Genomic DNA, 59,546 nt, shown 5'->3' with positions numbered 1-59,546 from the left:
CCCTAACGAACAGAGTTGGGTGACCTCCAGTGCCATTTCCCTTGAAACTCCGGCCTCTCCCTCATATAATTCAGCCCACAAGCAGCTTCTGACACACAAACAAAGTGACCTAACCTTTTCATTCTGGGAGAACAAGCTACGCGGTCATTCACAACAAACCACTTGACATTTTAAAGCCATTCACAAAATACTTCTCAGACTAGCATAGTTGTCCACAGACTGTTATCACTTGAGAAGGCAGTTCACACAGCTGCTTTGCATGCAGACCTACAGAGACCCCACACGTGGAAAACTAGCCTGCAAAAGCTAGGCAGAAGCTATCCTCATCCCACTCCTCTAATCAGCTACGGGGCAGATGCCATGATTAGTTCTTTTAATGCGGACTTCTCCCGTTTCTGCCAGATCCTGCGGAACAGTATGCCATAGGCTACAAAAGCAAAGAGGCTGAGATTCTCACCCCGGGGGAACAGAATGGCCTCGCTCACAGGGTGTTGGGCGAGCATCCCTCTCATGGCTGTTGCCCAGTGTCACGGGTCTGTTTTTACTCCTCCCCATCCCTTTGTGGCCTGAATTGGTTGGTCTGTGCTGCCAAGTCCCTAGGGTGACCCCAGGAATCCTGTCCTCAACAGCCCTGCCCAGCTCTTGTAAACTCAAGACCGTGGGGTGAAATCGTCTCTAATTTGATCTTCCTCTTGATCTTGGTGCTGCCTTCAACATCTCCCAACAGTATTTATATTTTCTATTGAGTCTTGTCTCCTTGTGATGTGCTCAAATTGCAATACTCCCAAGTTGAGTCATGTTTGCATTCACAATGGGTTGAGACTTGATTTGCACACATCCATTTGTTTTTCTGGTGGTCTTAGGTATCCATAAAGCTCTCCTCTGATTCCACCTTTCAAATGGACCTTTTTTCCCCTTGCCTCCTTTCTTCATTGCCCGACTTTTACATCTATACAGTTGTAGGGAATACCATATTATAGATTATCTTTGCCCCTTGTGACAAACCCTTGCACTCAATTATCTTTTCTAGTTCCTTCACTGATGCCTTACAGAGTCCCAGTTGTCTTCTGATTTCCTGGCCACAGTCTCCATTTGATTTGATGATTGAACTGAAATACACAAAATCTTTTAACAATTTCAGTGTCTCCAGTGACAACATGAAATTCTTCCGTGATTCAACTACAGTCCTGCTTCTCTCCTTTCTCCTTTCACCTTTGTCAGTTGTTTCTAATCACTGCTGGTTTTGCCAGTAACATGGTGTCATCTGTATCACTGACATTGCTGATATTTCATCCACCAGTTCTCACTCTTGCCTTCATTTAATTTCAACCCATCTCTCCATATGATATGTTCTGCATATAGATTGAACAGATAGAGAAATAAAATGCACCTTTGTCTGAAACCTTTGCTTATGGGGAACCATTCTGTGTCTCCAGATTCTGTCCTAACCTTAGCCTCTTGTCCAAAGTAAAGATTATCCATGAGGACAATCGATGGTTGAGACAGACCCATTTCTTTCACCACAAGAGGCTTTACTCTTACTAATAAAACAAATAAGAAAATTGACTTCCTTTTGATTTTACTTTAACAACTTAGGCAGCAGGCACAGAAACAATGAAAACTGCAGTATGCCCACTCTTTGGTCTGTTACTCTTACTAAGCATCTGAACACATTGGTATTAGGCTTTTCATTTGTATTCTTGAACATTTACTCCATAATTACATGCAAGACAAGGAGATCCCAGAACGTAGTAATTTTCAGAAGATCGTACTTGGGGCGCTTTCTTGTCTAAGTTTGACCTAAGGCAGGTGTCTCTTCAAGAATGCCTGCAGGAATTCTTGTGATGGGGAAAGTGTCACCGTAGCATGCTGGTATAATTTGCACTCAGGGCATAATTTGGTTATACAGTGTGTGCTCTCTGTGTACACTAAAATAATAAAAACATTTGGGATCCTTAGCCTGTCCTCCCGCTACCAATGGACCTGGCCTGCCTGTTAGTCATGGGTTGTATTGTGTACCATTGAAGCTGTGTTACCAACCAAGTACACAGCTCAAAATCTATGGGACAGGGCCGGGACAAAGATTACTGTCAACAGGTGCACTTTTTCTCCAGCCAATATACTCCCCCCCCTGCAACCACCACCGTCCAAGCTAAGTAAGCTACACATCCTTATCCCCACATTTGCCACAGACTCAGATATGGCCAACATTTGCAATAATAACATTTTTAAAAAACTGGAGTTTATGGGCCGGGAGCCAGTCCTTCAGAAACAGTTTGGCAGGTGCTGTTTGGGGCATCAGATTATGTGAGGGTTTAAAAAAAATAAATATTAAAAAGTAGATTGAGAATAAATTCAAAGTTTTGCACAATAAAGAAATACATTACAAACCCCCCTTTCAGAGAGAGAGAGAGAGAGAAATTGGCTTTGATTAGGCATCCAGCATGTCCTGTCTGTGGCTTTGTGGGATCTTCTAGAGGCTGTAGATTCCCCAGTCTTCCTGAAGATTGGCTGGGATCCTTCCAAACAATAAAGAGAGCACTAATGGGAATTAATATGTTTTTAAGACACAGGGAAGCTGCTGCCATGGGGCTTTGCTGCTTTTGCCTCAGCATCTCTGTTTAGTTGCCAACTCTTCGCATTCAGCTTTTTGGGATGTTAGCTCAAAGTCAGAGAAAGAGTGGGTTGTTTTGGGACTGCTCTGTTTTTGTTCTGTGGAATTTTGGGCTCATGGACACTTTTAAAAACCAAATATGAAGGCAAGAACAGGCGGCCTCTTTATAGACCACCAAAAAAGTCATCATACAATCTGTGAGCTTTCGTGGATGAGACACCACTTCATCAGGCTTGTACCAGTGTGAAGAACTGAAAGTCCAAAAAGTTCTTGGCAGGATGGATTTTGCTAGGCACATCTTGTGACTCTCTTCTCTCTGCTCCCCCACTTTGGAGGCAGCTCAAGTCCAGTTTGAGCCTGGCTCTTAAGCCATGGCACCTTTGGCTGTTTTCAAGCATCTCCCCCCCCCCTCCCAACAAATATGTGCTGTTCTTTCTCCTCACTTTGACCTTGAGTTTGTACACAAAGTTAGCAAATGCACTCTTGCAACTATTCCTCTCAGGTTGGCTGTCCCTGGAAAGCTCAAACCCCTGGGAAGGAAAAAGGGCAAAGGTGGGGCTATTTTCAATTTCAAAGCTTCCCGAGGTCAATAAATCTCAAAGGGCAGGCCTCAGTAACACACCTCTAGTCCAGCCCATTCAACTTTGGCTGAGCGTAACAGTAGCATTTTGAATGACATGGTGGAAAAAGAGCCCCTACTGCGTTCTGTGAGGTTTTCAAAACAGAAAAATGTGATGAAACTAAAACTATTTCAGTCACACTTTGGGATGTCTATTTCCTTTGTCCCAGGCAAGGCAGGTAAAAGGCCGGAACACAGAAGGTGAGACAGAACAAAACCGCAAGGAGAGACATGCTGAAGCCTCATCTGTGCCGTCTTGGGCGCATGTCAATAGTATTGTATGACACTTGAAGAACCATGCTCTCCTGCTCTCTCTTCTCTAGCTCAGGTGCACAATTTGCCTTCTGCAAAGCCTGATGTCTTGACATTCTGCCCCGTTAAGTTTGCACTCCCAGGTGAGAGGAAACTCAAACAGGAGGTTTATTGACTCTTCGGTGAGCGGGGTTGGATAGATCACACTCACAGGCTTTGCAGGCCTGGTGCTCACATTTGGCATCATAAACCTCCAGAACAGCTGCTTGGAAACCACCTAATTTCCTGATCCTGTTTACAAGGGTAGCTTTGCTTCTACCTGGATTGATCATTAATCTAAATACACAGATGTGCAAAGTCAAACCAAGGTCCCATGGCAATGTCTCCATCTCTGTTTTCTGAAGTCAGTTTTGTAGCCTGGTTTTCTCCAACATACAGTAGGTCCCTCCATACTTTTAGTCCATAACTTCCACTATTGGCCAATGGCCAGGGATGGATAGGGGCTTTTGCCCAAAACATCTGGAAGAACCCAGCCTTGGGAAAGGTTGTCACAGAGGCTGTTGGTGCAAGATGGCATGAGAGGAGCTCACTAAACAAAACTGTAGTGTAGTAGTCTCAAAAAGTTAGTCTGACTCTCAGCTTCTGGTATTGATGGTGTTGTGTCTTAATCTTGCACCATCTCCAATCCTTTATCTGCTCACCTGAGGTATGAGCTACTGAACTCCATGAGGTTTCCCTTCTGAAATACATGCATATTATTATATTGAGCAGTAAGGAGTATTTGCAGGAAAACAGCAGAATACAAGTGCAATGTCAGTATAATAAGCAGTTTTAACATTTTATCTGTTCATTTTTTTAAAGTTATAATGTTTGTTTTAGCTTTTAATGTTTCTTTTACTTTTAGTCCCTTGGGTTTTTTTTTAAAGAGAATGCTGACTTATAAATGTTTTAAATAAATAAATAAATATAATAAGCATGTTTTAGATCATTCCTAAAGATTGTAGAGACTGTTCACATGCAACAGTGCGAGTTTATTCTAATATATCGGGCAAAAGGACATCCAAATTGTCAAAAGCCCATCGTTTCAAACCAAATGTTTGTCAACACTTCATGCTAGCCTACCAGATTCTCTGCTGACACAAAGTTTTAAGTTTTTTTTTAAAATTAAACTAAAATCCTCAGGAATGCTACATTCTTATGGTAGCCTGGAAGCAAGTCTGCCTGTCGTCTGACAGGTGTGAAGAAGGATCACCACCACAGAAGCAGATCGTATCCAGACAAACCAGACTTCAAAATCCCTGAGGAACCTTTCCTTAGGGATCTGAAGGCAACTAACTAGAATAACCTTAATACGTACATGTTTCTCATAGGCCGTTCACAGTACTGTAGAGAGAAAAAATGCTGAAGAGTCTGACTTTAAAAAAAAAAGAGGTGTGGAAAGGAAACTATGCAATTGTAGCATAGCGTGAGGAATTTTGGAGTGGGGAGGGTGATGTACTGGGGAAACTCTTCCCTCTGTCTCACTAGTTGTGCATTTCCAGCTATGGTGGTGCCACTTCATATTTTGATGGCTAATCCGGTCCTTCTTCTCTTCTGAGGCAGATCTGAGCTTACAAAGCAGAGGGAGAGATCCCTCAGGACACAGCAGTGCTGAATAAACGTCTGCCTGCAAGGCCGCCTTCTCCTCATGAGGCACATTTTAGCAGAAACCTCCTAATGAAATTGCTTTCTTTCTTTCTGCAGGGACTTCTGTTGTTTTCTATGGGAAACACACCTGAGGAGCCTGTGATGGAGGGAGGACAATTTCAGGAGAAAAGCATTAGGTCATAAAAGGGTTCAGCACCCCTCCTTCTCACATCTTCATTTAAAATAACTCCCTCTCAAAATTGCTTGTTTTCCCTTAATGCACAGGTGGGGGGGGATCTTTCATAATCCAGATGTTTTGAACAGTCAGCAAGAGCTGTGGGAATTTAAGTACAAAACATTTGGTGGGGAAGGGATTCCTGATTCCTACCCCATCTGTTGAGGTTTTGTTATAGGCATTCATGTGGAATGTGTCCACGCCCCCCCCCTTTTCTTTTTTGCTTTATGAGAAGCAGGCAGGTAGGCATGTATTGTGTGCACATCTTGTGTGTATATAAGGACGTCTGTATTCAACTAGATCACTCTGGATGTCTGCAGATTTCTAGTGGGGATTTTTTTGGGGGGGGGACTACAACTCTCAGAATTCCCTGAGCAGCATGTCTGCCTCGGCAATTCCGGGAATTGAAGTCCCAACACCAACACCCCCACAAATCTCCAGACATCTGAAGCAGCAGAGTCAAGCGAGACTGCAGCTGCAGAAGATTGGTCATGCTGGACAAGCGGTCTTTTTTTAAAAAAATTAGGAAATCTTGGGTATCTCCAGAAGAAACGATGACACCCCAGGAATCTGCTGTTTCTCATTTTAATGACATCCATGAACAGGAGCAGTTAGTCCTGAGAGACATTCAGTGCTTCTTAGAGATCAATGACATGCCTGGCTAGAGGTACTTGGTCTCAGTGGCTTCAGTCTCCAAAGCTTTAGGGTGACAGCAGGACTGCGGTATCCACCAGGGATCAACTCTAAGCCTCTCCCCACCCCCACCCGGCGAATACTGAAAAACACAGAAGTATCAAATGCTAAACATAGAATAGTCTCTGGCTCCCTCTAGTAGCCAGTCCTAGTAAATACACCTTGGAAATACATGTAAATAGATATTTCTGGGGTTTCATAATTTATATTTTCAGCCGGTGGATACAGACAGGGGGATCCTACAGTATTTGCATCCACCTCCTTAGTGTTTTGGGGATCATCTGATTCAGTGTACAGCAGCATTCTCTGCAAGTGAGATCAGACACCAAAATGGGATGTAAAAGGGCCACAGATGCTTCTTTACCCTCACTTTATTTTTATTTGTATTTATATTTTATTTTTATTTATTTATACCCCACCTATCTGGTCATTGCGACCACTCCAGGCGGCTTCCAAACAAATAAAATAACATATACGTAAATATACCAAGATAGAGAAAAAAATTATAAATCAATAAACAGATTCTTCAAGATTGAAAAAATAACATAAGATAAGTGAAGAAGAAAAAATTAAGTGTTTACTGGAGGGAAGGCCTGCTTAAACATCCAAGTTTTTAGTTGGGTTTTAAAAATACCCAGCGGCGGGGCCGCATGAATCTCTGGAGGGAGGTTGTTCCATTTTCTTCCCTTTTCACTTCCCTTTTCTTTCTCAGAAGCCCCTTTGGCTTCCTACTGCAACAAGTTAGCCACTGGTAATCGTGCGGTTAAAAAATACTGTAAATAAATAAATAAATAAGTTGAACCTATGACAAAATGTCGCAGGGGCAAGGAGCGCTCCTGTTTGGGATGCTCCAGTGCACCAGTTCCTTTCAATTGACTGCTAATAAGCTAGGTGATTGTCAGTACCTTTTATTATATATTAAAAAAAAATACATTCACATTTTGGGTGAGGGGTGGGAGAGGTGAAGAGGTGGGAGGTAACTGGCAACCCATCAGCAGCATCAGTACACAAAATCCACAGGTCCTCTGCAATTGATTTTCTAGTGATTTTACTCCCACCCCCACCGGCAGAATACAGGGTTCATTCCTTCATGTGTGTGTGTGTGTGTGTGTTTTCTGCAGCAGAAATGTGCTGCTAGAGCCGTGAGCCATGAGTTCTCTGCAATATCCATCTTTCTCCTGGCAACGCAGCCTGTGTGCGTAATACTTCAAGCGTGAGATCCTTCCATAACGAATGAGAAGGAAGGGCAGGTCCTTCCTGACGAATAATAATAGCAATGATGATCATTTGAAAAGGATGGGATTTCCTTCTGGAGCTTCCTCTGCGACCGTCCGTTGATGAAGAAAGCCAGACTGGCAGCCGCGGTGAGGATGTGGCATTCTTTGAAGGTGGGAAGTTCATCAGGAAAAAGGGGAGGGGAGCTCACGGCATCCAGATCCAGAAGCCAAACCGCTCTGTATCATCCGGGCAGGGGGAGGGGGGTGAGATGGAGGAATCTTTGGTGTTGTTGCAAAGATGCCATCTCTTCTCCTCCTGGAAGTTGCCAGCCATGGGTGCAGTGCCAGAGGTGGACATAGAGCAGTCAGCAAACCTCCCAAGGGGCTCCCTGGGAGCAAGCAAAGACCCCCAGCTGGTGCCTAAACAGGGGTCGACCTTGACCTCAAAGGCCAAGCAAGTGGCACACATTTGGTCATGCCCCCCCCGACAGTCATTTCACACGCCCTAGCAATCGGTGTGGCAGTCTGAGTCGGAAGCGATGGCGGGAGGGCGGGCGCGAGGTTGGTGCTTGCAGTGAAACATGTGGGACACATGGAAGGCCTGGAAACAGAGAGAAAGGTGTGAATGCTGGCCAGGTCGCCTCCGCCCATCTACCCTTGTTCCCCCACCTGCCCAGATTTTAAGAGTCACTGCAGCTGTGATAGAAACACCCAAGTCTTTCAGTGTTGGCTCTCACCAAAGTGACGGCTTGTGGATTCACAGGGGTGGGTGAGATACTCATACTGCTGACAGCAACTGAGATACGAGGCACTGTAGCAGCCAAGACTGTGTGTGAGGCACAAGTCAGACAGTTTTCACTCCAAAGATCACCTTGGCCACGGATGAGCAGAAGGTGGCCCAAAGAAACCTATTCTCCTTCTTTCTCTCAGCTCGCGCTATTTGATACGAGGAGGGTTCACCACACCCTACTTGGTTAGACTGCTGCATTTGGGCCCCGAGAGGTCCCCTGGTCCTCTCCAACCCTTTTACAAGGGAGACAGGGAACTTCCAGAATTGGGGATCTGGCTTCACTTCTCCCTGGCCTCTCTCTCTCTCTCTCTCTATCTCTCTCTCTCTCTCTCACACACACACACACACACACACACACACACACACATCCAAAATAAAAAGGATGGAGAAGAGGGAAAGCTGTTCCTCCTGAGCTGAAGGAGCTGGCCATGTCAGGGTGTACAGCTTTTATCTCAAGGGTGGGCAGCCTGAGACTCTCCAAATGTAGATGAATTGAAATTTCCATCAGTCCTCTCACCACTGGCTATACTGGCAAGGGCTGATGGGAGCTGTAATCCAGCAACATCTGAAGTTGACCCTCTCTGCTTTACATAATCTGGGCTGATCCCTCCCCCTCCACCAAAACAGTTCCCCATCTCTTCTCTAAATATGTGTTCAGATGCATTTGGATTTCCATCCTTGAAATGCAGTGTCGGAGGAGACCTTTACAGGTACAGTACCATGGACTTCCAGAAAGGCAAATCAATGGGCTCTAGAACAAATCAAGACTGAACTCTGTCTTGCTCAAAGCTAAAATGGCGAAAACTGAGGCTGTTATACTTCATATGCACCACGAGTAGACAAGATGCCTTAGGAAAGACCAAGTGGTGGGCAAAGGGGAGAGTGGAACATGAGATGGGCCAACTCTACAAAGGAAGCCACAAGACCTAAGCAGGGCTGCTAATGACAGGCCATTGGCTCATATGGTCACCATAGGTTGGGAGCAACTTGATGGCTCCTATCAACAAGCAAGGACACTCCTGCTGGAGAACTATCCTGGTGCCTTCTGCCCTAGCAGTTGGGACCCATTCAGAAGAGCCCTGCTGGGTCAGATCAAAGTCCTATTTGGTTTCTACCATGGTTACAAGATGCCTCGCGGAAGTCCATCAACAGGACCAATAGACCAATGAGCCTATCCAAAACACACTCTGCAACCCAAGGGCCTTTCTCCATCTGCTATGGCAAATTAACCCCTACTCCCTCTCACCTAGGACCTTACTGCTTCTTCAGAGAAGAACACATGAACTCATACCCCCAAAGGTCCTTCACGCCCAGGGCGCTTCTCCCCTGCAACTGAGCAATGGCCCTCCCTTTCACAGCATTGCTTGGAAAGCGACCTTTGAGGGACTACAGCCTGTAATACGGTGTGGGATTCTGACAGCTGTTGCAACCACCCAATCCCTAAAAGTAACTGTGCCGAGGTCTGTTTCTTTCTAACTTTTCAAATGGTGCTTCCAAATTCTGCTCCTTTCTTTTTATTTTTTTTAAAATATATATACGTATATTCTTTAAATTCTATTTAAATAATAGAATTACTTTATCTTTTAATTCTATTTAAAGAAACCAAACACTGCTCCCCACTGCCATGGCTAGCATTTTATGAAACATGGTCTAATTTTTTTTAAAAAAGAAAGATATTTTAAACATGCTTTATGGCAGCATTCCCACAACAATACAGAACTGAGCGCATGCACAACGTAACTCTTTATAGCCCACTCCCGTTCAGAACCTGCTCCTCCATCACAGTGGCAGATAAGGCCACCCACAGCTTGGATTCCTAGACTCTATTCCCGGCTTCAGGTTGTCCGAACAGAGGGCAGCCGCACGAAATCTCTTGGTCCTGCCCCACTGGGTTCTACACACACCCTGGGCCGTGTGGGTGGGGCTGGAATCCCACGGCCAGGGTAGGAAACTGAACGATTTCCTCCGAGCTGCCAGTACACAATGCAGGCAAGGGTGTGTGCTTCCTCAGTTATTTCCTGGCGGCTTGCACCAAACCCCACTTTTGTTGCTCACCTCTGCAAGAGCGTAACTTTCTCGGTCATCTATTAACTCAACCCTCCCTGCTCAACCCACATCATGATGGCCAAGGCCTTCGTATTGCTCTACGCCACAGAAAAGTAGGCAAAGACAGCCAAGATGAGTCAATGTGTTGAATACCTTCTGCTGAGGCATTTTAATGGAGCAGTGGGGAGAGGAGAGGACAACAAAAAAAGGGGAGAATGTGAAAGAAGTTTACAGAATTACGAATGGCAGCAATCAGAGGCTGTCGGTGTTGTTGTTTGCCTTCCTCTCTTGCAACAGAACAGACCTCACACAGAGTTTAGTCAAAGAAACACCACTGGTTGAAGATTTATGACTTACAGAAAGAGAAAAAGGTTAGCTTGTTCCCCCCCCTCCCCGCCCCCTTGGGAATGACTTCCAGAAACTCAGAGCTAATATGGTTATGGGACACACTTCCGGGGGGGGTGTGTGTAAGGATTCTGAGACCTGCAGTCCACAAACTTAACTTCACTGAGTTCTGTTTGAGACATAACAAACTTAGACGGTTCATGGCCACAGGAGGTGATGACAATCAGTGACTCAGACCAGGGGATGTGACAGATCTGTGATGGGCAGGTCTCCCAGTGTCTTACCCTGGGCTCTGTTGGCTAGAACTGATGAGCACTGAAGTCTAGGACATTACATGTTCCTAAACCCTGGTGAAATCACTGCACCTGGAAAAAGTTACTATTTGGGATGTGCCTCCATGTATGAGCATGGAAGAGTGACACAAATGGGACTAGTAGCGGAATTAACGCAGATCTTCCATGAATCCCAGCTTGATTCTTTGAAGCAGCTTTCAAGTCCTCCCTGTATGCCTGGAAATATGCAGGTAAGAGCCTGCCAAAATCTTGGGCAAGAGGTCCTGGGAAAGGGGGCAAGAAAGGCTTCAGCATCTTATCCCTCCTTATCACTAGATCAGTGGTTCCCAACCTTGGGTAACCCAAAGTCTTCTTGGACTGCAGCTCTCAGAAGCCTTCACCACTAGCTGTGCTGGCCTGAATTTCTGAGAGCTGCAGTCCAAGAACGCCTGGGTTAACCAAGGTTAGGGACCACTGCTCTAGAGGAATAAAATGTGCAAAAATAAAGGGAAATGATGGAAATGTACTTAGCGTGCACAATTTATGCAGGGTTTAGGATCCAACTTTTCTTGTCATAGAAGAGGGGTCACTTGGGCACTGAATTTTAATTTTGTGCATCTATCTCCAAGACAAAAATTCCACAGAAAGATATTACCCACCTTCTTTTGCAACAACAAAAAAAGTTAGAATATGTATAGCCAACAGTCCAGTCCCCTAACTAAAGGGCAAAGAAAATGTTTTGCTTGGCTTCCAGAACTGGGATTAAAAGCATGAAGCAGTCCAGTAAGAAACTGTGTAGATCTCTCTCTCTCTCTCTCATATATGCTGACACAGACCAAAAAGTTACTGAGCTCCCACCAAGTGACAGAGGATTGGGGACAGTATGTCAAGCTGGAGAATGGGGTGGTGGAGATTGTAACTTACCACCCAGTAGGCCACCAGCGCCCCTTGCAGCAGCCCCACGATCACATCAGACGGATGGTGCCGATAGTCTGAGATGCGGGTGAGCCCCGTGTACATGGCCACCATCAACAGGACAAACTGGACCAGTGGGCGCAGTAGGCGAGCACCCTTCCAAGTGAACCTCGCCTGCAGGTAAAACTGGAAGGGGGGGAAAAGGGCAAAGACATGGGTAAGTGAACAGGAGCTCTGCAGGGATCTGAGCCTCCCAAACCCAAATCTTGGCCAAACAGGACCCAGAGAGGTCACAGAGAGGAGCAACCAGCAGTTCCCTACAGTTCCTAATGCAATTCTGTGGATTCCTGTTTAGTAAGGTACACTGGGGTTTGGAAAGAGGTTTCTCTTTGTTTGTTTGTTTGTTTGTTTGTTTGTGTGGGGGAGACTGCACTTCCCAGAATTCTCCAACCAATATTGGTGGCTGGAAAATTCTGGGAACACTGGTTGCAGTTTTGATACTTAGCCGCCACCACTGCCTAGAAGCTTCGCTTGTTACGTGCTGACCCAGTGGCTTCCAACTTGTGATGACCCTAATAGGCTTTTCAAAGGATGTGAAACGTTCAAGGAGTGGCTTACCATTTGCCGCCTTGCTCTCAGGGAATCAAAGCTGGGGTTTGAACTCATGGCTCTGAAGTCTCCAGCGCTCCATCCTTTGCACCGCACCAGCTGTCGGTGCGGCAGCTTAAAGACTAAGGATTTTATAGAAGTGTAAACTCCAAAGGAAAGAAGAATGAGAGCCAAAATGGCAGTAAAATGTGGGGCCAGATTTAGAAGAGGGAGGTCTAGGTTCAAATCTGCACTCCCCCCCCCAAAAAAAACCCACTAGGTGATCTTGGGGCCAGTCAGCAGCAGTCAGTCAAACCCAACCTTACAGTGCTGGGCTTGGAATAAAATGGGGATAGCTCCCATATACACTGTCCTGAGTCCGGAGGGCAGGATGTAAATGTGATAATAAATAATTGCCTGCCTCGCTTAAATGCATAGCGGATTTGGCTTGTTGATGCACTCCTTTTAATCCAGCGACAGGCCACCTGCGGTGCTCCCGGTACGAGCACTGAACTACAACCCCTTTCACCCTGAACCAGCATTGACCACAGCAAGGAATGACAGGAGTCTCGCTCCAGGGACAACATCTGGGGGGGGGGGACCCTGTTTGGCTACTCCTGTTATTCCCCGCCAGACTTGCATGTGCATATTTATTTCCTAGATGTGTGTGTCAAGGTCTTGAGGGCTCGCATATCATACACACGAAGAGGTGACGTGAGCTGTGAACCAGGAAATCTTCACTTCAGATCTTGCCTTTTGCAATGAACTCCCTGGTCAAGCCATGCTTAACCCTTGGCACGCTCGCCCCAAGGCTGTGCTACCTTTTTTTGAGTCGTTATTTCATAAAAGCAGACGGGGTGGAGCTCCTTTACAGACCCCCAAGGGCTTTAGGGAAACTGACCCACCAGAATGGATCTGAATCTCTCTCCTGCTCCCCCTTTTTCTCCTCTTAACTGCAGTTTGGCACCAGACCTTCTGGGGCGGGGGGGGACACACATATGGGGGAAGAAGCGCTGTTAGGACGCCAAACTAAGCCCTCTGCTAAATATACAACAGTAAATTCAGCAGGGTGTATCAGATTCTTGGATACACAGATCCTGCCTAGGGAATTCTGGGAATTGGAAACAACAACAAAAAAAGTGCCTTTTCCAAGCTGAGGAAGAGACACCCAACTCTCCAAGTGAATGCAGAGTCTTCGTTGTTATTGTGGTCTTGCGCTGGTGTCACCCAAAGCACATTCCCAGAAGCCACTGAGACTGTACTGTGACTGCCCTTGTCAAGCTCATGGAGTCAGAGGCTCCACAGCCATAAAGCAATGATTAAGCCCTGCCCAAACCCTTGGGAGAGAGATAAGAATCAGCACCTTCCATACTGCATAACAGGAAAGAGTAGTAAGAGGAGGTACCAAGGAATGTCTGCAGACTGCGGGCTGGAAATGCACCTGGAGCCAAAACACTTGGATTCCTCTTCATATCAGTTTAACCCAGTCCCATTCCATTTCCCCGCCCCCCAAAGCATTAAGGAAGAAAAACACACGCACGCACCCACACCACAAATATCTTCTAAGATTTCACAGGTGAAATTGGGATGACAGCTTCGTATTTCAGCCAAAGCACCTTGGGAATCACAGCCTGGTGAGGGTACCATGTTCTGTGTTGGAGATCCACAACTTAAAATGTGTTGGATGATTTTTTTTTTCATCAAGCACACCTAACAGAGCCAGTGAAATGAGGATAATGGAAGCGATCATATCTATCTGGGAAAGGCTGGTCTAGAAGCATAACTGAAATGCAAAACTTAACGTTCTGTTGTAGGAGAGCTTTATGGATATCATGGAATGCCAGGGAAGCCCAATCGGTGGGTTCTATGTCAAATCACCTGCGAAACTCTTTAGAAGCAGACGTGATTTCATTGAGACTATCACACTTTGGGGAACATTGTGAGAAGACAGCACTCAGTGGAAAAGACCATAGTGCTGGGGAAAGAGGAATAGGAGATACAGTGGTGCCTCGCTTAACGAGCGCACCGTATAACGACGAATTCGCATAGCGATCCGTTTTTTGGGATCGCTAATGCGAAGGCATACCAATGGTTCCAATGGGCAAAAATCGCTTAGCGACGATTGGTAAGCGTTTCGCTTACCGATCTTTACACTGCGTTTTTTAAAATCAGCTGATCGGCGGTTCCAAAATGGCCGCCGGAAGACCCAAAATGGCCACGCGCAGCGTTTTCGCGCCCTGCCCTCGCTTACCGAGGGCGTGAAAATGGCTGCCGCTATGGGGAAACATCGCAGAACGGTGAGTTTTGGGCCCATTTGGGCCAATGGGCTTTTCCGTTCCATATAGCGATGTTTCCCCATAGCGAAGGTTAATCTGGAACGGATTAACCTCGCTATGCGGGGCACCACTGTAGATAGTTTCAATAAAGGAAGGCACACATTTCAGTCTGCTAGACCTGAACTGGATGGGTAAGGACAGGATCCTTCAGAGGCCCTTGATTCATAGGGTCACCTTAAGTCAGGAGCAACTTGATGGCACACCACCCTAACACAAAAATTTAACTAAGGAGAAGGTTGTTTGTTTGTTTTTAAGGCACTGCTGACTTTCCACAGAGTTGCTCCTACAGCTTGGCAGGATTTTTTCTTAAAATTTGCTTCCAGATCACGCTTTCTACTCATGTCCATGCTGCTAGGTAAGGCACTTGGGCCTCTTTCATACATTCCAGTGGACAAAACGAAGCTCAGCTGTATGGAATCTACTCCACATCATCATCCCCTTTGCAGAGCCAGCGACATGGCACCACAGGCTCTTGTCATTTGCATGGGGACGACCACTGCCAATGGCAAGCGGTGCGGCGGCGGGTAGTTCATGCTCGTGACATGTGCCTGCCTCCCTGGAGTGGACTGCCTGTCAAGGACCATTCCTTACAGCTGTTTACATGGCTTACAAAATGGCCAGATACATGAGGGGAAACCTTGCCGATCTTTCTTTTGTAAACTTGAACCCAAGAGACTTACCACCAGGTACATCATGGTATACATGGCAAAGGAGGCATGGCCGGAGTAAAAAGACTTCCTAGAAGAGAAAAGGATGTGTTTGGTATGAACTGAGCATGGCAAACGGAAGGCTATTGTCTCAGAAGAAGTTGCTCACACAGTCCTTGCAGCCTACGCTGGTTTCCCTTAGATACTCCTTGCTCCACTGTGGCAGAACAATGTGTGGCCCAGAGAGAGTGGAAGTCCCATTAAAGTATTGCTGGAATTATGGAAAATATTTCCTTAAATTCCTGATATTCATTTCACGAAGGCTAGGTGCCTTCAACTTTCACTAGGGATAAGACTCCAGGGAGAAGATTCAGTCTGCCTAGAACATACTGGTGGTGCCTTTCCAGGCATACTGGATTTGTAAGTCCAGCAGACTTGGAGGACACCAAGGTTGACAAAGAATGGGCTCAGATGTGGGATCTAGATGCTAGGATTCCTGATAGGCATGCCTTGGTGTAGCTGTGTGGAGAAAAGGGCTGAGTAGGACGGAAGTCAGATCAAGGGGGACTAGTGGCAAAATCCCACAAACATAAGAGGAACACTGTTCTCTAATGAAGGCTGAGTTTTGATCTTTCTTATCCATACACCCAGTCTGTCTTTCCTTCCTTTCCTCCTTCTGTCTGCTAGTCAGGAGTAAGAACCTCACCTAGCTGACAGCCCACCTGCAGAAATCTCTGTCGCATGTCTCAACGGGGAGAAAATATTCTGGCCAGGAATGGTCAGGATTAAGGGCATTACAGAGGGTGCCAAGTTGGGGGAAAGGCTAGGTGACAGAATATAATGACCAAGCCTTCCTGGTCACGATCCAGAACAGAAGTGGAGAAACTCTGGCACTCCAGATGCTTCCGGACTGCAACTCCCATCAACCTTGGATGAGGAATGACGAAGAGTTGTAAGCCAACACCTGAAGTGCCACATTTTCTCCTAACTCAGCTTTAGATAGAAGGAATGAAAGAAGAAATGAAAACCATAAATTTCAGCTGAATCTTAGGTGAAACATCGTAACTGCTACAATAGTAACTCAAGCCAAGACGTTTTGGCTGGCACGGGTCCTGCTTTCCATCTTGTTGGCAAGAAATGTGGGACTGACAGCAGCTGAACGGTGTCATGGCAGATTCTTCCCCTGTGAGATTCATGCCCTTATTGCACAGTGGGCAGCTGTTCTCTGTTGCTCTCCTCCCACAAATTTCTACTCAATAGGGCCGCTTAGCTAAGCTTGCGCTGGCCCTGCAATAGCATCTCGGGACCATAAGGTCACTTTCTTCTCTAAGCAGCTCACCGCTGACCAGCCTCTTCCAGCGTGGCTGGCTAGTGTGCTGCAGACACAGGGTGACTCCTTCTGAGGTGGGGAGAAATCGCTTTCCTGGGACGATGTCCTCCCAGGTGTCCTCCAAGCCAGCACTGACCCTTTCCCAAACCTAGGGACGATGGCTTCTGTCTGAAACAACCCACCTTCGCTATTTTTCATGCATTAAATTTCTCCCTCCTCTCAGTCCAGCAAAGGGCATTGGGTATGAAAATCTCTGCGCTTCTCCAAGGGTGGGGGTTCACCAGTACACACCTGGCTTCTTTCACCTCCGAGGCAACCCCAGTGCAGACGTAGTCCTCCACATAACCGGCAGAGCAGTTGATGCGAGCGGGGTCCGGCCGACAGGCGGCCAGGAAGTGAGGCCGGAGGCGACCCACCGCAAGCTTGGCCATGTTGGTGAGGGACTGGCCCACAATGCAGCCAAAGAGGAAAGTGCCGATCTCCTTGTAGAGAGCAGCCACGTACGGGTTGGAGACGATGGAGCGGGAAGGGTAGGAAAGGTTGTACACTCGGAAGCTTTCACCTAGGATGATCTGCACAGGGAGAGAGGACAGAGAAGGTGGCCTCAAGTGACCCCAACCCTGCAGGGGGAGAAGAGGCTTGCTGCTTCATGGAGGGCGGTGGCTTTCCAATTTGAGTCTGGACAAGTTATTTTGGGGGACTACAACTCCCAGAACTTCCCAGCCTCACAACCCACAAACCAGGGAGTTGTTCCTTCATGAGCAAATGGAAAGGGGGCGGGGGAAAGATTCACCTTAAGGAGTCAGGGGCCATGGCTGCCCTTTGACTGAAAATCGTTTACAGACTAACCAGGACAAAATGTTTCAGGGTGGAAGGAAAAAGGGAGACCCCGAGTCAGGCTTAGCTCCTTAGAAAGGAAGTCTTACAAGGAATAAGCGCAGAGGCAGAGACTCAGTGAAGTGTATGGATTTCACATAAGAACCCAACAGATGGCACTGAGACATAGATGGCATTATGATGGACAGCTGAGCTGAAAAAGTTCCTTTTGGGGATCAAAACCTCCCCAAATCCCTCCTCTGGCTAGGGGGACTTAAAAAGTGAACAGTTGGGGTTGGATTAGGCTGCTCGGCGTGGGATTTTTCCCCTCTAGGTTTGACTCTCTTGAGCTCTAGGTAGCTTTGCAGGCCAATGGGGAGAATGGGTGCACTATCCCAAAGGGGCAAAACCACCCTCTTCCCCCTATAAAACTCACCACGACAGAAGCGATCAGGATTCCCACTGAAATGAGCACCGGATCAGAAATGGTCTCAGAGCGCTGTACTGGGTAGCTGATGCTGCTGTCGTTGCAGAAGAAGCCGCGGCGCACCGGGGAAACGAGGCGAAGCTCAGAGATGAAGAATGGGATCGAGGCTGCAAGAGGAAGATGGAGCAAAACAAGGTTAAGGGCTCGGCTATACTGGTCATTTAGGTAGAGGATGGTGCGGACTAAACAGGGTCACTTGGGGTCAGACAGAAGTGGAATATGCCATTTGATACAATCCTCACATTTAAATGGCATATGAGAGCTCAAGCAGCCCTCTTTGGTCTGGCTCCTTCCGTTTCCTATATCGTGAAGTAGCTTAATAAATGAGCCACATCAGGATATCGGCAAATTAAACACTTCCTCTGCTCCTCAACGGAGGGGCAGGGGAAGTGAATTTATTTTCCAGACTCTGGTAGGCCATCGCTGATGAGCTGTATCACTTACGTGACAGAAATCCTTTGCTTTCTCATAAAGGACAGGTTGAGGAAACTGCCCACAGCCAAATCCATGTATTCGGTCGCTGGCAGTTTCTTGATTAACCTTTAGACAAGGCAAAGGAAAATGTATTGTTTAGATTTTTATATTACATCATTGATGGATGGTCTACCAGAATCTTGCTTTCCCCCCCCCCATTTCCCCATCCCAACACCAAGAATCAGAAGAAGCATTCAGTTTGCTAATATCCCGTGCAAAATGTGACAGCCAGTGTAGAATAGAGGACAGAACGTTCTACCATGATTCAGAAGACATGGGTTCAAGCTGTTGCTTTCACAAGCTTTTAAGGATAAATTTTGGGCATCTCTGGCAGGAGTTACATGTTTGCAAATAACCCACAGTGAGCTTCTTACTGAGGGTTATCTACAAACTGGAGTAGAACCGCATGAAACACACTTCTGCTTTAATGAGTGTGTTCCATGTGGGTGGATGGCGGCAGCAATGGCCAAGCAGCATGTTAGCACCAATAGTGGTGGTGGTGGTGGTGGTGGGGTGTGTGTGTGTGTGTGTGTGTGTGTGTGTGTGTGTGTGTGTGTGTGTGTGTGTGTGTGTGTGTGTGTGTGTGTGTGTGTGTGTGTCCAGACACCTGTACTGCCACCACTGTGCTCCCAGCCACCACCAAACAGCCACCGGCCAGACAAACTCTGGCTGATTACACAGGAAGCCTTACTGAGATTTGAAAAGGTACACATTGTGTGCCATTTTAAACTGCAATAAGGCTTGCGTCACATGAAGCACCAAAAGGCATTTCACATCCCAGTTTTTTCCAAGCGCATACTTGCAGTGACAGTCTTCTGGAATTCAGAGAAATATCTCCCTCATAAGCCAGCCACCTCTTTAGTTAGTATGTTCTCTTCATCCATAGTGCTAACTAAGTAGGAGTAATATTGTTGGTGCAGCAGGTCTGTATCTTTCCCTTCCACGTGTGAAAGGAGAAAAATGCTCCTGTAAGTTTCATTAAAGATCAATGATACACAGGAGTAACTGGCTAGCACCCATGATATCATGTCCTCCCTGCAAAATGGGAAAAAGTAAAAGACTGAAGACCGAAATACTATTTGATTTGTAGATTTTCTTTTTCTTCTAGGCATTGCAAAGCTGCAGGAAAGCTGTGCTCATGCTGCAACTGAAGGACCTTCTTTAAGCTCCTCTTTTTATTCTGTATCTTTTTTTAGTCCAGCAGTTTTTTCCTCTTTGCTGTTTTAGGCTCACAACTTCAGGTCACATATAAGCTATTCGGTACATCCCTGACTACTGGCCATATTGCGTTGGGAGGACCAGAAGCCGAACTCCACAACATCTGGAGTTCCCCACAGATTTCCCCCTTGCTGCTTTGAGTATGACCCACAGCTGGCTGAAGCCACTATACCAGCACAGGCCTCCCCTAGCACATCTGGGTCAGGACTGGGTGAGAGCAGGGGATGGTGGAGTTTGCATTAGGATGGCTTCTGGGAGCCAACAATGTGAAGATGATGTGGGCCTTTTAACCTAAGCCGAAAAGTGCCAAAAGGCTGCACCTCTGCTCTGGAACTGAAGAAATGGCTGCAGGTAGCTAACCACTATCCCATCCCATAAAAGTCTTCCTTCCATTTTCTTCAGATAGGCATGAGATATCCGCTTGCCACATAATGAGGAGTGGAATACGAAACCTGGCACAAAAACCCTGGGGTGTGGAGCAAGGTGTTTCAGGCGAGGTTGTTTCTGCACACGCTATTTGGGACACTCAGGCTGTCATTTGACCTAACATTGGGGCCTTGGTGCGTGCATGCGCGCACCTGCACGCGCGCACACACATATGTATCTCCCCCTTCTTCTCCTCCTCCTCCTCACCCTAAGGGATCTACCAGTTACCACACCCAGGGCTGGTCTCCTTGCAACACTGAGGAATCTGGGAGAAAACTTCGGAAAACAATCTTAATCCACCCATGAATGCATGTGGGAAAAGCGCTATCAAAACTCATTAGCTCTGTAACTTTTTCCACGTCAACAAAACACATTAGGCAGCATCTGTGTGCTGTCTCTTATAGCTGGCAGAGCAAAGCTTGGACTACTATTTCCAGATCCTCATAGGCAGCCCAGTGAACTTGCAAGGCTGTGGGATTCTGTTCCAAAAAGGAGCTCTTCTCTCTGTAGAATAACTAAGCTAAATTTTCCCAGGTCTCCTGTATCCTAGCAGAATGTTTTATTGACAACACCATGCTGGTTGCCACCTACTGCAGGGCCTTGGGAAACAACAGAGTCACATTGCCCGCAGGTTTCCAATTTGTTCCCACAGCTGATCACTGTGGACAGACCACTTTCCCTCCATGATCTCATTTAGTGTAATGTGTGGTTTTCACAGAACAACCTTTGCAAGTGATCCTGCGAACCACAGTGTGAGTCACAGGGGCAGATTCTGTATACACTGGAACACCGGAGAAAACACAATCTAATGCTAAAAGATGGAATATTGTTGGTTTTTTAAAGAAAAAAATGCTGTAAAGCCCAAACATTTTGGTTTGAAATCCTTTCGTCCCCCAAGACATTTCAGTTCATCTGTTTCTGTCACTAAGTAATGCTATTTTCATGTGTGAGCCTTGGAGTGTCTGCTTTTGATGCCACCAGGCAAGGGCATGAGAAGGAAAGCTGTATACTAGGCATGCTGACTTAGGGGGAAAATCCTGGGCTGCGCCCCCCCCCCAAAAGCAGCTGCTCCCAATTCTGCATTAGAATTCATGTGCAACAGAATCAATGGCTTCCAACCTACAATGCATCACCAACTGTTTTCTCAGCTGATGCACTACTGATGCTTCAGTAGGAGGACCCCCATATCCACTGAGGGTTTGTTCCAAGGCCCTATAGGTACTGAGAACCATGGATAATAATGAACACTATATATGGGGGGAGGGGTAAAAGGAAAAAAACCCAGAAAAATTATTTTCACATGCATTAAAAGAACTGGCCACTAGACAGTGCCAGAGACCATGCTATGTATTCTTCACTAACAAGTATACATAGGACCATCTCTGGCTCCCTCTAGTGGCCAGTTCTGGTAATCCGGGTGAAAATTATTTTTTCTGGCCTTTTTTCTTTTAATATTTTCAGGCTGTGGAGTCCTACTGAACAACATGGGAGAACAACATGGAACAGCGGCAAAGCAAAGATGTGGATTCAAACCTGGGTGGTGTGTGGCTATGATGCTTAGAGGAGTGTCTCTGGGCATATCCATCTGCCTGCCACCTGCCTGCCTAACCCTGCTTCACATCTTCTGGGAAACAAGTGAATGAACGGATAAATAAGTAAGGGTGCCCCCAAAGGACTGTGGATGCCTTCTGTAGCCATGCAAGAGGCACCTTCACTGGGTCAAGTTACGTGGACAGCTGAAGCAGAGGAGCCACCAAGGCGGAGAATGCCATGCTGGGGCAAGACAATCAGGGCATCTCTGTCAACCCTTTAAGCCTGGTGGGGAACAGCTGAGCTTGGCATATAGCACATTCATGCACCTTATACGAGTAACTCATCCTTCCTCCCTCTCTGCAAGCTACCTTTGAGAAAGCTCCAGTTTTCCACTGGAATCTGCTGGAAACCAGCCACATGGCCTTGCTTAGGGAGAGTACGAAGTGCTGTACATGTGGAGTTGGGAGGAACAGACAGGAATAAGGCTATATATACAGTGCATAAAGCAAGCAACGCTGGACCTTGGCCACTTTGAGGAGTTAGTTCCTCCATTGACAGAGCACACATTCCTTCACAGGCAACTAGAAAGTTTCTGCAGCGAGTCAACTTGGGCTTATACACAGGATTGAAGGACCTGAGAGAAGCGTGCATTTGTTTATCTGTGTCCAGCTGTGCGGTTTGTGGGCAGCCTTACAAGGTCCACAAATCCTTTGGAACAGGGGTCCCCCATCTTTGTCACCCCGCAGACCGGCTGGGGAAGGCAGGGCACTCCCTACGCTCATGCGCATGCGGGCACTCGTGCACATGCGCAAATGGTGGCGTGGTGTTTGCACGGGCACGCTGGAGTGCACGTGCATGCGCAAATCAGCTCTGCGGGGGTGAGTGCATCTGGGGTGTGTGTTGGGGACCTCTGCTTTAGAAAACACACAGATGGAGTGTGGAGGAATGGTACCTCACTCAACTGTGCAGGCAAGATAACCTCTCAATGCTATTCTCATCTTTCTTGTATTTATGATGACTATTTCTGAGATGCATCAGACTGCTAGGCATTATAGAAGAGTTTGTGTGTGAGAGAGGGGGGGGGGGAGAGAGAGAGAGAGAGTCAGTCTTACTTTCCAGTTCCTCACAAACTTTCCAAGTTCCCACAATAGCCCCCGGGGGGGGGGGAGCAGCTACCACCACCCGGCTCACCTTATTTGGTGCCCCAGCCCTCCCATGCATGCGGATATTCCCCAGAGGTTCAAGAGGGCTATTACTATAAACAGCTCCTGGCGGCTTCGAGGCATTCCTGCTGCCTTCCTTGGCCAGCTGCCCAGAGCCAAAAGCTCAGGTGTGGCAATCCGGATCAGCAGTGGGGCTGGCAGAGGGACACGCCAGGATCCAGGCTCCACACACACACACACACACACGGTGAGCCAGTGCCAGGGCTTCCAGGATACCCGGCAACAATGCTATCCACACACACTTTTCTTGCCACCATTGCAGGAGGATATTGGCAGCAAATCCTGACTTGACTTGAACTGACCTGCAAGCTCTCATGCCAGGCCTGCCTAGTTTCATCCCTCCTGTTGCACCTGCACTGTTCAAGCACCCACACGAAGCTGTTTTTGAAGGGGGGGGTAACCCTATAAGCCTGTTGCAGCACAAGCACAAAGAATTATGCAGCGCCTTTAAGAGAAGCAGATTTACTGCAGCATGAGCAAAAGCTCAACAGCGATCCATCTTGCCAGTCCTGCAGGAGCGGCTCAGCTCTTGCTCTTTTGCTAAATGACTTTGGGGCAAAAGGGGCCGGGAGTGACTCTCCCCTGGGCTGGCCCCGCTCTGCAGGGCGTTGCTTCTGGTCCACGGAAACAGGCCAAGGCCTGCCCAGGCCCCCTCCCACAGCAACGCCCAGAGGAGCAAGACTCAGCCTGCAGTGCCGTCTCCCTGGTGGAAGGAACGGCGGGTGCCTCCGAGAGCAGAGGAACATGGGAGGGGATCCGAGGAGGCAGTGACTAAAAACAACGAATTTCTACAATGGGTGCTGTTGCTTCTTGACATGAGCCACGAGGGAAAAGGGGAGGCTTTGCCTTTCCATTCCCCGGGTCCTCATTCCAGCTCCAGAAAGGTCCTCTCCATTGGATCTTTCTGACCTAGGCTTCTCTAGCTATAAATCTTTCTGCGTGAAGCCTGGGCCATCACTTGAGGAACAACCAGAATCTGGCCTCAAGTCTTTTCCTGCCTGTGAATCAGCCTTCTTATCACCTGGCCACTCTTAACTCCCAATTGCCTGCCCAGCCGCTGCCTTCTAGACACCCATCAATCAGATTCTGCATCTCGAAACACTGGCCCACAGCGGCTTTTGCCTTTGGGTGGCTCCCTCTGCTCCCCAGCTTCTTCTGCACAGGCTTCCTGCCTCTGCATTCTGCCAACCCTTGGCGGAGTTCTGCAAGGATTACGAGGAGTTGCCAACGCAACGTTGACACAGACCAGGAGGGAAAAGACTCTTAATTCTCTAAGCACCTTTGAAGCAGGACACCAAGAATTGTATGTCTCACACCCCTAAGTGTAATGGACTGCAAGTGAGTGGCAACCCTTTCATTCATTCATTCATTCATTCATTCATTCATTCATTCATTCATTCATTCATACCCTGCTTTTCTCCTCAAAAGAACACAACATGCCCTTTCACGTTGACCAGCAGTAATGTACACCACATCATCACCTTAGGTTGATATTACTTTAAAAGTCCATTGCTCCATCCTAAGGAATCCCGAGATCTGTAGCCTGTGGAGGGAGTTAGCCTTTTCCCCTAGACTGAGCTTTAGGTTGCTCCCCTGAACTACAGCCAAGAATCCTATGTCTCTCCTTCCCAAATAAAAAACCCTGGGGATTCTGCGGGACAGAGCCACAGTTATTAAAGCAGTATCAAATTGTTGTAACTCTATAGGATAAACACATTATTTATTCTCCGGCTGACGTTGCCACCCGGAACATCTGCTCTGGATTTGTTATTACCTGGAAGTACACCCCACCAACCCCCCAATGGTGCTTACTTCAGATTAAACATGTACATGTGAGTTTACTAGTTATTGTGCACTTAGTATTTTATGGATACTGGAACAGCTAAAGTCTTTGGGGTTGTTTAGTCCCCCTCCCCCCCAAAAATGATAAAGGGAATATGACAGAGATTTCTAAAATGGTGGATGTGGTGGTGTATAGAATTTATACATTGAAGTAATGTGCAAGTCCAAAGGAGAGTCATGAGAGCTCCAACAATCTAGTTCTGAAATCCAGTCAGCGAAGGACACCTCTGTGAAAGAGCGGCTGCCTCCTTGAGTTATTTATACAGTACAGTGGTGCCTCGCTTAGCGATGTTAATTGGTTCCAAAAAAACATCGCTATGGGAAAACATCGCTAAGCGAAACACCATTTCCCATAGGATTGCATTGAAAACCAAATAATCCGTTCCAATGGGAACAGATTACCGTCCTTAAGCGAAAATTGCCATAAAAAACATCGCTAAGCGAAATGCGGTTCCCCCATTGGAATGCATTGAATAGGTTTCAATGCATTTCAATGGTTTTGACAGGTCCGTTTTCGCTATTTTTAAAGTGTCTTAAAATGTTCAAAAACTGTTTAAAATGCTTGGAATCGTTAGTGCACCCTGTAAAACCTTTGCAAACTTAATTTGGCTTTGTTCTGAGTCTTCGTTAATTTTTGGTTAATTTCCCCCCCCCCCATTGGAATGCATTGAACTGTAGGTTTGACTCAGAACAAAGCCAAATTAAGTTTGCAAAGGTTTTACAGGGTGCACTAACGATTCCAAGCATTTAAAACAGTTTTTGAACATTTTAAGACACACTTAAAATAGCGAAAACGGACATCGCTAAGCGAAACAGGGGACCTAAACTGTCATTGCTAAGCGAAGCAAGGTCCCGAACATCGCTATGCGAAATTTCCCCACAGGAAACATCGCTAAACGGAGCACAAGATCGCTCCAAAAACCTCATCGCTAAGCGAATACATTGTTAAACGAGGCAATTGCTAAGCGAGGCACCACTGTATATGTTTCCCAGCAGCATGTGAATGGCCATTATTGGCTGCTAGAGTAATATCCCAGACTTTTAAGGGGCTGCCCATGGTAACATAGTTTTTTGACCGTGGGTCTATTTCCTTATGAAACATAAAACCAATGTCCCTGTATTCATCTGATGCATGTTGGAACACCAAGTACACTATCTTTTTCTATCTTTGTAATGTTTATGAAGGATCTATTCCAGATTCCAAGCTGGCACACAAGAGAATCCCATGCAGGGCATAATTTTAGAACAAATATGGTCCTGGTTTTATATTGAGCCTGGAGACAGGGACCTTCAGGGAAAGACACTGTTCCTGTAGCCCTCTGCCTCCGGGAAGAGGTCAGACATTTTGGGGCCTGAAGGGGAAAAATACAAACACCCTTCCAAACACAGATTAAGATAGGGTGCAATCTACCAGGAGGTTCTCCTCTCTACATCCCAGCACAATGAACAGGGGGGCTCCGCTGAGAAGATAAATAACACACATTATAATCCAGGAGCCCCATTGGTCTCCTAGAGTCGGCTGGGCTGCCTTGCTGCCTGGTAGAGACAACCCAATGGTACTACAATAAAAGCTGCCCGGCCATCTAGGCTCCTTAGGCTGAAGGCGCTTGGTTGCCTAGAAAGCTGCTGCCGGTTAAGAGGCTAAACCTTGTACCTCTCCAGCTGAATGCATCCATTTTCTGTTTACAGCAATAGCAGAAAGGTAGATATTATCTCTAGGAGACAATAAAATGGGATGGTTTCTATTTTGTTCCTTCTAAATCTGTTTATCGTAATGCTTTTACTGAAATTATATTTTGAATAGAATATTATTAATTCTTTGTTAATATTTGAATGATTTGCCATTTTTGGCTTTTAAATTTATGTTTTTAATTATGTAACCTGCCTTGGCTCCTTTTTTTAGAAGAAAGGTGGGACAAAAATATTTTAAATAAATAAATAAATACCAATACTCTGGGCCTATATACTGCGGGTCTACCCAGGTGCAGAAGAAGAAAAATGAAAAATACTATAATGGGTCAACGTTCAGCTTATGAGAGTCTGGAAGAAGAAGAAAACAACACGATCTAGGTGGCATAAACTTTTGTGGCCCACCTTCCAAAAAAGTGCAAAAAGGGTCTTTGTGAATTTGGCTACAACAGCCTAAGACCGCTACCCATCTGGCATCTGTTTAAAAGAGAGCAGATTTCTAGTCCTCATAGCCAGAGGTCCTGGTAGTCAGGAAGGCAGCCTGCACAAGACTTCCAGCTAGCCAGAGATACCTGCATTATCTATTTAATTCCTATGATTGGCTGGATAGCTTTGTGATTTAGGCTCTGGCTGCAGAGACAGAGGCTGGGGGGTTTGCTTCCTCACTATGCCTTTTGGGAGAAGAGCCAGCCTGGGTGGCCTTGGGCCACTGGCCACAGTCCCAGCTAAGTCACTTCTGTGTATTGTCTACCAAAAAAAAATCTTGGAAAGGATTGTCATAAGTCAGAATCAACTCTCTCTCTCTCTCCCCCCTCCTATCACTGCTCCTGCTTGCGCTACAGTCCACCTTCTGTCCACTGAGCTCTAGGCAGATGATGTGGCCCACTCCCCCCCCCCCCACTATTCTACTTATAATAACCCTGTGAAATAGCTCCAGTCAAGAGAGACAGAGAGACACAGAGAGAGCGCGATTGATCCATGGTCATGTAGAGATGTAAACCTAACTCTCCTCAATAGACCAGCCAATGACACATTGCAGAACGCATTCCAATTAGCAGGAAAAAAACCCATCAAAGAATGCTCCAACAAGAACAACAACAAAACAGTGTGCAGAAACTCATTCTAAAACCAGACAATCATTTGTATGCCCGTGCTGCATCATTTATGCTGGTAACAGGATTATTGTTTTAGCTGCTCCCAGTAGAGCTAGCTTTCTCCGAGCCTTCTCCTCCTCCATTTCCACCCACTTCTCTCCAGTCCAAGCCCGACAGTTGCAGGCAGACGCTGGTCATCCCGCTACAGCTTCACTAGCAGTCCTTCTTTTAAAAAGCCTATTTCGTTTCATGCTAAGCATGGAAGAGAAGACAGCCATCTTACACTTTCTGCTGGAAAAATAGCCTTTTGTTTCCTTGTTCTCCCTCCCTCCTGCCCTCTGTCCCAACTTTCTCTCTTGTGGAAGTTCTAGTTCTTGCTAAATATGCCAGCAGGCACACTGTAACTTCCTGGAATCAACCAGCATCTACCCCTGCTTTTACTAACGTTGTGGGGTAGGGAATCAGACAATGTGTTGTATGACTAGAGTGTTGGACTGAGACTTGCAAGATCTGGGTCCTAATCCTGACTGAACCATGAAAATCACAGGGGTGACCCTGGGGATGGCATTCTGTCTCTCAGTCTGTCCTTATCTCAATGGGTCATTCTCACAGGCAACCGGTGAGCCTTGAGCTTCCTGGAGAAAAGGAAGGATCTACATGTAACCAGTAAGTAAAACAAGCAAACAGTAGAAGCTGCTTTATACTGAACCAGAAAGCTGTTAACTACCAGCACCTCTCCCCACCAGGTTTCCTTCCCAATTCTGCTATCCAAATCTTTTTAAGTGAAAGATGGCCAGGATTTGAACCAGGGACCTGTTGCTACCAATGCATTTATGCCACCCCTAAGCTATGCCATCAAGATTTGAATCAGAAGCCCAGGAGCTGGGCAGCAGCTCCAAAAGCCAGCACAGAAGAAGATGGTCACACCAGAGAACTCACAAGTCCAAAACTCTATCTGGGCCTATGCACCTCCCAAGGAGGACAATCATATCCCAGGAAGTCTAGAAACAGATTAGCATACATTTCCTTCTTTCACTCACCTAAACGACATCTGACACAGATGTGTTGGCTGACTGACTGCTTCCCCACCAACTGACCATTTATGTTTAGATAAACGCACACTCGACCAAAACCTCAGTTTTAAAAAAAATGTTTTCAAGAGAGTGGGACAAAACTTAGACAAAAACTTGCAATTTCATTAATTAAAACTTTCCCAAAGATGCTGAGACCGCTTCACAGATTGCTACCTTGTCGTGGCAAAGGGGATTGAGTAATTCAGAAAAGCTATGGGCTATACCATGCAGGAACACCCAAGATGGACAGGTTATAGTGCAGAGTTCTGACTAAACACGATCCACCTGGAACAAAGATACTGGCAAGCCACTCCAGTATCTTTGCGAAGAAAACCCATGAACAGAAACAATAGGCTAAAAGATATGACACTGGAAGATGAGCCCCTCAGGTCAGAAGGTGTCCAACATGCTACTGAGGAAGAGCGGAGGACAAGTAGCTCCAGAGCTAATGAAGTGGTTGGGCCAAAGCCGAAAGGACACTCAGCTGCGGATGCACCTGGAAATGAAAGGAAAGTCCGATGCTGCAAAGAAAAGTACTGCATAGGAACCTGGAATGTAAGATCTATGAACCTTGTTAAGCTGGATGTGGTCAAACAGGAGATGGCAAGAATAAACATTGACATCCTGCGCATCAGTGAACTAAAATGGATGGGAATGGGCGAATTCAATTCAGACCCTGATGTTGGGAAAGAGTGAAGGCAAGAGGAGAAAGGGACGACAGAGGATGAGATGGTTGGACAGTGTCACCGAAGCTACCAACATGAATTTGACCCAACTCCGGGAGGCAGTGGAAGACAGAAGGGCCTGGCGTGCTCTGGTCCATGGGGTCACGAAGAGTCAGACACGACTTAACGATTAAACAACAAAAAAGATGCTTAGAACAAAGTGGAGCAATATGAAGCATTTTTAACTCTTTAACTCCAAAATAAACCAATACCCCCTGGAGCCTCAAGTGGCCTGACTAATCAAGCAAAGCATGAACTCTACTTGCAGCCCCTCTAGAAACCATTCCTGAGATATTCCTCCTTTTATGGCAAGACCTCATATACTGCTAAAATGCATTGAGAAGAAGCTGTTTCCAGGAACAGCATACAGCCATCAGCGAGAAGGGGCTCCTAAGGACCCACATTTCTTACTACAGCACAGTTCTGCCTTGCAGACTTCATTGCCCGGCTCTTGAGTCTCTCATTCCAGCCTTTTGGGAGCCAACAAAGCATGTCTTAAACCCTACTTGAAAATTCTACCAGCCATCCTAGGAGGACAAGCTTAGATGCTGAACAAGGAATTCAGGTTCTAAAGAATCTCTCTCCTTTCATACTCTCCTGCCTTCCAGATCCTGAGATTAGGAAGAAAGCTTTAAAAATTCATGGGTAATCCTAGAAAAATGTTGGTAACAGAGGATTACTCAACACCATTTTGAGGGATCCTAGGTTAACACCCAAGCCTTTTAAAAAATCTGCTATATTTGCCTAAGCTCTCCATTTTGCAGAATCTTGTTTCCTTGGTGTAGTTTGTGCCTTTTGAGAAGGGGGGGGGTTTGGACTCGATGATCTCTAGTAGGGTCCACTTCTAGCTCTGCAGTTCTAAGATGACAATCATCACAGGTAATAGCAAAAGAAGGAAACATTAGTGTCCCCCTGGAAAACAGAGCACAGAGGATTGGCTTCATTTCAAAAGCAGTGGGGCCACATTTCCGATATTAGCCACCAAGGTTGTAGATCGCAAGGCCGTGGCTTTGGGCTGAACGGAGTGCTCAGACTTTCAAGGTCTTTATTAACTGATTATGTGACATCGATTCCAACGTACCTACTGTTGCCAGGGCTTCCTAGATATGAAATACCCAAAAGTGGTTTGCTGGGGAGCCTTGGGGACTGTGCGGTTTACCCAGGGATGCACAGGCTGGCTCTTCTCCCAGTGGACACAGTAAGGCATTCAACTCCCAGCTTCTGGCTCTGCAGCCAAGTGCCCAACTTACTGAGCTATTCAGCCAGACTCAAAATCCACACATAGCTGTTATGAATCTCGCCTCTGCCATGAAGAGCTCATTAGGCAATCTGAAATGACCCGATCTTGATCTCTCAGCCTCCCATTCAGGGAAATATGGGGACAATAAAACTAACCTGCCTTACAACACTGTGTCAAGAGTTACGTACAAATAATAGATACAAAGCTCTTTGAAAGTCACTATATAACAGTTACCTAATTATCAAAATGCTAACCAGCATGACTGGAAACAGATTGCCTTTAACAGATGGAGGCCCCCTGAGAGGCAGCCTTTTTTGAACTTGGTGCAAATTGATATCAACCCAGTGGCGAGGATGGCCTAAAAACAATTCCTTTCTTTTCTTCCATTTCCCCACCTCTCTTTCTCTCCCCTCCCCCCCCCCTTGGCTTTCTTTGTCTCTTTTGAATTTTGGTGTGATTTTACATCAAAGCAAACACTTTAAAACAAACAATAGTTTCTCTGCAGGCGTATGGGTAACTTCCTGTAACTTTTTGAGGGTAACTTTGAGCCTGAACTTCACACATGGGCAATCTAAGGTCACAAAAGAAGGAAAAGGGGGGGAGCTGCTCCCAGGACCACTGCAGTTCTCGCCTTTCAGGATACAAAAACCCACAAGCCTCCACCCCCCACCCCCACCCCCCTGATGTGCAGAACAGAGCCTGGAAATAAAGAGGCTGCTTGGTCTGAAGAGTGAAATGGATGGCTTCCACTTAGAGCTTGGGGAGAAGTTATTATTATTTTTTCTGAGAATGACAACCCTCCGAGAAACACCCAGCTGTCCTGGCCACCACTTGGAGGATTTTATGAATGGGTGTCTTGCAGGACTGCCTTCCCGAAGCAGCAGTGGCCACAGAAGGTGGGTCAGCACCCCACCTAGTGCATGCTTCCTCCTTATTTCCCAAGGCAACTGTTTCCAATCTTAGCTGCCTTAGCTTTCCATCTGTCCCCAATATTCCACCACTTCCCTTCCCGCCTCTGCGCCCCGCCTGCCCTTCTCTTCACCTCCCTTCCAAGCTGTTTCCTGCTGGAATCCTGATAGCGGATGGTTTAAAGAGACAGAACTGACGTTTGCTGCCTCCTGGGCTTAATTTGAACCCGGGGTTTCCTTGTTAACCATCTCCAGCACCCTTGCCTTCTAATTCCCTCACGGAATATGTATATCCTAAATCTGTCACCAGGGTACAAAGGGGCAGGCCCCCAATGCAAAGAGGGCTAGAGCTCACCCTGACGTAGAGCAGGGAGGCACCCTCCCCATTCAGACCATGAAACAGAGGTATGGAATTGAACTACACCACCACCACCCCCGCTAGACATACTTCTTTAATTTGAAAACAACTACTACAAATAGCAAATACAGTAGGTGGGTTTCTAGTCCTTCTGGCAAAAATGTGCGAGGGTTGGCAAAGTGTGGTCCCCCCTGATGTTGCTGAACTACGACACCCATCAGTCATAACCAGTACAGCCAATGGTGAGGAATGCTGGGACCTGAAGTCCAAGGACATCGGGAGGGCCACATTTTGTCAGTCCTTGCCTATGTGTTGGTTGGGGCAACACACAGACGGGGCCTTGGGATGGTTAGAAGGCAGTTGCTGAATTCACTTCCCAGGAGCTTGGGCTTGAATGTCAACGCTCCAACCTTGTCCCTCCCCTGTAACCAAAAGGTGAGGTTTGCTCCTGAGCAGAAGCAAAGAAACATTGGGGGGGGGGGGAAGAGAGGTGGGCTTTTAATGCCCTCAGGGACAAGCCCACCATGTTTCATTCATGCCATTTCCTCCTTGCGTGGATTTCCCTGGGACTCACATAATGCAGAAAGGGGGCCCTTCTCTGGATTGTGCCTCAGTGATAAGATCTGTCCATCTCTCGGTCAGCCTGCTTTTTTAAGATGATTACTATCCACTGCCTGAGAACACAACTAGATAACTTTCTAGTCATGCAGTGTGTTTTATTTCTTATTAAGTTGCATTGCTTTAAATTAATTACACTGCTTTGAAATTATTTTTTTTGGCTGGCCCACTAACTGTATTCTCATCTTGAGGCCTCTGGATATGAGGGAGAAGAGAAACCGCAGTAACCATTCAACATCACAGGGTGCTGAAACCCTTAATTCCTGACTAACAGCAAGGGAGGTTCAGGGCTGGGGGCAGCAGCAGCAAAGGACTGACCAGAGGGAGGGGGGTATAGTATTTAACCCTCCCTCATTCCCTCTGGCAACTTCTTCTAAACTTCAAGATAAGGAAACATGCCCAATGAGGGATGCCAACAAGAAGATGGAGGAGAAGCTGTGAGGGTTCCCTCCCGCCAACCCTTCCATAAAGATGTCCCGAGACTAGGCATGGCCATGATAGGGGCATAATTTGCGATTTCAGCCTCTTCACCTGCCCTCAAGACAAGATCACCTCTGCTCAAGAACCATGAGAAAAACCTGAGTTCCTTTGAAGTCTTTTTTTAAAAATGCATTCCTTAACCACCTGAGTTAAAGGTTCTATCATAAAGGTGGGCAGCTGGCAGCCCTCCCCATGTTTTGGGTCTGTTACTCCCATTCCCCACCCCCGGTAGCACAACCAATTTAGAAAGGATATGGGAGCTGAAGTACGAAACACAAGAAGAATGGCAAGATTGATACCATCCTTTCTCAGTCACTGTACCCCCTTCCTGGGATGTTTATGCAGGGTCACCTGGAACGGAAGGGTCCCAGCCAGCCAAGCGCCTTCTGTCATACTCTCACCTGAGCTACCCAGGGATCCAGAAGGAAGTGGGACACTAATGGAGACTTTGGCTACTTTAGGCAGAGAAAAGCAGCAAACAAGGCAAAATGCTAGAAACGAACTCTCTCCAGCTAAGAGTTCATGTACTGTTCTACCAGACAACACACGTTTAACCACTGCATAGTTGCAGGTTTTAACAATTGCATACCTGCAGCTGAGCTGAATCCAGAAGAATTAGAGAAGAGCCATGATTCTGCCCAGAACTTAGATCTTGCTTAATCAAGCCACAGACAGACACATTTCAAGACTAATTACCAAGGAGAAGGATTAGTTGCTCATGCTTTTCCTGCATTGGTTTGCAGAGTCAGTTCCCGCTTCCCACTGATGTAGAGCAGGGGGATTTTTTTGGGGGGGGGGGGGGAAGGGGCATACTTTAAGTCTTAGAAGATGAAGTCCAGAAAAGTAACTTTCCCCATCTCTGATCTAAAGGAATATAATCAGGAGGTGAACAGAGACCGTTCCATTTACCTACTAGCAAATTACCACACTGTGATACATCACACCTCCGTACAGGGAGCAGCATTTTAGGATGCATTCGGGGCTTCACATTTCCAACAGCCACAAATACAAGGGAGGGGTTCCCCAACTTCCAGAGCCATACCTGCTGGTTTCACACAGAGGCCATTTATGATCAAGGCAGAGGTGTCCCCCCCCCCCCGTCTCCACACAGGCCCGCAGGCGTCACCCACAACAACGGTGGCCTGCCAGTAGTACTGAGAAATGCCTCCACCCCTCTGCCCCACTCACCGACAAGGAGGCACAGGATATCCAAGGCCACCAAACCCTTTCTCAAGAGAACCCTCGGTGGGGCAAAGGTGTCAGGCTGGGATCTCTGGCTCCGGACAGTCACTCGGACCGTGGACCACCCCAAAGGCCCTGGGTGGCGCTGCTGCTGCTGCTGCTGCTGCTCCTGGGGCAGAACCTGGAGGAGTTCAGACTGTTCTTTTGGCATGATCTTTTCAGACCAGCTTGTTTGCCCCTGCAGGATCAGGATGGATCCAGTTTCTCAGCCTCTGCGATAAAAACAGAAATCCGGAGCCTTGGTCTTCAGGCGGAGAAGAGGTCAATGGCGCCTCAGCCACCAGTTCCTGGCGGGCGGGCGGGCGGGCGGGGGGGGGGGGAAACAACCCCTGACTTCTAGTCCCTGGTGTAGGCAGCAGGATGGAGGGAAATCCGAATCTGGAGCACCGGGGTGTGGCCGGGGATTGACGCTGTCTCCAGTTCAGCAGATCCCAAGAGGAGCAGCAGCCTTGGTCCTTCCTTTTTTTCCAGACTTCTGGACGGGCGCGGGGGGGGGGGGAGGCGGGCGGCCTGAACAAGGAGGGAGAAAGAAACAAGCACAAAACCCAAGTGAACTTTCCTCACCCACGCTTCGGGAGCCAGGGTGTCGTGGGGCCGGGGGGGGGGAGGCGGGTTGGGGGGGGAGAGACGACAGACGAGGAGCAGCTTCGACGACTCAGGGTAGGGCTGCCCGCGGCGCTGGAGCCTGCAGGGGACCCCCCCCCCCGGAGACTCCGACCCCCTTCCGAGAGGCGTGGCGAGGACGAGGGCAAAGTACGACCAGGAAGGGGCAGAAGCGCGTCCCGGCTGCCGAGAGAACCAGCAACCCGCGGAACCCCCCCCCCCCGCCGCCGCCGCCGCCGCCCGCGCTCAGCCCTGAGGCGTGTGCGTTGGTTGGGCGCCTCTTCGGGAAGCGTCCCGCTCTCGCTCACCCCCCGACGGACGACGAGAGGCGCTGAGGGGGGAAGGGGGGCGGGGCGGTGGCAAGCGGTCCCCTCGGGGCAGAGCCCCTCTCGCCTGCCCTTGCCCCGCTTCAGGCCACGTGCGGAGCTTTTCTCTCTCACAGCCGGCCGGCCTGCCTGCCTCCCCTCGGCTCCGGTGGGCTCCGCTGGCAGGGCTGCCTTTCTCGCTCCGCTCGCCTCTCAGCTCCTGGGAAGAGCAGGAGCGGAAAGAAGGAAGTGAAGGCAGGAGAGAGTCGGCGGCGCTCCCAAGTCGCAGCCACTTGTTTAAGTCCGCCTGGGGCACCGCGCGCCGAACTTACTTCGGAGTAAAGGCGGCGGCGGCTCCGGCGACTGGCGCAGGAGTAGGACGGGGGAAGCCTCCGGGATGCCCATCTCTTCGCCGTTTCCCCTGCCCCCCCTCACCGCCGGTGCCCCGGGGGACCACGAAGGAAGCCTGCAAACCCGCGCAGAAAGGAGCAGGGCCAGGCGGCACTTGAAGGCGGGAAGGGGCATCTGGCCGGAGTTCTCCCTCCCGGGCAGGAAAAATAAAAACCAGCTGCAGTGCCGGCCAGGCCGGGCCAGGTGGCAGATTTTTGGGTGCCGCCAGCAGGAAATGAGCCATGCACGGGACACAATCCCCGTTAGGCCGTTCTCCTTCGGAAGGCGAATGGAGCGAAAGTCTCAAAACCGTGAATTTGCCCATTGGAATGCAGGGCAGATAAAGTGACCCGATCCTGCCGGTGTCCTTTATTATGATATTTCCGCTTCATCCACTGAATCAGGCTGTACACATTTTGTTTACATCTCTCATATAAATCTTGCATGAGAGGTTTATCTGAATATGTAGTTGTAAGCGTCAACTGCTGTCCTTCCTTTCCCTCTCTCCCGATCAAGATAACCCCATCTCTGCTCTTCCCCTGTTATTTGTCCCCCTTCAGAGTTTGGAAGAGCTGGTTTGGAGCAGACGGTTAAAGGCCAGATGCTCCCAACCAGCAAAATTATATCTTGGTTCCTTTAGTACCTTACCCTCTTTCTTCAGCGAGCTCAATCAAGGTGACGCGCTTGTTTGATCTCCCCACTTACCCTCACAAGGATCCTGTGGGCAGTCTCAGGTGGAGAGCGAGTTGCCTTTCTTTGTTCCAGGAGGAGGAAAAGCTAGGTCTCCAGAATCGCCGTCCATCTCCTTCATCGCGGTACCGTCCTGGTTTCCTGGTGAACTGAACATCCAAGTAGGCAGAAACAGGATTGCGCTATAAATCGTCCCTTTCTCTTTACTGGGACTCATTCCCAGATAACTGGGACCGAGACTGGCGCTTTCAATCACTAAGAAGTGAGCTTGAGCTTAAGTCAATTTTACTTTTTTTCTCCCAGAGGCATTTCCTAAACAGAATACTAGCCAGTTGGTATCACTATTAAGACATATTAACGTCTCAGATTTCTAGTGTGAGCTCTCCTCTTGCTTGGACAACTGGCTACTCCTTCTGCTGGAAAGGTGGTTCAAGACTATTGTATTTCATTAGAGATAGCAATGGGTGGGAGATAGATAGAGGAGTTGTGAAATAAATGGATTTCTGCCTGCAGTCTGAACCCCGATCTGGATCATTTACAGTACGTGAAGATTAAGTGTCCTAAATTCTTCAGAAAGAGGGACTGGTGGTTACTCAGCAGATGAGTGGGGGTTTTTTTGGTTTGTTTGTTTTTTTGTTTTTTTGTTTGAAACAAAAAAGACAGAGCCTTGTCACTTGAATTGTAAAAGTATTCTAACTTGAGAACTGATTTTGGGTAGTTTGTGTTTATCAAATAGTGTCAGTAAGAGAGAGAGAGAGAGCACCTGGCTGCAGAGCCAGGCATTGGCAGTTTGGTTCCCCGGTGTTCCTTGTTTGAGAAGAGCCAGCCTGTGTAGCCTTGGGCAAACCTACTCAGTTCCCACCCTGACCACCAAAAAGAAAAAAGAGAGAGAAAAGGTAAACCACATTTGAGTACTATATACCCAAGAAATCCTGGAAAGAAGGGTCACCAAAAGGCAGAATTGACTTGACAGCACATAATGTTTTATTAGAAAAGCAGAGCAGAGATGGGGGAAAAAATGGGGGGGGGGACGCTGGGGATGGGACTATAATTCCCCAAACACCATAGTAACCATGGTCAGGCTGGCTGTGTCTTTCCAGGAAATGTACTGTAATTGAAATAAGAAATTCTCCCTTCAGAACAAGAGGTGAGCTCGGAAGGCTCGCCCACAACATTTTCAACATAGAACTAAGATATCTAGATATTCTCCTTATCTTGCTGGCATTCAAAATCTGCTGCCTGAGCTTTACTTTCCCTATTGATGGAGCTGAATATAGGCTTAAGGGACAACCAGAGGTGTTCAGATGTATTTTGGATTGGATGTCCTGGTCTCTTTTAATTCTTGTTCAAAGCAAGATGGAGGGAATCAGGCGGCTCCCACCAGTCTGTGCTCTCGGGTGAAAATCCTGCAAGTTAATGAAAGGACTGCCCTCATGGGCATCCTGTCCTTACAGGCTTCAACTAGGAAAGAGAGGCTGGATCAGGCCCAGGATAGAAAATGGGGTCAACATGTGGACAAAGAGAAAAATGATGCCCATTATAGAAAGTTTAGTATTCTGTTTTGGCATATCTATACTGAGCATTCCAAACCACCTCCCTTTGTAAATTCTCTCTGAAATATAGCATTGTACCCTGACAGTTTTGCACTGTTCGTCTGCATTATACATTTACTGCCGGCTGCCTAATCCTACTGCTTCGGAATACCAAAACCAGGCGTTGTAGACAAGTGTTTGTGGGCAGCCCTTAAATAGGAGTCTGCTGTGTAGGGATGGTATTTCTTTGCAAGCCAGCCAAGTTCAGCTGGAACTTTCAAACCGCACGTCTAGCATTATACGGGAGCAGAAACAGCTGAAAATAAACACACCGCGGAGTGCCATGAAGGAAAGAAGTTAGACCAGTGCTGCGGAAGGAGGAAAGCTACCCCAGCTTCGACTGGCCATTGCCCCAGACTGCAGAGCTGAAGGGCTGCACACTCTTTGGTCCCTGCTATTGGGCAAGGGGTCCAAGGCCACGCCAAGAAGGACATTGTGACACAGAGGAGACCCTTGCCCCATCCATTGACTGGCACAGGAGCGGCCGTGGTGAGCTTGCTGTTCCATTGCCCTCCAGAAACCTTGCGGCTAACCTGGACCTTATCTGCTGGCAAGAAAAGGAGCTGATGCCTCAATGTTTCCCTCCAGAGCCCAGATGAATGTCGGATTCATCTGGGCTCTGGAGTCTCAGTTCAGTGTGCCTTAGCCTAACCCCTCTTACAGCAGTTTCATGTTCATACTGAACAGCCTGGAGGATGAACCAGAAACCCCTGTGGATGCCCAAGACATAAAAGTTAAGGGGCAGAGCAATAATACACTATGAATCTGCCCCAAGACGTTTTCATGTCTGAGGCAAAAGACAACAGGACACCCCTCCATTAGAGAAGCCAACCAGATAGGCCATTGGATCTCATTTCATTGTTTTCTGCCTCTACTTCACTTGGAGGTGGAAGACTACTATTGGGGGGGGCACACCAGATAGGTTGCGTGGGCCACACACAACGTTCTGTCACTTCCTGTACCTCAGGGCTTCCTGCCGAAGGCAGATACCTTACTCTGTGTAACAGTAGGGCTACACTTGATCCCTAGGGCCAATACTACCATCTCTTGGATCCACCTATCAAAGAAGCAGCAGAACCACTGTCATCGACATATTTAGAAATAATTCCAGTCCTCAGACCAGGTAGTTTGGCCAGAAGAGGCACCATGTTTATGCTCAAAGGCAGAAGCTCCTGAGGCGATTCAAGAGGAACAATAAAGTTACAGTTGTGTTCAAAATTATTCAACCCCCAATGCTGTAAAGGGGTTTAGGGACTATAGTGTACATTTGGAATTGTATTCAGAATGAAATCCTACAAGGACGTTTTAAAGAACCAAATGCAACTAAAATAACATCAATTGTTTATGTAATACAGTAGTAAATGTTTCTTTTGTGGTTTCTTCATTGCCACAATTATTCAACCCCTTAAAGACTACCACTCTGAAGAAGAGAGGTTCATTCAGGTGTTTTTGATCAGGTATTGAAAACACCTGTGGATGTCACCGAGCACCAATCAAGCATAATAAGCACCAATTAGGCAGCTTTAAAATGACTGTGATACTCAGCTCCTTCTAGACATTTACTGGTGTGGTTACAAACATGGTGAAATCAAGAGAATGGTCCAGGAAGACAAGAGAAGAGGTGATTTGTCTTCACAGGAAGGGCAATGGCTATAAGAAGATTGCAAAGAAGTTAAACATACCAAGAGACACCATAGGAAGCATCATTCGCAAATTCAAGGCAAAGGGCACTGTTGAAATGCTACCTGGTCGTGGAAGAAAGAAGATGCTGACTTCGACTGCTGTGCGCTACCTAAAGCGTAGAGTGGTGAAAAGTCCCCGTGTGACTGCTGAGGAACTGAAAAAAGATTTGTCAGATGTGGGTATAGAAGTTTCAGCTCAGACAATAAGGCACACACTGCGTAATGAAGGTCTCCATGCCAGAACCCCCAGGCGCAACCCCTTGCTGTCTCCCAAGAATAAGAAGAGTCGACTGCAGTATGCCAAAAGTCATGTGGGCAAACCACAAAAGTTGTGGGATAGTGTTCTGTGGACTGATGAAACAAAATTAGAACTGTTTGGGCCCATGGATCAACGCTATGTTTGGAGGAGGAAGAACAAGGCATATGACGAAAAGAACACCTTGCCTACTGTGAAGCATGGCGGAGGGTCAATAATGCTTTGGGGCTGTTTTGCTTCTGCAGGTACAGGGAAGCTTCAGCGTGTACAAGGTACCATGAATTCTCTTCAGTACCAGGAGATATTGGATGAAAATGTGATGCAGTCCGTCACACACCTGAGGCTTGGGAGACGTTGGACCTTTCAACAGGACAATGATCCCAAGGATACCTCCAAGTCCACTAGAGCATGGTTGCAGAGGAAAGGCTGGAACATTTTGGAGTGGCCATCGCAGTCACCAGACTTAAATCCGATTGAGAACCTCTGGTGGGACTTAAAGAAAGCAGTTGCAGTGCGCAAGCCTAAGAATTTGACTGAACTGGAGGCTTTTGCCCATGAAGAATGGGCGAAGATACCCGTAGATCGCTGCAAGACACTTGTGTCAAGCTATGCTTCACGTTTAAAAGCTGTTATAACTGTAAAAGGATGTTGTACTAAGTACTAAGATTGAATGTCACTTGGGGGTTGAATAAAAACTAATAATGATGTGAGCACAGAAAAGACATTTGTGGTTATTTCATTATAAACTTAAGGTTATATTTCTCTGACCTACAAGTGCCTCTTTCATGTAAATGTAAGCAAGATGACTGAATGATCAAAATCAATGTCAAAATGGCCAAAACATTCAATTTCAGTGGGGGTTGAATAATTTTGAACACAACTGTATATTTATACTGTCCATTTCTTTCAACAAATCATCCTACAGGGCAACCACACCAATGTCAGATCCAAAACCAGGCGTAAATCCTGATTAGTTTTCTAGATCCCATTTAGAGGTGTGCAGATTTGGAGTTTTGGACCACAATGCCCAGAATTCCCCCAACATTTGAAACTGCTGTCCAAAGGTGCAAATCTGCACACTTCAAGTCCCATTCAATTCCATCCAAGAGTGCCTGGAGGTGACCTGTGAAAGTGAAGTATTAGGGGTGAGCAACCAGACCTATCTAAAGCCATTGTAATTTTCTGGATGAGTGACATTAGGTTTCTTCACCAGCTGCATGCATCCTTTCTCTGAAATGGGAATCTACAGCCCCTTGAATCCTAATGAGATGTTTTACATGCATCCATAATATAGACGAATAATTAACATGAGGACGAGTCCCGTGGAAATGCTTCCCTAGAAGATTCCTTGTTTAAACAACAGAAGGGCTACAGGTCTTCCTGGCTCAGCTATGTGTCTTCTGAGTCAGAACTATCCTCCTTTCAATCAGCCATCCTTAAGAGAACCTAATATCTGCTGGTTGAAACAGCAGCCTCACAGTAGTAGAGACATCACTATCCCCAGTTGATATTTTTGCCTTGGTTGTCTGTAATCATTTGGCTTCACTGCCTGTTTTCACTTAGGGGAGTCCACAGCTCAGTGTATCTTCACACTTGGCACTGAAACCATAAAGAACATGATGATGGAGTGGGTGAGGCTAAGCACTCCCCATGAACTGTATTTAGGGTGCTTGGTGGAATAATGCATGGATAGGGGTTGTGTTCCATTCTCTTAAAAATGTTAATGGTGACTTACAACCATCAGGACAAGACTCTAGCTGGACCATCTGGAAGTCACTAAATAGACTTAAAAACAAACTAGGAAGAGCAAAGAATAACCAATTGGAATGGAGATACTTGGATACAAGAGAAATTTTCTATGACTTTGGAGAAATTAAATCAGTGCAGCACTTATGTGCATGCAATTTATGTCCAACAAAAGAAAATCTAGGAAATGGCTGAGATAATACAATTGGAGTAAACCACTTCTAGTCAAAAAATAGTCTAATTCTCTTAACATTTTAATTTGTTTTAATTTTATCCATATTCCCTATATGTCCGTAATTTTAATTTGTGCAACACTTTGATACACTCTGAAGACTGCCTGCCTTCACTCAGAGTGAAAGCCACCTGTAAAGCTAACCCAACGGTTGAAAACCAAGGTAACAACTTACAGCTTTTGGTTGTTGTGGGTTTTTCGGGTTCTTTGGCCATTTTCTGAAGGTTGTTCTTCCTGACGTTTCACAAGTCTCTGTGGCCGGCATCTTCAGAGGACTGGAGTAGGAATGGACAGAGTTCCTACCCCAGTCCTCTGAAGATGCTGGCCACAGAGACTGGTGAAATGTTAGGAAGAGCAACCTTCAGAACACGGCCAAAGAACTCCCCCACAAAAACCATCAGATCCCCGCCGTGAAAGCCTTCGAGAATACATTAAACTTACAGCTTTGTCTGCTGCAAATCAAAACGGTCCTCCCTTGATCAGTTTTCCTTGCCTAAAACCAGCCCAAGACATTTTGGTTTCTGAGGAAGAAAAAATAAGGGCAACGCACCCTCCAGCCACTCATTCCCTCACAGAAACAGAACGTGATGGCAGTCCTTTGTGGAAGGAGGCTAATAAGATGAACTGAAGAGAGGGCAAAAAAGTTTCAGTGAGGAATACTGTAAATAATTTTCTTTCATCGATGTGAAGCATTGACCAATGAATATTCTTTCCATTATTTTTATGCTCCGGCATTCCTCAGTCTAACCACAGAATGATATGGATTTTCTTAATCTGCTCCAGAACAATGGGCAGACATCTTCTTTAGAATCCATGGATAGCCCAGTCTTTGTTTAGTCAATCAGATACAGTGAAACAATGTAAACTCAGCTCTTTGTGCTGTAATGATTTACTCAATTCACAGGATGGTTCAGGCTGTAACCCGCTGCATATTTTAAAATCAGTCCCTGCTGACTTCCAGCTGTTAGTTCATGGCCGACTTCTTTTGTGACTGCACCACTCTGAGCTTGGTTGCCGTTTTTTTGCCTACTGTTTTCTAGGAGATTTATATGAAATCAAAACTGGAGTGACTTTAGTCCATGTGCAAACTTAGCACCAGGTGAATGAAACCTGAGACTTCTTCTAATGATCTGAAAAAAATCATTCAGGCTGTCTTACATCTGGAACCCCAAGCTTAGAAAGGGTTCCTTTGCAGACTGTGTACTTGGGGCACAATTGCATAATAAAGGACTCCCAAGTCAGAGTGCCAGCACTTTTTAATTAGTAGGGGGTGATCATGTCATCTGCCAGGTTAGCTGCTGGCTTCACAGCAAGGGGGAGAGGGAGACAGACTTTTTCTAAGCAACAATATGTTGTTCCAAGGGGTGTCTGTTGTAATGCAAAGTGTTTTGAGGGTCTTGCTCTTGAACAGACAATGGAGAGTTATTAGTGTTACAAAAGACTTGTTCCTGGTGGAGAAGAAACTACAATAACTACTGTAATTTGCTGACTGTACGTTAAAGTGGAAAAATATGTGGGGAATCTTGTGTTGGTGACCTTGTGCTATTTGAGAATATATGTACCATATTCCTCTCCTTCACTTTATGATGTTGTCTCAGATTTCTCCAACCAACATCCCCTAGTCTTTGAAACCTACTATGCCAATAAACATGCTATAATTTTCTTGTTGTGTGCGTGTACAAGTTGGAGTATGCACATGCAAATGTAGAAATTTGGATTAGCACCACAAATTGCATTTTTGGGCTGTCATGATCATAAATTGCCCTTCAGATGATATTATAGTGTTAGGGCACAAAGTGGTATAAAATGCCATCAAGCAGCAATGGGAATGGCCCCTACTTTTTATAACATGTTAATTCCTGCTCTACTTTTGTGATCATTTTTGGAACAGTTTTGAAATCCTTATCACTTTGGTTATACTGTATTAGAAATATAATGGTAAACTATGGTTTACATAGCCAGATTAGTTGTTATGTCTCAAAGTATGCCATCATGTTTATAAACCATAGTTTGTGAAGAGCTGCCAAGTCAAGATATCAAGCCATAGTTTGAAATTGGTTCCAAGTTTGCAATAACCAATATTCAGAACTGCAAAGAGGTACCATTTGGGGGTGGGGTGGGGACTATAATTCCCAGAATCCCTGGCTGTATTCTGGGAATTATAGAATTCTGGAAGCTGTAATCTGAAAGAACTAACTTTTTTCTACTCTGCTGAGGTTTGCCAATAAATCTGAATTTGCAAACTATTGAGTTCTCACAATGTGAGTTCCTAACTATGTTTGGGACATGCCAAGAGGTTGGTACAATGTCTGAATTGAGCCTTTAACTTTGGTACAAGTAAAGGAATCTGTAATGATGACCGGAGGAAAAGGGATTAGTACACTGGCATTCTCTTTTTAACTCTAGAAATAATATTATTATCAAAACAAAAGACACAGCATATTGTTAAGTTGGGAAATATCTAAGACATATCAATATAATGTTTTGGAAGATGCAAGATATACAAACCAGAGGCCTAAATCCAAGACTGCGATTTCACACAAGTGCAGAAAAAAAATACAAAAAGATATATATTAAGCTAATTAAACATTACAGCTTTCCCCTCTCTTCCTTTTTTAAACAAACAAAATTTCTAGTCCTCATGGCTGTGGAGACATGTTGAAAATGTGTGAATGTGGTGGGCGTTGTTTGGGGGAAGCCTCAGTCACCAGAGATTTCCAGGGGCTGGAAGTGCAGTAGTGGGGGTGAATGTTCTGCTCTGCAGATCTCTGTCAATGGTTCCATTAACAACAGGATCTTTGGGAAATCATGTATACAAAGGATCAGCCTTCAGTCAGAAGGGAAATTGGCCCAGTGTTGTCTCCTTATGTTTTAGGTGCCTCCTGGATCTATAGAGTCGTGGTGACCGAGTGCCACCTGCTGTTTTCTTTAGGTAATGTGAGCATAATAATAATCATGTCCCATCAAGTCAATTTTGACTTATGGTGATCCTTTTCAGGGTATTCTAGGTAATGAGTAATCAGAAGTGGTTTTCCAGTGCCTTTTCTTCTTCTGGGGACTGAGTGCCCTGGGACTGTGCAGTTTACCCAAGGCCATACAGGCTGGCTCCAGGCGACACAGTGGGGGAATCGAGCTACCAGCCTCTGGCTCCATAACCAGATACCTTGACCATTGAGCTAGTGTGTGCATACTTTTATGATAATTAGCAAATAGAAATAATATTCAACATTTCCCTGAAGGAGAGTTTGCACTACATGCTCATCTTGTGGGATTTTATCTCCATCTTTCTCTCAGTATCACAAAGTCTTATGGAACTATAATGTAGGGATTTTCAACAGCCTTCATGAAACCTGATCATGTCAGCTGCCACAGTGAAGGGAGAGAGGCAAACCACACTCTTTCCATGGGCCCTTTGTCGCCTTCTCTTATCTGAAAACCAGAATGTGAACAAGTTCCATTTTTGGACGACAACTCTCTGAATCTCCAATCAGCCTAGCTCTTTTCAAGTTTTTCAAGCTCTGCCAAGAACACAAGCTCTCTCTCAGTGGCCACTCTGCCAGGTCACTCTTACATACCATTGGCCAGTATCCTGCTCAGGCTGGCATAACGTAATGTTTCTCTGCCATAAATATGCTGGGTGTTGTGCCCAGCAACAAGGAAGTACCCGATGAAATTGCGCCATCGATTGGGCATTCCTGGCATGAGCAATTCTGCAATAGGCTGGCAGAAGAGCTTCGGGGAGAGCACGTGCACCACCTTGGCCACAGCACAACCGCTGTGTATGCAAACCTCAAGTTGCAAAGGTGAGCTGCTTGAGCCTGCGGAGGTTTAAGAAGAGTTCATGGGACAGAACTGCAATGCAGTTCCTGGCTGCAGTAGGTTTGGTGTTGTGATTTCCCTTCAAGCCTAGCAAATCGGCTGGGCTGAAACTAGACAGGCATGTATGCCACGGAGCCTTGCAATGCAGACACTGGGCAAAGAAGGAATTTCAGAGACGGCATCTCTGAAAATGCCTTCCAGGCATTTCTGAGTCCCCCTGATCTGCCACAGGCCCTGTGCCTTTAAAAGCACACACTTTTAGGAAAACTGATATGCAGAAATTATACTCAAAACATTTTCCTGCGGGAGAGTTTACCATGGCTATGGAAACTCATTGGATGTTGGCAGTGATCATTCACAGCCTGAACATCGCGCTGACCTTGAAAACCCCATTAGGGCCACCTGTTTGGATCAGAAGTGACTTGATAGCCCATAAAAAGAGAACCAGTGCAGTATAGTACTTACAGTGTTAGATTTAGATTTGAGGAAACAAGGTTCTAGTCCTCACTCACCTACAAAACTTATTAGATAATCTTGGGCCCGTTATACTCTTGCAGTCTAGTCTACTTCAGCCTCGGCACCTGCTGACACCAGCAACAGTGGAATAGAAGATAGAGAAAGGTCTGGCTGATGGCTCCTCTCCTAAGGAGCCTTGCCTCAATCACATCCTTCTCCCTACCTGCCTGTCTCATAGCTACTAAGATTTTTCAAATCCAGATTAGTGGGTGAAGCTTCCCAGAGCTCATGTGTGCTGATGGCCTTCAGAGAACAGGCAATGTTTTGTGGAATTGATATTTTCCACCACCTCTCAGGTGGGATTGAGGGATCTTGGCAGAAAATCTCCTCTTTAGAGCCCGCCCAGCCCCATTGCATCCTTCCTGCTTCGTTTGGAGGCGTCAGCAAAGCTGAAGGAAATCAAGCCACTCTTTGCTGGCCCTTTCTTCTTTTTATCACCTTTGGGCCGTGAAGACACAGCTAATTAGTTGTGAATGACAGCAATAGCGGTGAAGCTGCTGTTATTGCCATTCTTTTTTGGAAGCTTTTATTACTTCCACTTTTTCACTCTGGTGACTTGCATTCCAGAAAGTGACCAATTTTATTTTTGCTACATCCTATCAAACCGTCACCTTAATGTCACATTTGTGGAATATCTCTAGCAAAGGTGGAGTCTCCATTTCTATGTTATCCATTTATTCCACGTAACATTTGCGATCCCATCCAATCATTGGAAAGTATAGAGCCTTCTGTGTTGCTGCTCCCGGACTTTGGAACTCCCTCCCACAGGAGACCAGATGGGCCCCATCTTTGCTGACCTTCCACAAGCCGGCAAAGAACGTTTCTCTGCAGGCAAGCTTTCTCTCAGTAATCCAGCTACCTGTATCTGATTTTGAAATGAATCTTTGTGCCTTACTGCTTTGAATGTGCTTTTGATGGTGCTTTTGTTTACTGTTTGTTTGATCCTTTTAAGTATTTGTATACTTACCCTTTTAACTTTAGATATTGTCTTTTAATGATGTAGGCTGCCTTGGGTCCTGCAGTAAATCATAACTTGAGCAGGCCCATTGAATCCGTAGGGATTTGGTAAGTCAGTTACTCTACACATTCCATTCATTCAGAGGGCTTATTCGAGTTGTGACTTGCTATGCTAAGCGGCAGGATTTCAGCCAGCGGTTACTACAAGCTCTGAGCCCCATCAAGCTTACCTATTTGGAAGTCATCCCAGTTGGATCAAGTGAAGCAGTGAATAAAACTGCCAGGACCTCTGCTAGCAGCTCATCTGTATGCGGTTGAGATGAGTTCCAAAGAGCCTCCGTTGCCACAACAGTTGGTTGCCCAGAGCTGAGAGTTCTGGACTTGCTCTTTGTCATGCCCAGCCCTGGCATTTCTTCTCCTCTGCTTTGCTGCATTTCATGGCTTTGTTCCAATCAGCAATGGAGATTTTTAATGATTGTGGCTCTTTTCTGTTCTACCCCATGATCGCTAAGGGTATCTTGCACCTATGCAATTAATCACACATACACATGCGGTGTGTGCCCATACATTGGGTAGGTGTGCAACTCTGTTTGTTTATTTAGAAACTAAAAGTTGGAAGCTCGGGTGGTTCCCCCCCCCCCCCGGGCCTCATGAAGAATGGCAGCCACTTCTTTAGAAGTTGGACGTATTTCTTTTTCCCATTATAACTGAGAGCTCACCTGGACAGTTTTGTAAGATTTCTTTCTTTCTTTTTTAATTGCACAACAGGGATTATAGTTAACACAGAAGAACATAATTCCAGGATGGTACTTATTTTAGCATGGTGTAGAAAAACACCAAAGTCTTGTGGCCTGTTAAAAATGAACCAACTTGACCTAAACTTTTGCAGGCTGGAACCCACATCAGATTAATCAGATTGAAGTCTATTAGAACTTACGCCAAATAACACTTGTTAGTTTTAAATGGACCACAAGATTTTTTTTTGTTGCAAGTGGGTAACAAAGTTGTTTTCATGCTGCATACACAGACTAGTGAATGAAAAGTGTATATATTTCATTTATAAATGTATGGACTTAAAACAGTTATTTTCAACAGCCATCTGTATGAAAAAGCTGGACACTGCCTCACTTCCGCTTTTGAATCTTTCTTCTCTCCTTATTTCAAATGGCCATTGAATCGGTTTCATGAATTCTTACATGACCTAGAGCAACAAGGGCTCTTAATACTGTTCTGCTTCCAGTTTGGAAATGCTGCAAAAAGCTAAGGGACAATCAGCTGAGCCCCTTGGTACCTGGCTAAGTCTGCCATGGAGACTTAGATTCAGAAAAATGTATTCATTAGGGAAGGGGGGGAGTTGTAATTTGTCTCAAAGTGTACAGTTTATTCGGGTTTTGCCAGTCTTAGGAATGGGCAACAAGCTAAGGCAGGCACCACAATCTAGGCACCGGTATGGACACTCTTATATACAACCAGAAAGCTTATGAGATTTTAGCAGCCGCTACCTACAAACTTTCAAGCAGTCAGGCAATGGAGTCAGGGCACCCAGGATCAACTCTCTAGGACTTTCTGATTAGCAGAGACTATGACATCCCTTCCCACCCTCTCTAGCCTTCCTGTTCCCTCTGAGAGTAACAGCAATCTCATAGGAACTGGGAAAGAAATGGATTTTTGCATGGTCTTCTCACCATAAAGCACAGTCTTTGATGGTAGGGTGTGTGGATGATCACAGAACAAAGGAGGGGTAATTGCCTTAGAGAGAGGACAAAGGAGTCGACAGTGGAAACCGAGCCAGCGGAGCCTATTGGCAACGCCCTGAGAGCTCTTTTATTTACTTAGCATAGTTACATAGTATGTTATGAGAGAAACAGATAGGATATTAGTTACCTAATCATAACTAGGATTGGCTAAAATAACCCTTTGATCTTATGCTCTATCTCTAAGCAAAAGGGCAGAATAAGGGGCTACCCCGCCCACTGGCAGCTGATGCATCCTGCTAGGAGTGTTTGCACATCACTGGAACAGAATGCAGCTACAACCTTTAAGCAGAAGTTTCCCACATTTCCCCCCCTTTGTTGTTTGATAAGCAAAGGCACATACTCTTTCATATATTTGCGAACTACAAATAAATCTTTTCAGCAAAGGCCTGAGGGTGAAGCTTTGAGACAGGTAGTTATAATGGAAAAGAAGGTTGGTATACATTGAATAAAGCAACAGAAACTTGTAAGGAGTATGAGGAGTAGAATTCCACACATTAACACAGTGCGAAGCCATCCAAAGTAGGGCAACCATGACCACAAACTGTCCCACCAGGAGGGAAGTATGTCCTGTCTTATGTTATTGGTAAGCTGTCTAAGCTGAGCAAGCTGGTTGTTTACTGCATGATTATTATCAGATACGTTAAAGCAATTATTCTGTGTGACAAGGTTCGTTTAACGCTTTTGGCAGTTCCTCTTCATGCAAATGGAATGACAACACAGGTGTTTCATTAAAATAACTTTTATTAACAGAACTATTGGTTTCTTCTTTATTTAACAGAACTGATTCATTCAACGATAACTTTAGTGGGGAACAATCCCACAACAACATTAAAGGTTTCTCACTATTTTCATTATTTAATGATACGTTTTTGCAAAATGTTCCTGATCTGTTGGCTTCCTCAGGAAACTGCTGCATACTGCACACATGGTCCTGCAACATGGGTGGCGAGACCATTTGCCCTCAGGAGGTTTCTCGCCTGGTCAGGGTAATGGAGTTTGCAGGTGATTGTCATGAGTTCAGCCGAAGATCTGGAACCTGAGGGGTTAACTATAGCTGAGGAGAATGCTGAGCGATTAGAAGCACAGACAGCTGAATCGCCACAAGATTCTCCTCCTCCAGTAGCCAGGGTGAGGGCTAGACTCTGGCAAAGACTTTTGACGCAAAGGTAAGAGAATCGCCTGAATGCTGCCCACAGAAACATCAGGTCAGCTAGTCCTGAGTACTGACAGGATGAAAAGGCTTCCAGCAGTTCAATGACTGTTTTGTTATATAATCAGCTCCCAGACGGCTAGGAAGCTTGTGGAAGCAACAAGTCAAATCTGTGGCTCACATCCACGCCCCTGACTACCTTGAACCTTGTTCTCTGGACCCTTGGCTTTGGACTCTGACCCTGGGCTACGTTGTGTGATTTGGCTTTGGACCCTGACCTCGGATTACAGTTTGTGATTTGGCTTTGGCATTTTGATATGGCTCTGCATTTTCTGAATTTCTGACATTGGAGTGGCTTATCGGACTTTGCTGTTGAAACCCCTGGGAACGTAACAGTGCTGGACATACTTCACTGGTCTGGAGTTTTTGGGATAAACCAGGACTGTCCATTCTTCAGGGTGCAAGCCTTTAATTATTGGTTTTCCTGACTCTTTTACATGTGATCTCTCAGAAGCATTTTCTGTTTCCCAACTTTGACTCTTTCTATGTATTTTATACAATTTCGATTCATCCATTGCTTTCTCTCCCCACTCTTCTTCATATACGGTTACTTTTTCTGTCTCAGTTGCTTTATCATTTATTTCAGTGGTCAGGAAAACATCCGTCTGTCGTATCTCTGAGTTTTCCTCCTCCCCACTCTTCCGTTAACTTCAACTCCATCAATGTTTCCCTTGTCTCACGCTCCTGCCTCAGCGCCCCCTCGTCTTGCGCTCCTTGCTCTTTTTCCTCTCTCCCCCTTGCGCACACCTGATTCTGATTCTTCTTCTCTCATGCTTACTTCTCCCTCTTTTCCTTTTCCTATCTCCTTTTCCTCTTTTACCTCTTTTCCATTTTTATCTTTCTTTGATTCATTTATTTCCTCTTTGCATCTGATTCTCTCCAGACACTGAGGGGACGGCACACTCTCTTTCTCTTGCTCAGCTTCCCTCTCACATTTTGTCACATAGTTGTCATTGTTTCTGATTCAGCAGGGCAATAGCAGTGGAAGTACTGTTAATGGCTTGAGTTAAGGAGCACGCAATGTTGGCAAGAGTGCAAGAATTACGAACAGCAAGGCCAGGAATGCCAACAAGCAATGCAGCCAGAGAAACATATTCTGCTTTGGATAACAAAGTAACATTACCATCACAAGAGACAAGCTTTCTTGTCTCAGCCAAGTCTAGGAGTTCTGCAAGGCAAAAGGTTGCATTAACTTGATTACTAACCTACTAAGACAGCATTATGTTTCTGACAGACTGGCTGGAATGTAGCAAAAAGTACATTGCCGCCATGTAAAAAACCACCCTGTAGGTAGAATGGTTTGTGGCAAATTATAAGAAATATTGACAGCATGGGTACAATTCCATGTGGCTTTGGTTGTAGAAATGCATGTGTCAGAGGAATAGTTGGCAAGTCTGGCACATGAAATGTTTTCATTAAATGCTTCAAAAGGGATGTAGAGGGAAAAGGCATCAATGGGTAGCATTTTTGTTGTTTGCCCCCAGTCAGGAGAATTAGTGTACTTAATGACAGTGGCATTCAACTATTGTCCTAACCAAGTGTCATTAGTAATATTGCAAGGTTCTTTACAGACAGGAATTAAGCAAGTTCCTAGTAATCCATGCATAGCATATGCCTCCAGCAGACAGAAATGAGAGGCGTTCACAATTTCCGCCAACCTATCCCATAAGTTAAATTGCAGATGAGCATGCAAATCCTCTCGAGCCTCCGTGACACCTGTTGGAACTGCTCCAAGAATGAGAACACAACACAACAGTGTCACGGAGTTGGCATTCAGCTGTGAGATAGTGGCTGCTAGAAAATTTTCTGGAGTCTCTGGGATCTGCTGCTGATTTAAGAGTTCTTTTTGCATCAGCACTCAGTGTCTTTATCATCCCCCAAGTATCTTTTGACTGAGTGCCTTCAGGTCAGGCCAAGCGCTTCTGCAGACTTGCAGTCATCTGGTCTTGCTCCAGGGCCATTGCTGGGTTGAATTCCAGAATTGGGTCCTGCAGGTTACAATGCCAACTCATTCTTCCCACGATATGGCCTCACACACCGAGCGGGGATCCACAAGAAACCTGTGGGAGTAAGCACAGCAGCATAGCCGTGCCTCCATGTTAGTAAAGGGGCTGGACCCTCCCATTGAGGGTCAGGAGGTTGCTTATAAGTCACCAGTGGCCATTCCATGGTGATTTCTTTATGAAAGTGTTTCTCTACTGGCGACAATTTATGCTGACCTGCAGATACAGTTAAATGATTTAATGTGAATAATGCTATTGATACTACATCTGGAACATCTTGGGGCTTAATCCCTTTGTTTTTGTTTGTTTGTTTTTTGAAAGGAGAAATTTAAAAGAGCAGTGTGCTCGTTCTACAATAGCCTGTCCTGTGCAGTTATAAAGAATACCATGGGAAAGTCGAATGTCCCATTCATTGCAGAAAGTAGTAAAGGCATGAGAGTATAGGCAGGGCCATTGTCTGTTTTTAAGGCTTGAGGCCGGCCCATGATTGCAAACGTACCTAAACAATGTTGTATGACATGGTGAGAAGTCTCGCCACGAAGAGGGGTAGCCCAGATGTATCCTGACAAAGTATCAATAGTTAGATGAACATAAGAAAGAGGCACAAAAGTAGGAATATGAGTAAAATTCATTTGCCAAAGCTGAATGGCATCCATTCCTTGTGGGTTAACAGCATCAAAAGGAAAGGAAATGAGAGACATGAAACAGGAAGAGCAGGAGGAGACGATGTCCCAAGCTTGAGAAAGTGGAATAGAAAATTGTTTATGGAGTTGTTTAGCACTCTGATGAAAAAAGGAATGGTTGTCTTTTGCTTGTTTCTTGAATTCTTCATTTTTTAAGTGTAATATATTAAGTTTCCAGTTGAATTCTCTTGGTCTGCTGCCTATTTGTAACATAATTGGGTTATGATCCGCATTTGAATTTCCTGCAGAGGTCGGCGAGGAGTAACATAAAAAATATTTAGTCAAAATTTTTTAAAAAGACTCCCAGGCTTCGGCCGCCGGCGGCGGCACACATTCCCTCACCCCTTCAAGCATGCGCCCATGCACTGTCAGGATTTTTTTCTTTTGGTGAACAGGGAGTTAAATTTTAATATCGTAATGAAGTGCAGAGTCACGTATATAAGGTATAAGCCAATGTAATGACTAACAGCATGCAGATGTAACAAGCTGATGTAATGCTTGTTTGTTAAGCAAGACCAGCTGTAAATGGTGAAATGTGATTGGTTGTTCTGGGTATAAATGTAACAGAGACAGAACAGACCTTACCACTCAGCAGTAAGTCTGGTGGTCATTTACATCTATGTCAATGCTCTGAATGTTACTAGGCCAAATGTATCTTGCCATGTATGTATGTGTAGCCATAACCAATATACTATATTATAATCACTAAGAACTCTCTCATGTTGTTTTCTCCCACATATAAGTCTCCTACTTTGCTAAAGTTAAGTGGGAAGAATGGAAGCAGTCTTATAGGAGGCTCTGTATAACTAGTGTCCTCAAGTTTCAAGGCTTGTCCTTTAAACGGAGTGCTCTTGCCAAGCTTCACATTCAACCAGACTCTAAGAAGTCTTCTTGAGGCCAGAGCCTCATTAAGCCTCCAGAGTTTTGGCCCCACGCCAACACGCAAAGGGTTGGGGTGGGCATGTGGGTGGGCAGGCGCTCCTGCGCATGCGCAAAGTGCTGAGGGAACACCCGTGCGCCATAGGCCTGTGCGCTCCCCAACCACTTCGTGTGTGCGTCGAACAGCGCAAGCGGGAAGGGCCACCCCACCTCCCTCAAAGGCTCCGTCGGTCCACACTACTAAAAAGTTTGGGGAACGCTGCTCTGTAGGACCCTGAGGCAAGTTGGTAAAAGACCCTAAAGGGGTACCTCTCTCTGGGATTTTTAACCAGGCTGCTTTTACAATGTCACCCATTTGTGACAATCCCCTGTTAGGGATGGTAATCTGCTGTGCTATGGTGGCAAAGAGTCCGTCTCCATTTAGCATATCTGCAGACACAACAATATTGTTTCGTAAATTATCCATGGCCAGAATCGCAGCGGCGTCTTTCCACCTACATAAGCAATATGTAGTGAGCATTGCTTTAACCAAAACTTTCCAGTCAGCTGGAATAAGATTTACAGTTCCTCGTAGCCCATCAACCAGCCCAAGAGTAAAACTGCTATGGAGGCCATTTTCAACTACACTTTTTTCTCAACTCTTTAAATGTGGCAAGGGGGAGACTTTCATGGACACAAGGGTGAAATAAATAGACAAGTAACAGCCACTAGCTTTACAAAAGATCTGCTCCTTATAGAAATGAAATTTTCTTCAGTTTATTTATTGTTATGAACTGATCTCACTACTGGCATTTTCGGACTTTCGAAAGGATGAGAGAACAAACGGTGGGGAGTGTCATGATGATCACCTGCATTTTCAAATTTATTGCTCCTTTTCTGCTTTCAGGTCCATCTTTACAGCCTGGAATCCCTCAGGAATCTGAATCTTATTCCTAGTATGATATGAGGTTTCCCCCCCCTTGGCTGAATCTGTTGCTTTGGCGTAGCACACACGGGCATCTGCTATAACAGGCAGTCACAGAAGCAGGTCCTGCATGGATATTGACCAGTTTCCACTGCCTGCTGGGTTCAGTCAGACTCCAGCAAAGATCCTTCTTTCCTCCTTGCTTTCGTTGTGGCTTCTCAAGAAGCGACCCCTACTTCTCGTATTGCAAAAGCCAGACCTCTTTCCAACAGGATTGCCTTCATTTCTGACAGCGGTACAAGACGACTCCAGCCGTGATCAGGACTGCCAGCAACGTCACCACCACCACTGCGGCGATCCAGCTGCGAGTCGACTCTGGAACAGAAGGAAGGAGATGAGGAGAGAGAGTCCTGGGCTGGAGAGGCACCGAAAGAAAAGCGCTTTGGGGCACATTGAAGGCAACAATATGACTCCACAGGCAGCTAAGAACAATCTTAAACCACACAGTTTCTGGTTAAAGTTCTTTTTTTCCCCAAAAATGACTTTTTTTGGACTCCCCAATCATCCAGGCAACATGGCCACTGGCCAGGCTGACAGGGGAATTCAGGGACTTTGTAATGCCAAAAGATGCAGGTTTTCAAAGCTCTGGGTCAACACCTTCCCCTTCCCTGTGGCAGCAGGCAGGGAGATGATCTGGGAAAGCCACACAAGGGTGGGATGAATTAACTAGAATCCCACTTGTGGCTCCTAGCAGCCAATCAGAAGGAGACCGAGGTAAACCATTTTTTTTATATTGCCTCTCAGCCCCAAAGGTTCTGCGTAACTCTCATATTTTTGAGAGATCTCTTCTCAGTCAGTGATTATCCTGTGTTAAAAACATTTTCTGTCCCCCAAATTTTGAATTCTATGACCTTTATTTAGCAGGTATATTTTGCTTAATTTGCATAAATTTGTTCTGTTCTTTTTCTAGGAAATTCCCCTGGGTGATTCTCTTCAGGATTATTACAGCACCATAATTACATCCTACATACCCTTCAAAGCATGCACAACTTTTGTGAGGAAGCAACAACTTATGGTCAAATTGGATGTCAAGCGGAATGTGTATTCCCTACCATTCACTCATTTTCTCTCTTGGGATTTCCTCAGAGATATGTGCCAGAACAACTAGACTTGCAAATGAAGCCCACAATCACCTTGCTGTGATCAGTCCTAAAACAAAGAATGCTACATGCATGGCATGCAGTTGAGGACAATTGCAGGCTGTGACAAAGAGTACATTTTCACCATTTGAGGAACACCTCTTCTAAAAATGTGCTAAATGCATCATCCAGTTTGACCCTTGTACTAAAAGAGGCTAAAATGCACCAATTAAAATCCAAGGCCTGAGAGCCACCTCCACCTCACCTTCAAAGACGATGTCCACTCGTGCCGATTTCTTGCCATAAATATTATTGGCCAGACATAGGTATGTCCCATTATGGGAACTCTGAGCTGAAGATATCTCAATGGTCCGGTTGTTGTCTGAGAATTCCACACCCTCTGTGGAAGGGAGATGCCACGAAAACTCCGGAAAGGGTTTGCCTGTAGCATTACATGTCACCTTAATGTTCTCATTTGTTTTGTACCTCTCACGATTTGCTGAGACGCTGACGTTGAAAGGACTGGCTACAATAAGAAACACAGGAGTCCATGAACTGTAGAAGGTTTGGTTATCTTAGCACTTGGATAGGTTGTTAAAGGATCTCAGGAAAACAGAAGCCCACTAATGACTTTCAAATCACACTGTGGAGACAGACATAATATATTTTCATCAATGAGAGCAGTTTGATAGCCCTTTCATCACCTGGCCATTGAGTGGATCCCAACATTGGATCTCCATATGTTTTTGGACTAAAACTCCCAGAACCCTTCACCACTAACTGTTCTGGCCAGAATTTTCTGACAACTGTCGTCCAAGAACATACGAAGACCCAAGAATCACTGATCGAGAAGGATGACACCAAGCCTTGCAGAGCAGTGGTTAAACTGCAGCACTGCAGTCAAGACTCTGCTAATGATTCGATTTTGATCCCAACAGGCTCAGGTATCTGTCTCAAGGTTCACTCAGCCTTCCATCCACCCAGAGAGTACATTAAATACTATGGAGCAGTATATAAACAGCACACTTTCTCTTGCTTTGATGGCACACTGCTAAAATATATGTGACTGGTCCTAAAGAGCAGTAGATGGGAGCTCCTCTGACTATGGCACCAGGGTAAAGTTTCATCACCTTGGCACATAGCCACATTTCTTGGCTCAGAGGGCCAGGCCAGGCACATATGAACTCCAATTATGTCAGAGCCAAAGAGAAAAGAATAAAACACTCAGCATCCTAACCTCCCTTAACAGAATTAGTCCGTGCCCTCTGTGGCAGCTCAGGCAAAGTGAACAGTGTCAGGATATACTGTCAAAAATGCTTGTGCTGTAACACACCAGTGTCGCAAGACTCTTGGCTGTTTTGGCCCACAGTATATACAATCATCAGGCAGCTTGCATGTGTTTTGTAGTGATTTTAAAACCAGCTATTGGACAGAGGGAAAAATCAACAAGGTTAGTCTGCTAGTTTGTGGCAGCAAAAGCAACACTGTTCCTGTGACACCTTTCAGACTAGCAAGTTTTATTTGGCAGAGGTTTGCATGGACTGTAGTCCATTTCTACTGATGCATAGAGTGGACCTTCAGTAGCCAGACATTTATCCTGCCATGGGGAGGAAAGGCATATAAAAATACAGAAAGTCTACCATAAGGATGGTCAGTCAATGGCTCGTAATGGTTGTTGACACACCCCCCCTTGGGATTACTGTACAGAGAGTTTCATGCTAGTTGCAAAAAGTCTTTCTAAGGTGGGTGGCAGGTACATTCAAGCACAGACAAGTTGATAAACATGCCTCAAGTAGGAAAAAGTCCTGAAGTCCAGTATAACGGAAGAGTAGGTCCTATAGTTTGATGGGTTTGCATACACAGTGGCTGAAGTGTTGCAATGCAACTCCATGTGTGCGATGGGAATCGTGTCATCATCAGTGGCAAATAACCACTGATTAAAGGCAAATCCAACTTCTGAGGTATGTAACATGACCAATTAACATATGCCCAGAAATTTCCAAAGGAAGCTTCTAGCCAGTGGCAATTTGCCATTGGTGATTATTTCATCACAGCTACACACAGAGAGCTGCCCAACAGGATTTCAGCCACTAATTATTGGAAGGAACAAAGTGAAACAAGATAGAGAAAATGACAGCTGTATTGTTAATATTGGACAGAATTTTCATGTGTTAAAAAAAATCATAAAATTCACACCATTTAAGCCTTTGATGGTTAGCATAAGCATTCTGATGATATGGTCACCATGATGGTATTTTCTCCAGGAAGCAAAAGGATGCTCAAGATTTTGCAACAAAGGCATATCTGGAGCAAGAAATACCAAATGTTCAAGCTTGAGTCAGAAAAGAAGGTGACAAAAGAGATCATATACAGTAATCAATATATGCAATACAGTAGTATCTTGGTTTGTGAATGCCTCAGTTTACGTAATTTTCAGTTTACAAGCTAAAATCCATAATAAAGCCCCAGTTTATGTTGTTTTGTTTTCTTTTTTTCGCACTATGAAAGGGTTTTCCCGGGGTGCATTGTGCCTATAGCACCGCCCCTTTCGTAGCACAATTGGCATTTCGGTTTGTAAAATTTCCGTACTACGTAAGGTCGTGTACAGTAGAACAGATCCGTTTCATAAACTGAGGTACTACTGTATATTGAAGCATGCCAAAGAATTTCAGAAGTAAATCCCTTGATGCTTTATAGATTACAGCAAAGCCTTCAGTTGTATGGAGCATTAAAAGCTATGGATCATTCTAAAAGAAATATATATCCCACAAGATTTGAGTGTGCTGACATGTAACCTATACTCTGAACAAGAACCTATTGTCAGAATACAGAGAAACAGATTGATTTCCCACAGGGTAAGGTGGTAGACAGGGTATCTTTTGTCTCACTGTCTGTTCCACCTGTGTGTAGAACATACCATACAAAAAGCTGGATTTGATTCCTATGAAGAAGAAGTGGGAGATGATAGAGGAAATCTGAATCATTTAAGATGTGCAGATGACACCATATTACTTGCAGAAAGCGGCTTGAAATGGCTACTGAGGAGGGTTAGAGCCGAAAAAGTAAAAGCAGGATTACAGCTGGCTATTGAGAAGGCAAAAATGATAACTACAGAAGAATTATGTGAAATGGATGATGAAGAAAGTGAAATAATTAGAGATTTTCTATAGCTGGGTTCTGTCATCAGTCCAAATAGAGGATTAAGCCAAGAAATCAGAAGGAGGCTAAGGCTTGGAGGGCAGCCATGAGGTACCTAGAAAAGATTTTCAGGTGTCAGGAAGGGTCACTGGAGACTAAGGCCAAGATCAGCTCTATTCTGATATGCCCACTCACACAAGGTATGAAAGAAAACTGATGAGGAAAAAAAAAGATTCATTCAAAAGGTAGTGTTGGAGGAAAATTTTATGGGTGCTATAGACTTGTCAGAAAGACAAATAAATGGGTGCTGCACCAAATTAAGCTTGAATCCTGTCTCCTGACCAAAGAACTTCAAAGAATTCCATAGCAAAACAGAATAAGAATACTTCGTTGCTCTTGGAGTAAACAAAAATAAAGACTTATTTTCAAACACCTCATTCGTGCAGATGAGTATGTATTACTGCTTCACTGTCTGCAACCTAATGATTTTCCAGAGCAGACTATGAGGAACAGCAGTTCACTTATGCCTAGGGTTGCCAGATACATGGGTACCAAAAGGAGGACATAGAAAGAAAAAAAAGAGGACAGAGGAGGACGTATTGAATGTTTCATTGGAATCATTCCGGATTAAACCCGCAATCAATACATTTTATTTATTTATTTATTTATTTATTTATTTATTTATTTATTTATTTATTTATTTATTTATTTATTTATTTAGAGTTCTATCCCGCCCATCTAGACCTATTAGAGTAGCTGCCAATAAATGTCTCTTAGTGAACCAACCAAGAAACAGTTATGTGAAAGAATAAAAATAAATTTAATGGAGGCTTCCCCCCATACCAAAAAACATTATTTAAACAGCCAATTGTACCCAAACCCACAAAAAGACAGGGGGAAGGGGGGGTCCTTCCACCTCTCCCCTTCCCATCCAAAATTATAACATAAAATATACAAAAGCCTGACATTTTAAAGGTTTTTATCTTTGCCTGCCAAACGGAGAACATCTGGCTAAAAAGGAGGACATGTCCTCCTTTTGCCAGACGTCTGGCAACCCTGCTTATGCCTTCAACC

General features: G+C 45.7%; 2 protein-coding genes across 3 annotated transcripts in view; both read right to left on the bottom strand.

Moving 5' to 3' along the window:
- Positions 1 to 6,931: 6,931 nt before the first annotated feature.
- Positions 6,932 to 34,410, bottom strand: LOC110091305 (phospholipid phosphatase 3). The gene is made up of 6 exons (XM_020815378.3): positions 33,918 to 34,410; positions 17,778 to 17,935; positions 16,817 to 17,097; positions 15,229 to 15,286; positions 11,634 to 11,810; positions 6,932 to 7,857 (listed from the first exon to the last, which is right to left on the bottom strand). The coding sequence occupies exons 1-6, from the start codon at positions 34,120 to 34,122 to the stop codon at positions 7,762 to 7,764; spliced, it is 975 nt and encodes a 324-aa protein (XP_020671037.3). The 5' UTR covers positions 34,123 to 34,410; the 3' UTR covers positions 6,932 to 7,761.
- Positions 34,411 to 54,031: 19,621 nt separating this feature from the next.
- The window catches only part of LOC110091304 (cell adhesion molecule 4), a 15,329-nt gene continuing 9,814 nt past the window's right edge, over positions 54,032 to 59,546 (bottom strand). For both annotated transcript variants that reach the window (XM_020815375.3, XM_020815377.3), the window contains 2 exons: positions 55,600 to 55,860; positions 54,032 to 54,570 (listed from right to left, as the gene is read on the bottom strand). In XM_020815375.3, the coding sequence (XP_020671034.3) occupies positions 54,476 to 54,570; positions 55,600 to 55,860 (356 nt within the window). In that variant the 3' untranslated portion in view covers positions 54,032 to 54,475. The remainder of the gene's footprint in view (positions 54,571 to 55,599; positions 55,861 to 59,546) is intronic.

This window comes from Pogona vitticeps, chromosome 2, assembly GCF_051106095.1.
Source record: "Pogona vitticeps strain Pit_001003342236 chromosome 2, PviZW2.1, whole genome shotgun sequence".
Taxonomy (NCBI): Eukaryota; Metazoa; Chordata; class Lepidosauria; order Squamata; family Agamidae; genus Pogona; species Pogona vitticeps.
The sequence above is the reverse complement of the archived record's forward strand: the minus strand, read 5'-3'. Positions and strand labels throughout refer to the sequence as shown.

Coding starts and splice junctions, on each gene's coding strand:
- LOC110091305 (XM_020815378.3), bottom strand. CDS start 34,122: ATGCCAAAAGAACAGTCTGAACTCCTCCAGGTTCTGCCCCAGGAGCAG. Junction 15,287..16,816: donor TCGGAGGTGAAAGAAGCCAG/GTGTGTACTGGT, acceptor TTTCTCTTCTAG/GAAGTCTTTTTACTCCGGCC. Junction 7,858..11,633: donor CGCTGGTGGCCTACTGGGTG/GTAAGTTACAAT, acceptor CTCTGTTTCCAG/GCCTTCCATGTGTCCCACAT.